Source organism: Macaca mulatta, chromosome 5 (assembly GCF_049350105.2).
Source record: "Macaca mulatta isolate MMU2019108-1 chromosome 5, T2T-MMU8v2.0, whole genome shotgun sequence".
Taxonomy (NCBI): Eukaryota; Metazoa; Chordata; class Mammalia; order Primates; family Cercopithecidae; genus Macaca; species Macaca mulatta.
In genome coordinates, this window is record NC_133410.1 from 29409290 (window position 1) to 29481378 (window position 72089).

Genomic DNA, 72089 nt, shown 5'->3' on the forward strand with positions numbered 1-72089 from the left:
CAAAGCCAAGGGTGAGAAAGGGTGAATGAGAATGAAATCAAAACCCATCACAAAACTGAGAAGAGTCATACACTCTTAAAGGATGAACTGAAACACAAAATTCATTATCTGAGTTATAGTAAGATGATAAAATTACCTGTGATATCTTCCTGAAATTCGGTAGAAAAAGAAAGATAAAAACTTATCATTTCTGTTGGCATTTATAATCTATATATTTTTCCCTCAGTTGGGTGTGGTGTTTGGATGTATGTTAACTGTATGTTCAGGAAGATCAGACGCATATATTTATCCTCTCTGGATGCACCTACTTTCCATTCAAACTCCTCAGGTTTACCACAGATTAAGCTCAACTAAATGTAATTTAGAAAAAAATTAAAAATTCAGAAACATTGCATTTAAAATGGGATTAATGAAATATATATCCACACAGCAGGCAGTAAGTTTTAAAAAATCATCTACAAAATAAAGCAAAAAACTTAAAATTACACCTAGACTTTGCAACAGCAAGAATAAGAGCTAAAAACCAGTGAAAAAATATGTGCAAAGTGTTAGGAAAATGGAATCATCATTTTTTAATTATGTACCTAGTAAACTTTTTTGAAGAATCATATCATTCTTTTTTTCTATTTTAAAAATGTTAAACTGAAAACAATTGTACATACTTATTGTTTACAACATGTTGTTTTGTACCCAGCAAACTGATTTTAAAGAACAAGGCAAGATAAACAAAGACTGAAAAAATCTACCATCAACAAATCTCCCCAAAAAGAATATCTATACATGTATGTATGTATGCACATATATATACACAAATACACACACATGCACATACACACACATAGACAGTCGGGATGCATTTGAAAACAGGAAAGCATATCTAAAAACTGAGAAGCAATAAAAAAATGGCAGGCAAATATAAACTTAGATAGCTATATAACCTAAACAAATGTTTTCTGTCAAAAAATAGGAGTAATATCAAATTGTTGGATCATGATAACATACAGGCCTGTAATGAGGATGAGTATCAAGGCATTCCAACATATTTTTACTGTCAGATATAAAATTTGATTGTTTTCTGAAGTTAAAGAAATTATGGTAAAATTTCAAAGACAATGCCAAAAAAATTGGAACAGATCATATACATTCACAAATTATTATAGAAAATAAAAGAAGAATAAATTAATCAGTTAGAAAGAATATTAAAAGAGAGAAGAAATCATATATTAAAGCATATTTTTAACAGGACATTTTTACCAAAAAAAGAGAAATTTTACCAAATTTTCGAGGAATAAATGCACAAACCTTACAAAGCAGAGTAAAATGGAGAACACTTACCATCTAGTTTTAGCAGGCATTTTACTAACACTAGACCAGAAAAAGATGTAATAAGAATACTATATGACAGGTGGAGCAACCCACAATGGCGCACGTGTGCCTGTGTAACTAACCTGTACGTCCTGCACATGTATCTGGTAACTTAAAATAAAATAAAATAAAATAAAATAAAATAAAATAAAATAAAATAAAATAAAATGTTAAAAATAAAATTAAATTTAAAAAGGAAAGAATAAAACACCTAGAAATAAAATGAAACTATATGATGACTCACACTCATGAACATGGATACAATGCATTTAAGCAATGAATTGGAAGACTGAACCATGCTATGTTTTAAAATCTAAAAGATCATAGCTAAATTAATTTTATCCCTTGTATGAAAGTTTGGATTAATATTTTAAAAAATTTAGTGTTATCCTTTCATAAAGTGATTAAAAAGATAAAATATGATCAAGTGAATAAGGAAAAATAAAATTAATATACCTCATAGAAATTTTTATATACCAAATGTCATGAACAAAATGTATAGCAAGATTATTCGTAATATCAAGAAACTTAAAACATCCTAAATGCCCCAAAATGGAAGTATGCATAGAGAAATTATATATCTATACATTAGAATTAATTGCAGGAGTGTAAATGATGAGCCACAATCATATAATTCAAAATGGACCAATCTCAGAAATATACGTAGCTTACCAACAACACTGCAAAAAAGAAAAAATATATCCAGTACGGTATCAATTGTATGAAGATCAAGATTATATAAAATTAAGAAAATATGTATTTATTTAACAAGACTACCATTTATCCTCATTATTTTTAAAAGTCTGTATTTGCAAGTTTGACTACTTGTTAAAATTTGTTTTCAGTCATTTGCAGACATGATCAGAACAAAAAAAATGTGAGAGAAACTGAGACACATGTTCCTAACTGAGGTTTGGGAAGGGCAGGATCTTCCTGTCTCAGCTCTCATACAAAGATGACCAGAGGATGGAAACAGTAGTGCAATGCAAGTGTAGAGTAAAAAGCTCCAGCTCTGGGGCCTGTCGGAAGGGTTTGAATCCCAACTTTGGTGCCCGTTAGTGGGGCAGCTTCGGGCAAGTCCCTTAATACTTCTGGACATTGCTAGCTTTTTTGTAAAATAGGGAAAATGATGAGTAGTTTTTACTGTTTAAGATCATAATGCATGTGAGATTGTGTGTGTGTGTGTGTGTGCGCACGCGTGTGTACCCACATACGTATTTCCTGCAGAAGCATTGGTCAGTATTCTGTAATCAGTGTTCAACCTGACTTCATGGAACATAAATACCAGGAATAATGAGAAGCAACTACTACTGATAAAATACTGAATATGAATAGTAATTCTTTCTGGAATAAGTAAGAGTGGGAAAAAAGAGTCATGCAATTGGAAAGTGGCAAGAGGAATTTAACGGTATTGCAATGATCTACTGGATAACGCAGATATTGGATCCTCCATTACTCATTTTTGTCATTGTTTTACTATATATGGCATATTACATTTATATAACAAAAATCATGTGTATAAGGTATTCCATAACAATACATTTTTTAAAAAGATGCCTGCCTTTTTAATGCTAGAATCAGTCAACTATGGCCCATGGGTGTCTGCACAACTAAACATGCTCATGTTTCATTTAGGGTAGGGACAGTCAAACTATGACACATCAGCCTATTTTGGTAAAGTCGTATTGCAACACAGCCAACCCATGCATTTTTGTATTTTCTATGGTTGCTTTTCTGTTACAACAGTAGAATTGTTTAGTTCCAACAGAGGCTTTATAGTCTGCAAGGCCTAAAATATTATCTGGCCCGTTATTGAAAAAGTTTGCTGACTACTGGTTTACTGTACAATCTTGAAGTCATGACCATCTGGGCTATGGAGAAATATCAAAGTAAAAGACTTTCTCTTCATAACAGAATGGCAGAAGATTCTGAGACATGCATGAAACAGCTGGTGTTGGGGGCTGGATCAATGTGCCAGCAAACAGAACAAAAAATAATACAGTGACACACTGCATTTTTATTAACTCATAGAGTCTTCATGATCTTTTTATAAGTCAGTCTCCCGTGTTCACAGATGTTGGTTCTAGCGGAGTCAGGGTTACACAGAGTCTGACTTCCTGTGTAGAATAAACAACAGGTGCTGGAGAGGATGTGGAGAAATAGGAACACTTTTACACTGTTGGTGGGACTGTAAACTAGTTCAACCATTGTGGAAAACAGTGTGGCGATTCCTCAAGGATCTAGAACTAGAAATACCATTTGACCCAGCCATCCCATTACTGGGGATATACCCAAAGGATTATAAGTCACGCTGCTATAAAGACACATGCACACGTATGTTTATTGCGGCACTATTCACAATAGCAAAGACTTCGAATCAACCCAAATGTCCATCAGTGACCGACTGGATTAATAAAATGTGGCACATATATACCATGGAATACTATGCAGCCATAAAAAACGATGAGTTCATGTCCTTTGTAGGGACATGGATGCAGTTGGAAACCATCATTCTCAGCAAACTATCGCAAGAGCAGAAAACCAAATACCGCATGTTCTCACTCATAGGTGGAAATTGAACAGGGAGATCACTTGGACACAGGAAGGAGATCGTCACACACTCGGTCCTATTGTGGGGAAGGGTGGGGAGGGATAGCATTAGGAGATATACATAATGTAAATAACGAGTTAATGGGTGCAGCACACCAACATGGCATATGTATACATATGTAACAAACCTGCATGTTGTGCACATGTGCCCTAGAACTTAAAGTATAATAATAATTTTAAAAAAGGAATAAGCCATATTCATCGGTTTGCAGGGTGACTATTGCATAATCTATTGCAGGGTGACTCTCATGATGAGTTGTATGCTGCGAGAATGCCAGAGCTTCCGTAAATTGTATTCTTTTCGGGAGTGAAGGAGACAAGACACATTTATCTTGTGCGGAAAAATGCAGATTCAATGGAATCAAACATTGGGAATAAAAGACGAATGTAAGCTTCCTGGCCATCCATGGAGGTTTTGGTTTCCCACTGTATGTAGCATAGGAATTTGATATTTAGTACTTAAATATTAAAAAGCACGGTGATACGGCATAGTAGGGCTTGAAGTCGCAAAATTGGCTAATATTCAATTTACTTTTTATGAATATAATGAGTGCTGTTTAGTTTGGCAATTAGTCCATTTACAAAAAATCAAAATGTCGTGGTGGCACTGTATCTTATATTTGCTTGCTTTTCTTTAAAACGGGCAGCAAAATGATCTTTACATAGGAGATGGCCACAAAAAAGAAAGATCAACACAGTCCATGCCTCATAACAAGGGAAAAGAATGGTTGTTGAATCCAAGCACTATCAATGAGATAAGTAATATGAACATTTGCCAATTTGTATTGTTTAGAATAATTATACATTTATTAGAAAATGATTTTGCTGAAAATTATTGAAGACAAATAGAATGTGAAAAGCTATTTTCAAAACAATTTGAGACAAACAAGTTAATAAATGTAATTTTGCATTGAATGCTAATGCATGAACTTTTTAAAAATTATTTCTTTGTTTAATTGTGTATTAAATAGTCAAGTGAAAATTAGGGGGGAAATTGCACATATTAAAAAAAAAATTTCCTCTTATTGTTTCTTTAGAGTCTGTAGATCAAAAAATGTATAGTCCCTTGAGAAACTTAAGAATTAGGTTAAAGACCTTCTGTATTTCCAAATATGACTGATGTGGTATAGCAATTTTTAACCATCACCTAAAATTCTTATGTATAATGGCTTAATTTATTTTCATCATAATGCTTTCATGTAGAGCAACACATTTATCATACAGACTGGAAGAATTCTGATTTGGATTGAATACAGCACATATATTACATTGACTGTTTTTTAAATTATCTGAAATTGAAAAACAAAAGCAATTGTTACAGTCTTAGACTCTGAAAATGTTACTTTGGCAATATGACATCGTTTAATGTTTTTCATTTATAGTCAATTAAGCTTTGATCTATGGTTTCTAAAAGATATAAAGTCAAAGCAATTTACATAATTTGGATATTTTAATGTAATATATCTTGTTACTTACCACGGAGGTTGTCACATTTGGCATCCCATTAATCCCTATATCCTTACATAACCCCGTCAGGATTTCTTGTGGGCAAAAAATTTTTCCTTTGTCTTCACATTTTACTGTGTCCTTTTTGGAGCCCATTCGCTACCTTTGTTGCACCTCATCACCTTTTTGTTAGGGTACTGCACCAGAAAACCAGTGCTAATTTCTGATTGGCAGAGCTCAGTCACTTACTGGATGTTAATTCTTGCTGCATTGGGGAGCATTTCCCTATTGATAAACTGTAAGTGTGCTATTGGTGGGATTGGACAAAGAGAGAAATTATATTTTACAAAATAATGATGGAAGAAATGCAGGAGAATATTAGCAGGCCTTATTTTTTATATACTTCAAGAGCAAAACAGTTGAGCCCCCTACTCAATGCTTCCAATGAGATAGAAGAGATTGCAGTAGGAGATCATTACTTTAAAAGATCTTAGCAAAAGAAGGAGAAACATAATTTCACCCCAGGCGATATGAGGGCCAGATGTTCCCACAGAAACTGATTACAAATTAATCCATTCTGATCTGCACTTTCTGAGACAGAGTGTGGGATGGGAGTTTGGGGAACAGAACTCTTCAATCTTCAGACTTTTGAAGAAACTCTTAAAGAAACTTTACAACACAGTGGATGTAATACCTAAATTTGACTTCATATTTTTCAGTAAAATATGAAAGGGACTATTTTGGGAAACTTTTCTTTTAAATGTTTATATTTTGCAGTTCTAATTTTTCATCTTCTAAAACAAACCAACTAACTAACAAAGGTTCACAAAATTAGTAAAGAAATCTTCCAAGCTTCATCAAGAATTCCACTAAATCATAACAATCTAGTTTACTTTTATTCCCAGAATGGTTTCCGGCAGGAAAAAACAAAAAGGTGAATTTTTCAAAATACTCTAAGTTAAGCTTTGGGATTCTTAGTAAAGTTGTTCAAATTGCTAAAGCTCTTCATTTTTGCTCATGCTTTCCTCCCACTGCCAAATAAACTCTTTCTCTCTTCCATTAATATTCAAACAATTGTGTATTAGTTCATTGTTACATTGATATAAAGAACTACCTGAGACTGGGTAATTTAATTAGTTCAACTATTGTGGAGCACAGTGTGGAAATTCCTCAAAGACTTAGAGACAGAAATACCATTTGACCTAGCAATCCCATTACTGGATATATATGCAAAGGAATATACATCATTCTGTTATAAACATACATGCATGTGTACGTTCATTGCAGCACTATACACAATAGCACAGACATGGAATCAACCCAAGTGCCCATCAGTAATAGATTGAATAACGAAAATGTGGTGCCTAGACACTATGGAATACTATGCAGCCATAAAAAGGAATGAAATCATGTCCTTTGCAAGAACATGGATGGAGCTGGAAGCCATTATCCTCAGAAAACTAATGCAGGAACAGAAAAGCAAACACTGCCTGTCCTTACTTATAAGTGGGAGCTGAACAATGAGAACCTATGGACATATGGATGGGGACAATAGGGCCTGTTAGCGTGGGGGAGAGGGCGAGCATTACGAGGAACAGTAAAATGATGCTGGGCTTAATACCTGGGTGATGGGTTGATCTGTGCAGCAAACCACCATGGCACATATTTACCCATGTAACAAACCTGCACATCCTGCACATGTACCCTGGAACTTAAAATACATTTTTAAAAAAAGAAAGAAAATAAGTTTAATTGATAGTTCCACAGGCTGTATAGGAAGCATGACTGGGGAGGCCTCAGGAAACTTACAATCATGTCAGAAAGCAAAGAATAAGGAGTCACGTCTTACATGGTTGGAGAAGGAGAAAGAGAGAGGTGCGGGAGGTGCTACACTCTTTTCAACAACCAGATGTCATGAGAACTCATCACTATCACGAGAACAGCAAAGGGGAAGTCTGCCCTCATGATCCCTATCACTTCTCACCAGGCCCCCTCCTCCAACATTCGGGATTACAATTCGACATGAGATCTGGGCTGGGACACAGACCCAAATCATATCATATTGTAACAGTTAAACAGTAGTTGTAAGAAAGAATGTTCTCATTGACTTTTCTTCTTCATTTAGCATTCAGGCTCAAACCAGTACAATCTGTATTTATCCTATACTGCTCAATATTATCAGTAGTTTAATTGTTGAATCTAGTCGATCCTCCTCAGAACATAGCTTACCAGTGCAGTATTTGATGTTTAGGGCAATTTTCTTTATATTTTGCATTATTAAAAAAGTCTTCTTTATTTTCATGGCATAACTCTCTCTGGGGATTTTTTAAATCTTTCTAGTTTCTCCTCCATTCCTAAATGAGCTATTTTTCTGTCTTGGCTTTTACATTTTGGTGTTCTACAGAGGCTGTTCTGTATGTGGAAAAATTCTTCATTTTGTTCTATGGTTCCTCATTTGCTCTAATAGCTTTATCTGTATATTCAGAAGAGACTTTCACTTGAGTTCCATTCTTATTAGTAGACACAACTTGCCTTCTAGGCATCTCCATATAGAAATTCTTTAGAACACTTGTTAGTTTTTGAAATGTATTGAAAACTAAGCTTATTATACCCCCCAGAAAACATATATCTGTTTGCTTCATCTCAGAAAAATGTGTTGGTAACTATGCCTCTTCGGTCTAAAATGAACCCCTTAGGTATACTTGATCCCATTGGTGTCAGTAAGGGCCAAGAAAAGCAGTCAAAGCAAAAATCTTCCAAACTTGCTAACATCTACCAAACTTGCTAAAAATCCCAATTCACAAGGCTTCAACACCAAGAAAATACGTTTTAATATCTTCTAGTCTGGTACCACTTAGCAGTAATTATATCTAACAAGTGAGATACCATTTAAGCATGATCATTCTGTTTGCTTAAAATAACTATGATCCTGTGCATGTAAACACAAAATAAGGCTGTACCACCTATGAAAGTCCTGGCCTCAGGAACTTTGTGTAACAAATGCCTATGGGCCCCACATCAAGTATCACCTTTGATTTCATCAGCAGCTACGTGGATAGCTCTGTGCAATATGTGTTCAATCAATTCTCTACATTGCATTCAACCTGCTGAAATAATGTGTGAATCTGTTTCCTGCCTGACTTTAACTGACACAACCAGCAAAGAAACAAAATTATACACACAAGGTCAGGAATAATACTAGAATGTGTGTATCTGACTTCTCAGGGTACGTCTTATATTTTATAGAGGCACACCTGAAGCCCCAAGACCCTAGCAGGCTAATGGTTTATGGAATTCACCAAGTAAAAAAGAATAAAGGCATCGCTCATGTTTTACCATGTATTAGACTGGGTTGGGAAGTGGGATGGGTGTATATGTATCAGTATACAAAGGACCACGTATTACAATATAGGAATTTGCTAACTCCCCCCAGCTATAAAATCAAGTTCAATTTCTTGCAGTATTAATGAGCCTTTCTCTAAAAGCCTATGTAAGCTTGGCCATGGTCCATGTCAGCCTGTATGGTATGGCATATTTCTTCACACTTATCTACTACTAACCTCTCTCAATAGTCTAGCAATAATGCTTTTTATGACTATTCTCCAAATTTATTAAAATTTGTACTGCATTAGAGATTTTGCAGAAGCTATTTTCTTTGCAAACACTGACTACTCTTCCACCTTCATAACTTTCATAGTGATCGTCCTTGTTTTCTAACTAACTCACACCTGTTTTTCGGGAAACAATATGTCTTCAAGAAAGCATTTCCTGCTCGCCACTCTCTCCCAGTAGTCTAGACAAATTTCTCTGGTTATGGACTCTAATACAACGTATATTATCATACCATATATACCAAATAATTTTTGTTTATATAAATATAAATAAATTCTTACAAATTTGAAAAGAGACATTTTATCTGTACCATTAACTTTGTTTAAAAAAATACATTTTGTGAACTCTACTTCTCTCAACCCATATAAATACTCCTTAGTTCTCTGAAAGTTCCGTTCCACTTGTTTTTGTAAAGGCTAAACTCATATGATTCCATCCTAATTCAGAGTTGCTATTTTAAAACCAAATTTCATCTTGTAGAAAATATTTATCTCAGATCTGTTTCTTCTATCTTGGAAACAGTGATGGTTTCATCTATTTCTCTTTTCTTAGATAAAGAAGTACCAACTTGACTAAAGATGACATACTTTTAATTTCAAGCCCTGCAGGCACAAAGCACCACCCCTAGACTCTTCATACCATCTTCCTCACACTAGAGCTCTCAAACACAACCTTCCCTCAAAATAAGTCCTATATTCATCAAATAGCAAAGATATTTTTGACTAAATTCAACACTCTAAATTAGATTGACAATTTAATTGAAAATCAACTAGTGGTCTAGGTTTATCTTTTTTCTGAAGACAAATTTTTACCTCTAAAAACACAACTTATACATTTTCAGAAGTGTAGAAAAGAAGGAAAAGAAAAAGTTAGTAAACACCATCTTCCAGTTGTACTGATACCATCTCTGCCTCTCAGAGCGCATTGCGATTATAACTCATTCCCTACATACACAAACACATCAACTCAGATTAGCACCAAGATATTTTCTTGAGGCTGGCAGGTAATAAATACAACTTAGCAGTAACTAGACAACAGTTCTGAATCATCACACCAACAAGGGCCTTCCCTTCCACAGGCATATTTTCTTGTATCACAACCCATGAAATCTTTACCAATGGGCACCATCTGGGGCCAGGTTCCATTTTGCCCCACTTAGCACTCAGGGTTATGCTCAGTTCAACTACCAAATGTGAGTTAACTAACCTCATATTACCATCTGTTTTCTCACACCATCCCAGTGATGCAGATCTCTCACATGTAGGAAAAGAAGAGTAAGAAAGGAGGATTAGACAAGAAGGGTAATAGATAGTTCCAATAAAGGTGAGACCAGGCCAATGGGCAGTACTTGAACAAAACTTGCCCAATGAAGTCCCATCTGTCATCTTACTGCCCTGACTTTAGTACCTTAAGTCTCAGTTAGTTGCTGGGAGCACCCTTTGGTAAACATGGTCTCAATATAAACCCTTTAGTGGATCCAGAGGGGCAGCCCCTCATGTTAACAATCTTTGCAGTGCACACTACTCTAATTCCAATGTGGTCCAATCATTCCATAAAAGCAACTTTTTGACTAGGTCACTTATAACCTCCATCTTGCTATATCCAACGGTATTTTACTATTTGGCCATGCACCAAGCATTGGACAATACTCCCATCAGTTAGTTCATTGATAAACTTTCTTTCCTTTACTTTACTGACACCAGCATTTTTTAAATGATCACTTTCCTTTCTGGCTGCTTCATATGTCTCTCATTTGCTCATCCTCTTCTAGTCAGCTACTAAATATTTCACTTTCTCAAACAGGTGTAAGTTCTTTATTCATCACACTGTGTAGATTTTTTTGTAGGTTGATAATATCTATATCTAAGCCTTCAGTTTCTACTTATATGCATGTGACTTTCGAGTTTATATATCTAGCTCAGATACCTCCTCTGAACTTTAGTTTCGTATATCCAACCACTCCTTGACATTCTATCATTGTTGAAACACACTTCAATGCCAACAAGTCAATCCTAAATTCATGGACTTCTGCATTAGTCTGTTATTGCACTGCTATGAAGAACTACCTGAGACTGGGTAATTTATAAAGAAAACAGGTTTAATGGACTCACAGTTCCACAGGCTGTACAGGAAAGATGACTGGGAAGGTCTCAGGAAACTTACAATCATGGCAGAAGGCAAAGGCAGGCAGGCACTTCTTACACAGCCAGAGAAGGAGGAAGAAAGAGCAGGGAGAGGTGCTACACACTTTTAAACAACCAGATCCCATGAGAACTTACTCACTATCACAAGAACAGCAAGGGAGAAATCCATCCCCATGTTCCACACACTTCCCACCGGGCCTCTTCTTCAACACTGGGGACTACAGTTTGGCATAAGATTGGAGTGGGGACACAAATGCAAATTATATCAACTTCCAACTCTCCAACGTCAATAGGATATTCCTTTCAGGATATCCTGTTCCAATAAATGGCTTCATCACCTTTCCGGTAGCATAAGCAATAAAACCCAAGACATCCAGATCAAGTCCTTCTCTCACACTCTCTATCCTCAACTCTCTATCCTCAAGTTCATTTATCACTCCATTTTGTGGAATTTGACACATAAATATCCTTAGGAACTATCCACATTCCTCTCCTCATCACCTACATAATGCCATTCAATTTGTAATGCCTTGGTACAAACATGACTTCCTCATGGAAGCTATCCCTGATATCCCAAACCAGATGAAAACTCTAATGAGTCTTCAAAATGCTCTTTATATATGCAGTTTTAAAGTGGCCCTTAGCATTAGTTGATTAATAATTAACTCTCCCACCATACCCAAAAAAATTCCATATGCTCAGAAAAGTTGTCAGTATTCGCCTTATGTGCCTAACATTTATTTTTCAACATACGACCAACTGCTTAGGTTTATGATACTAAATGTAATCCTAAACCATCAAATATATTCATAAATTTCAATACTGAAAATCACTGAAACTGAACTGTATGAACAAATGTATAAAAGCATCGCTGAGAAGCAAAAATAATCTACCTATAATGTGCATGATAACAACGTCAACATTTTAAAAGTTTTAATTATTTTGGGTGTTTTTTTGCCTGTAAATGCTAGAGAGTTATAAATAAACCTGATAACTAAACGCATAAATAAAGAAAATGGGAAATTTAACTAAATATAATATGCAACTACCAACAATATAAGTAAGCTAATCATTTTGGTGCATGTTTGTGTATGTGCGTATATGGGAGGGCATAGTCTATTTGACACTGCAACCAGATTCAATTGGTTTATTAGATTTTAGTAACAGAATCGATATTTTCGTCTTGAATTTAATTGTGAATTGTATGTGAAGGAGATTTGGGGCATTAGCTAGTTTCTCAAAGCTGATTACAAGTTAACTTATTCACAGCTACACTTAACTAAATAGCAAATAGTTCTGTTGTTGGCTTTTAAGTTATAGCTTTACTTAGGAGAAGTACTTTAACTTACAGACCTTCTACCATCTGGTTGTAAACCCTAATATCATATGTCCTCTGTCTAGCATCCTGAGGTCACACCACTGTATGTTTCCTATTTGTTGCCTATTGGGTGAGATAGTTTGATTTTGTGTTTGAGGGTAGAAATATCCTGAATTGTGAGAATATGTAAAAGGATCAATGTTTCCTGAGAAAAGATCAATCTAATTTCACAGCTATAGAAGCGATATTCTAAAATAATGAAATAAGGGATGTTTTTCCAAAATAGGTTAACCACTTTCTTTCCAGTGAGAGCAACTTATCACTTTATAATAGAGATGGGAAATTTGTGAGTAATAGCAAATAAAATTTTCCCATACTCCACCTGGAAATGCAGAAGATTCGTTCTCATGGGGTGTGAAAGGGTTGACAATATGTATTTATTGTCTTATCTGCAGAATTATTTAAAGTTTGAAAAGCTTCTAAGCTCCTGAGGTAGAAACTTTGTAACTATAGCCTTATGACAACAGTATAACTAGTTGAAAAGTATTGCATTCAATCTAAAGAGGTATTTGGCATCATTTTGACAATAACAGGTTGTTTGCCTGAATTCAACTTTATTTTACTGATCTAAGTATGACAGGTTCTTGTGTGTTCAGATGGCCTGAAATACATAATTAGAGAAAAGATTTTATGGCAACCAGAAACTTACTTAAATTTGTTTCTATTTTATATCATGAATTGAAAATCACTTCTGCATAAGATGTTTATAGAAATGACCATAGATTACCTTTTATTCAGGAAACGACTTTCTTCAAGGTCAGAAATGATCTCTTTGTCAGTGACCTAAATGAATATTACTGATTATCCTACCATATGTGATGCAGTTGATCCCTTCATTCTAATGTAAACAAACCCACAAACTCGGATTTCTATGAAACGGCCCTCCCTTGATTCTCCTTTGATGCTTCTGACCTTCAGTGAAACTTATTTTTCGTTTCCTGGCCCTTTGACATTGGTTTTTCTCAGAGATCTGTGGTCTATGCTCTACTCCATCATCACTTCGTATGTTCTCCATGAGCAATGAAATACAATACAATATGTACTTATAATATTAACATAACGTTTTAAAAATATGCCTTTAATCCTATGTTCTTTTTAAAAACATCTTATTGAAATAAAACATGCATACAATAAGGTATATAAATCACATGTATAAAGCTTACTTAATTTCTACTTAATATGTACCTGATGTGAATACTTCAACCTGAATGAGAGGTGAAGGCAGCTAGGCTTCTGGGTAGGATGGGGACTTGGAGAACTTTTCTGTCTAGCTAAAGGATTGTAAACACACCAATTAGTGCTCTATGTCTAGCTAAAGGTTTGTAAACACATCGGTCAACACTCTGTAAAAACGGACCAATCAGCGCTCTGTAAAATGGACCAATCAGTACTCTGTAAAATGGACCAATCAGCAGGACGTGGGCAGGGCCAAATAAGGGAATAAAAGCTGACCACCTGAACCAGTAAAGGTAACCAGCTCTGGGTGCTTGCACGGTGTGGAAAGTTGGTTGTTTTGCTCTTCACAATAAATTTTGCAGCTGCTCACTCTTTAGGTCTTAAACTGTAACACTCACTGTGAGGGTCTATAGTTTCACTCCTGAAGTCAGCGAGACTACGAACCCACCTGGAGGAACAAACAATTCAGGATGCGCCGCCTTTAAGAGCTGTAACACTCACTGCTAAGGTCTGTGACTTCACTCCTGAAGTCAGTGAGACCAGGAACCCAGTGGAAGGAAGAAACTCTGGACACATCTGAACATCTGAAGAAACAAACTCTGGACACACCATCTTTAAGAACTGTAACACTCACTGTCTGGGTCCACGTCTTCATTCTTGGAAGTCAGCGAGACCAAGAACCCTCTGGAAGGAACCAATTCTGGGCACATTAAGATGTAACACAACTCCAGACTCTTGAACACATACTCCCTGCCTCTTCCAAGTCAGTACTCCCCGAGGTAACCACTATTTTTGTCTTCTGTCTAAACAAATTAGTTTTGCTAGAGACTTTCAAACATGAAGTGAAAAGACTCTTAAGATATGTATAATTTTTAGTCTGACTTTTTTGTTCATCGCTATATCTGTGAGACATACCCATATTGTTTTGTAGAGCAGTAGCTCATTCATTTTTCATTACCGAGGAACATTTCATTGTTTGAAGATGTATAGACTTTATATATCCATTCTCCTGTTGGCATTTGGGTTGTATATGAGTAATCAATTAGTTTGCAATATATTATCCCAATATATAGCAGCTGAAACCTTTACTATCTCACAGTTTCTATGGGGTAAGAATCTAGGAGTGGTTTAGCTGAGTTGTTGTGGCTTGGAGTTCCTCAATAATTCAGTCATCTCAAGATTTGACTGAGGCTGAGGGGTCCGTATTCAAGCTCCCTCACGTGCTTGTTGGGACAGGATTCACTTCCTTTCTGGCTGTTAGCTACAGCCTCCAGTTCATCTCCACAAGGCTCTCATCGTAAGGTTACTCACAATATGTCAGCTTGCTTCCTGCAGAGTTAATAATCCAAGAGGGAGAGAAAGCATGAAAATCTTAAGCTGTGTGGATTTTATTTTTAATTTAGTGATTTTATTTTTAATTTAGTGATTTTAAAATTAAACATAGTTTTAGACTTTTTCTCAAAGTTATATGTAAAATTCTCTAAGTTTATCCATTAGTCTCCATCAGGTGTGATGCAAAAATCATCGTTTTCTTTCTTGTATTAAAATGTTAAAAACCAACTGGACTGTCCTTAATTTGATTGTTACATGGTATCCTCTCCATTTTCTACCTCTAGGCTCAGTTATTTTCTTTTTCTGAAGGGGTTAGTCTCGCTTTTGATTTGTGGACCCAAGCCACGTTCAATCCGTTTCCCCTGATACCTGTCTTAGGACGTTTCCTGAAGCAATCCTGCTCATCATTGAATTTAAACATTAAGTGACACGATGGCTAGTGGCAGTTCCAAAAGGTCTGTATAATGTTGGGGTCAGCATTATAATTCAGGGTGGAGTTAGGAGTTTGGAGCTGTGTTTGTAAAACACAGTACAAAAGATTAAACGAACAAGAATTATTTCTGTTAAAATTTGTCAGTACAAGGAGTGTGCTGCTGTACTTCAACCGTCTCCTGACGCTATTCCTTCTCCTTCAAAAAGCCTTAGCAGACTACCTATAGCTAGCTATTTTTCTTAAATTTTCTGATAGTACTCTGCGTTTTCCTTCTCTCAGAGCTCTTATCGCACTGTATTTTAATTGCATATTTAATGTATATTGCTCACACTTTTTTTTTTTTTTTAGGTGGAATCTCCCTCTGTCGCCAAGGCTGGAGTGCAGTGGCACCATCTGAGCTCACTGCAACCTCCGCCTCCCGAGTTCAAGCAATTCCCAGCCTCAGCCTCCCAAGTAGCTGGGATTACAGGTGCCAGCCACCACACCTGGCTAATTTTTGTATTTTTAGTAGAGATGGCGTTTCACCATCTTGGCCAAACTGGTCTTTAACTCCTGACCTCAGGTGATCTTCCTGCCTCGGTCTCCCAAAGTGCTAGAATTACTAAATTTTAAGCTCTGTGAGAACTCATCCTATAACTGCCCTTAATATTGTTTACCACAAACTTTCATTGTAGTATTTTGTATATAATAAATGCTTCATATATTTGATGTGAATAATAGTCAATGGCTCCAAAGTTTTGATAATTTCAGCCGCTAAGGATAATTGCCTTGAAATATGCATATTATACACATACACATATAAACACACAACTGCTAATGAAGTAAATATGTGAAAAAAGTGTGAATAACAGCACAACAGTTCAGTTTGATTTCTGCCCATCACTGACCAGTATTCCATGACAAATCAAGTTAATGTTATGTTTTAATATAATTTCAGTGTGATTTCAGGCCCTGAAGTTAAAGATTTGTGACTTTAGTGAATTCAATTACAAAGATGCAAGTTATTAATCCACTCAAAATGGTAAAAGTCTAATAATTAGTTAACAACACTAACACAATTAAGCAAATTTATTTGATTCGTGTATGAGACATTTTCTGCTTTCTAAAAAGTGTTTATTGTGCTTACATTTATTTTTATGGTCAGATTTGCCCAGTTTAAGTTGTCATTTCCTGAATAGATATTTCAAAATTGAGAAAATGCAGTGTATTGTTTCAGTGATACAACTATGGTAATAGCAAACAAAACAGAACAAAACAAAAAACAAAAGTGACAATAAGACTATATAGCAAAAATGTACTGTACTATTAGATATAAAGCAAATAACTGTTTATATAGTAGGTGTTTTTTCATCTAAACACAGATTTATGATATATTTTATATATTTGTGATATATTCAACCAGAAAGATAAAATGTACATAAGTTGAACTAATATCCTCAAATGAGAATCCTAAAGTCAGGTAAATTAAAACCTCAATGATTATGATGGCTTTAATATAGAATCTGCATCTCTATTTCTACTGGAATAAAGATTTTCATTGTCCCTTTTATGTAGATGTTTCAAAAATCCTTTTCTGGGTTGTATTTTTAAGGAAATTGATATGGTGGCTATAGTTATAAAGAATGTGTATTCAAATAATCACAGTATCTCTGAATGTTTTAATATTAATTACAATGTAACTCCTATGTAAACATTTCTTACTCTCCAAGGAAACTCCTTTGCTAGTGCTTTATTAAAACTATGTCAGAGTTTGCCAATTTAAATTTCAAGAGGTTTTAAAAATTCAACAAGATTGAATAACAAACTTGTGGCAGGAACAGTAGATTGATGTCTCAGACATTGTTTACTTAACTCAGAGATTACCACTTATTCATATTTAGAATTATTAATGTCTTTAATGTCTAAACCCAAGTACTGAAGGACATCATCAAATACTAGAAATAAAAGCTGATATTACTAACTTTAAACGTCTTTTTTTTAATTCAAAAATCTTATGTCTTTGTCTCCTAGTCTTTAATCCTAATATTCATAGAACTTCATGCCATCCCACAATCAGTTGCTCTTACTGGAAGCTTTTCTCTGGTAGAGATTTTGCTATTCTAGAGAAAATATACTTCAACTAATAAAATATTTTGACCCTCTCAGCTTTTATTTCCATCTTGGAAATCTTAATGAGACAAATTGTAGTATTTCATTATGTTATGACAAAATTTATGTTTCCCCACTAGACAATGTAATTTTATGAACAAAGTAGTTGGGTTATTAGTTCCATTAAATTTCAACATAGTATCAGTTTGGAAGGGATGTTCCCCAGTATACAGACTGAATTTTATTTTATTTATTTATTTTTTTTTTTTGAGACGGAGTCTCGCTCTGTTGCCCAGGCTGGAGTGCAGTGGCACGAACTCTGCCCACTGAAAGCACCGCTTCCCGGGTTCACGCCATTCTCCTGCCTCAGCCTCCTGAGTAGCTGGGACTACAGGCGCCCGCCACCACGCCCAGCTGATTTTCATATTTTTAGTAGAGACGGGGTTTCACCGTGTTAGACAGGATGGTCTCGATCTCCTGACCTCGTGATTCGCCTGCCTCGGCCTCCCAAAGTGCTGGGATTACAGGCGTGAGCCACTGCGCCTGGCCCAGAGTGATCTTTTTTACACACATGAAAAAACCAAGGCCCAGAAATTTCAAGTGAGTCACTTAATCACGAGGTAAACTAGCAATGAAACTATGACTGGAAGCCAGACTCAAACAATCTTTTTTTTTTCCAATATGGCCCATTTGTTTACCTTTGGAAGGTTCTCATTTTATGTCTCTGGTGTTTCCTATTGTCTACACAAAAACAAATCATAGCCAGGCGCAGTGGTTCAGGCTTGCCTATAATCCCAGCACTTAGGGAGGCTGAAGTGGGTGGATCACCTGAGGTCAGGAGTTCGAGACCAGCCTGGCCAACATGGTGAAACCCATCTCTAATACAAATACAAAAATTATCTGGGCATGGTGGCATGTGCCTGTAATCCCAGCTACCTAGGAGGCTGAGGAAGGAGAATCATTTGAGCCTGAGATGTGGAGTTTGCAGTGAGCCAAGATCATGCCACTGCACTCGAGCCTGGGCAACGAGAGGGAAATTCCGTCAAAAAAAAAATCATAGAACTGTTATTCAATGCAAGCAGTAGAGATCCCCTAATATATTGTTTACAAAGTTGTTCTTTTGGTTATTCTGTAATTTCCATCAAACTTGCTCCAAAGAGGTAAATTTGGGAGAGTTTACTATATTAAAGAGTCTTTCTAATTCAAAAGTAGAGGATGATTTACCACGTGTGAAAGCATGACTTATTGCAGCCACTTTGGTTTACAGCATGATCATCTAGAGTAAATTTAAAAGAAATATATTCCACAACTCTAAATGTGGGTGTTTATTGCATAAATAGGCAGGAAAAAATAGAAGAAGTTAATCTATAGGGTATTTATGAAATAACTTATGGTACATTTGATAAATGGAATACTATACACTTATTCAAAACAAAGAAGCTGGCTGGGTGCAGTAACCCACAACTGTAGTCTCAGTACTTTGGGAAGCTGAAACGTGAGGATAGCTTGAGCCCAGGAGCTTGGGACCAGCCTACGCAACATACGGAGACCCAATCACACTAAGTTAAAAAAAAAATTAGCCGGGTGTGGTAAATTAGCTGGGCATGCCTCTAGTCTTTGCTACTTGGGAGGCTGAGGTAAGAGGATTGCTTGAGCCTGAGAGGTTAAGGCTACAGTGAGCTCTGATCATACCACTGCACTTAAGGCTAGATAAAAGAGCAAGACCCTTTCTCAAAAAAAAAAAAAAAGGAAGGGAAGGAAGGAAGGACCGATGGAATGACAGAAGGAGAGAAAGAGGAGAGAGAGAGAGGAGAGAGAGAGAGAGAGGAAAGAAAAAAAAAGAAAAAAAAAGAAAAGAGAAAGAAAGAAGAAAACAAGGTGATGGACCAATTTCAAATGAATCACTGGATTTAAGTAAAACTACAAACTGTAGAACGTGTTGTATAATACAATCTCATTTAAAACTGTAACATGTATGTCTATAGAAATTATACACATTTAACTACATAAACACTTTTGGAATTTTAGGAATAAGATTATCATCTCTGGATTAGTAAGAGGTTTAGTGACACAAGAAGTGAGAGGTTTTTTATATATATAGACTTTAATTTTTAGAGGAGTTTTAGGTTCATGGCAATTTTTGCAGAAAGTATGAAGTTCCTACATACTCCCTAACATTTAATTTTTGTTTTTGACTCTTAAAATGTATTTTTTCTGCTACATGCATAAAATGTTTTCTTCTTAAAACTTTGTTAAAAGTTAAAAATATTTAAAATGCTATAAAAGGGTATGAATAGCATCAATTAAGACTGAATGAATACATGTATCATACCTGTTTTAATTTATATGTGATATCTGAATTATTACTTTTCGTCAAAAGCTCATTATATTGCTTTCCTCTTTCTTGTTTGTGTACAAATATTTCTACCTCTTATCAATTAGTTCTCACATATAAAAGCACAAATTCCTTAATTTAAAAAGAGAAAAAAAGTAAATGTTACATAGCTTCCCTGAGTCTCGGTGAAGAAAAGAGTAAAGGAGTGCATAAATTATAATTAAATAGCCCAATAAATAAATATTATATTCAAGATGCTGGCTTGCTATGAGGTCCACTCCACCAGAGGTCGCCTTCTTAAAGTAGACAGTTGCCATTAATTTTTAAGAGTCATTTCAAATACCACTGTCTGAATGATGTATAACGCATTAGCTGAGGACAAACTTAAACTTGTTCTCTACTTCTTTAAACCCCTGTCATAGCTATAATCTCTGTTAAAATGAGCTACTTATCTGCCCTTTCTTGTTTTTGTTTCTCTTGTTATTCTTGTCAATATCTTCAAATACATTTAAAGTTTTTATCTTGAGTGTAGAAATTTGGCTTAGGACTCATTTTGTTTTTCTCATTATTGGTTGATGAAATTGCAACTTTGACTTCCAAAATCCCTTCTTGTTTCCCAAAAATAACATCCATGTTTCCTTTTGCCTGTCTCCCTACTTTCCTGTAACTTACAACTACGTGTGATCTGAATGGGAACAAAACATTTTTTCCATATTTTTCTCAGGGCATAAGAGTATAATGAAAGTTGAATATTTTACCTAATCTTTGATCTTACTTCCTTGACAGACACAATTTTCAGCATGTAATTCAATCCGTGCCAAGCAGAAATCTCATCTAATACTTTGAACTGAGTTTGCTAAACTTACATAAACTCTAGTTGTGATTATAGCATTATGGAGAAATACATTTGGGGGAATTTTTAAATGCTGACAAAGAAAGAGTCACAATATGTAGAAAAAGAGGGTAATCATGGCTAACTATTCAGCTCTTTTCCCTGAAGTTCCAAAGATTACCCTGGTTTCAGATTTTTACGGGTTTAATTGTTTGGTGTGTGCCTCAGTTCTTTGACATGTCCCAGCATCCTTCCAACCAATCTCTTTTATATTTCTTCAACTTGTTTAAGTTAGATTTTTGTCAGTTTTGGCAAACTTTCCCAGTAACGATGATGCCTAAATAAGAACATACATTGCAATGTGACATATAATCTGGCATTTTCTTCACTTTTGAACGCTTCGTTTTTTAAGAATTTCTTAAGGACATTTGTATGTCCTTATAGATGATTACACATGCTTTAAATGCCTTTTTAAAAAAAATCTTTGGAAAATTATTGGTGAACAAATAACACAACAAGTTAAAAACTATTTTAAAAGAAAGGCATTTTGACATGTTGATGATTTTGATTTGAGGCTGTATATAATTTTTCACGAAGAAATATTTGTAATACCCTCCAAATTAAAATGATTTTCTTCTGGGCAATTTAAACTATATTTTAATTTGCTCTCAATCTGTTAATAAAACCATACACCTGATAAGTCATATCAAATAATTTTCAGTTATGCCCACTTTCTTCTTAAATGAAACTATTTTCAACAGAATTACCATTACTAAATAACCCAAATTAATCACACAATTAGGAAAATATTTTCATTTTACTTTTAAAAAATATTACACATATTAATACATATATTCGAAATACTATATAATGGATTAATTTTATTGCATCTTTCTTATTGTCTAGTATTATATTTCAAATCAATAACCTAGTAATTTCAAAATGTTCCTTCTAAGTTAACACAACTGAATTTACCAACCTTTGAACATTTTTCTTTAACGTAGGAAAGCATTGATAGATTAGCCTAATTTTCTCCAATAGTATCTGTCTGAAACATGATATAAAATGTAGACCACAGTAGCTAAGGATATTATAATAATTGTTGTCATTTGGGGGGTTGATTTTTATAATTAAAATAGAAAGAAGCATGAGAAGATATTTAACAAATTTGAATATAACTCTTCAGATTTTGACCATGAAAAGAAATCCAAAGAAATCATAATTTTTTTTTACTTTGTTAAGGGGAAAAAAAAGAAAAAAAAAATGTTCCTTGCTGTCTATTGCTTGCATTCTTTTTGTTTGTATTTTCATAAATTGATACCTAAATGTAAATTTTATGTTTCTGTGTCAAGATGGAAACAGTATTAAAATCAGGTTAAATAAAAATATTTCTTAGTATAATATTAAAAGTCTCTCTTTTTCTCATGCATTTAATCTAAGTGACGTGTTTCATTTGTGGTCTATAGTAGGACATTCTTTAATTTCTTTAGAAAAGTAGGCAACAAATACAAAGTGTAAATAAAAACAGTAGAAAATTAAAGACAAAATATTATTATAGCAAAAAAAAATACTCAAGGATTTTAACAAATAGAGTCATCCTATACTCTTTCCTTGGAATTTTGATCGATTATTATAGTGCCTTTTCAATATTAATGAATTGAAAAGAACAATTTACTTTTAAAACTTCATTTTAAATTAGAACATTATTTAGCTTCCCTAGGTAACCTAATAATCTATGACATCGATTTTAAGAAAGTATATATTTAAGTTAAATGTGTTAAACAGATATTACAGATTTCTGTATTCCCCAACTTATGGCATCTTAAGTTTATATACTTCAAAATGTTTTATGATTATATATTTGAAAAATTTAAAAATGATATCTGAAAAATATAATATTGCTTCCACTTGTGATTGGTAAGATTTAGAATGAGTGAATATTGTAGGCACTTACATAAAGTTTAAATGTGGAAAACTGTGAATAAAACCAATTGATGCCAGCCAGGTCCCTTGAGTAGTTTAATGATGTAACTTAATGTTACAATTGTGTGATTTTGGACATCTTCTGAATACTTAACTCTTCTGAATGACATTGCCCTAGTTTCAATGTGACAAGGGAAACAAGATTAGGCTATTTTGGTTGTAGCACAACATGTCTTTTGCCAGAAAAGGGAAAAGTAAGTTCTCCTGATAGCATCATGAGCAGAGTATGTGAATGTCTCATTAGAGTAATACAATTTAACATTATGTATAAATTCAAAGAAGAGACACAGTGACCAATGAAAGAGACTAAATTCTAATGATACAATTAGATTTTGATTAAAGATCATTTTATTGTGATGTGCTATCAAAATACTTAAATGAAGCCAGGAAACCTTATTATTTCCGTTAATTATATTAACATTTTTGGTTAAACTAAATATAAAAAAAAACATGAAACTTTCTGAAGGGTCTATATACTTGACTAAAAAGTGCAAATCATTTTCATATTCTTGGATTCAAAATACATGCAAGTTGTAGATTTGTTATAACATCTATTTTGTAATAGCTGCATCTTCCTCACCCTGATGATAAAATAATAAACATGATAGGGATTTAGAGACCATTTAATTGACTGTTGATCCAGAATTACACACACACACACACACACACACACACACACACACAATGTAGAGATATGTTTAAACTTTTTTAGTTTTTCTGTTTGTTTTTTCTTAAGAGACAGGTGTCTCACTATGTTGTCCAGGCTGCTCTTGAACACCTGGGCTAAAGTGATCCTCTGTCCCTCAGCCTCCTGAGTAGCTGCAAGTACAGACATGGGCCAGTGTGCCAGACTTCTGCTATATTCTTAAGAGTTATTAAGTCCCTTCTGGATCAATTCGAGCCACAATTATTACAAAACAACAATTTGCATTATTAAGAATATCCAATTGTTTAAAGTTATATATTTACATTGATCAAATATTTACTTCTTGATAAATAGTTTATCGTTTATTCTCTTCTATGTGTTAAAGTAAGAGAGAAGAACTAGAACCCTCTTTCACATGAGAGTGCTTTTAATATTTGCAGGCAGCAATTTGCTCTATTATTATTTTTCTTTGGCTTTAACATCTCCATCTCCAACCCTTGCTATAATCAAAGTGCAATCTGTACATCAGTAGTATTGTTAGTAGGACCTGGAAGTTTATTAAAAATGCAAAACAACCACATCCCCAATGGATGAATCAGAATCTGCATAACAAAATCACCAGATTATTTATGTGCACATTATAGTTTGATAAATATGGTCCTAATGTGCTCTTAATATATATGTTAGAGCGTCTTGAACCTTTGAAATTCCAGTTATAGACACACATACACACATTTCTTTTCGTTTTTTTTTTAAATTTAGGTATGATTTAAATATGCTTAAATACACAGATCATAAGTATACAGTGAAATCAGTTTTGATAAATCTGTATACGTATGTAACCCAAGTTTCCATGCAAAGTATAGAATGCTTCCATCACCAAGCAAAGATCCCCAATCCTTTAGGTGACTGCTACACTGAATTGTATTATTGAAACTTAATTTTGACTGTTGTACTACTTCATGTATTTGAAAATCATTCAATATGTACTAATTTGTGCTATATTTTGTTCATCCAATATAATGTTTTTGAGATTTATGCAAATGTTGCATATATGAGTAGATTGTTCATTTCTATTGCTCAATGTTATTCCATTGTATAAATATTAACATAATGTGTTTATCCATTTACCTGCATATGAGTACCAGGGCTTTTTCCACTTATTGGCTGCTTTAAATGTTCTTGTACAGCATGCTCTGTGCATAAATGTTTTCATCTTTCTTAGGTAACTTCTTAGGAATAGAATAACTTTGTCAGTGTTGAGATATGTTTAATGTTTTCAATATGCTTTTTATGAAAATATTCAAACAGCAAATATAAAAGAACTTTGAAATGACCATCCATATCCATCACCTAGATTCTACTGTTAATATTTGACTGCATTTGTTTTATCACATATCTATCAATTTAGTTATTTTTCTATCCCTGTATCAATCCATTTAAATTTTTAAAAAGAATTTCAAGTTAATTTTCAGACATAACTACAGTTCACCCTTGATAGTCTAGCATGTATACTACTAGCTAGTGCTAAGTCTTTATTTACAGTTTCTTTCTTTTGAAATAAAATTTACATACAATAAAATGTTTATATTGGCTGCCTTTTGACATATGCATCTACTTATGTAATCTAACCCTTGCCAAGGTACACAACATTAATAATGTCCAGAAAATTTTCTCATGGTTTTTTTTAATCAAGTCTTTTCTGAGCGCTAGCAAAGGCAACTACTTTTATAGTTTTTTTCCAGCAATAATTAGTTTTCTAGTTCCAAAAACTCATGTAATGGCTATAACTTCCAGTACTGTGTTGAAAAGAAGTGGTGAGAGTGGGTATCCTTGTCTTGTTTCAGTTCTAAAGCAGGAATGGTTATAGCTATTGCCTGTTCAGTATGATGTTGGCTGCATGTCTGTCATCAATGGCTCTTATTATTTTGAGGATGTTCCTTTGGTGTCTAGTCTGTCAAGGATTTTTATTTCTTATCATGTAGGGGTGTTGGATTTTATTACAACACTTCTCTGCATCTATTTGGATAACCATATGACTTTCTTTTTAATTTTGTTGGAGCAATCAGGCAAAAGAAAAGAATAAAAGGCATTAAAATAGGTAAAGAAGTCAAATTATCTCTCTCTGTTGTGATACAATTCTATAGCTAGAAAACCCTAAAGACTCCACCAAAATGTTACTTCAACTTATGAAGAAGTTTTATAAGGTTTCAGGATACAAGATCAATGTAGAAAAATTAATAAAATGTCTGTATATCAACTATGTCCAGAATGAGAGTCAAATCAAGAACACAATCCCATTTACAATAGTCACAAATGAAATGAGATACTTAGTAATTCAGCTAAGCAAGTAGGTGAAAGATCTCTGCAAGAATACCTACAAAACACTGATGAAAGAAATCAGAGACATAATAAACAAATGGACAATCATTCCATGCTCATGGATTGGAAGAATCAATATTATTAAAATGGCTATACTGCCCAAAGCAAATTTGAGTTTCACTGTAATTCCTATCAAACTACCAATGTCATTCTTCACAGAGTTAATAAAAAGATTCTTTCATGTGGAACCAAAAAAAGAGCCTGAATAATCAAGGCAATCTTAAATGAAAAGAACAAAGTCAGAGACATCGCACTACACAATTTCAAACTGTATTATAAAGTTATCGTAACCAAAACAGCATGATACTGTTACAAAAACAGACCAATGGAAAGGAATGGATAAACCAGAAACAAAGCTGTACATCCGCAGTCATCTGATTTTTGGCCAGGTCAACAAAAATATGAAATGGGGAGAGGGCTCCCTATCAATAAGTGGTAATGAGATAGCTGGATATCCATATGCAGAAGAATGAAACTTGACTTCTACTTTTCACTATATATAAAAATTAACTCAAGATGGATTAAAGATTTAAATTTAATACCTCAAATTATAAAAATTCTAGATAAAAACTTAGAAAATAACCTATGCGGCCGGGCGCGGTGGCTCACGCCTATAATCCCAGCACTTTGGGAGGCCGAGGCGGGCGGATCACAAGGTCAGGAGATCGAGACCACGGTGAAACCCCGTCTCTACTAAAAATACAAAAAATTAGCTGGGCGTGGTTGTGGGCGCCTGTAGTCCCAGCTACTCGGGAGGCTGAGGCAGGAGAATGGCGTGAACCCGGGAGGCGGAGCTTGCAGTGAGCCGAGATCGCGCCACTGCACTCCAGCCTGGGCGACAGAGTGAGACTCCGTCTCAAAAAAAAAAAAAAAAAAAAAAAAAAAAGAAAATACCCTATGCGACACAGTCCTTGGCAAATAATTTTTTGGCCAAGCCGCATGAGCCCCAGGCCAAGCCCAAGTTGACAAGCATGAGCCAATTAAATTAATGAGTTTCTGCACAACGAATGCACTATATTCAATAGGAGTACTGAGAGTGGGTATCCTTGTCTTGTTGTACTTCTAAAAGAGAATAATTCCAGCTTTTGCCTCAGGGGCTCTTATTATTTTTAGGTATGTTCATTCGATACCTAGTTTATTGAGAGTTTTTAATGTGAAGAGATGTTGAATTTTATTGAAAGTTCTTTTGTGCCTATTGAGATAATACGGTTTTTGTTTTTAGTTCTTTTTATGTTATGAATCACATTTATTGATTTCTATATGTTGAAGCAACTTTGCATCCCAGGTCTAAAGCCCACTTAATAGTGGTGGATTAGCTTTTTAATGTGCTATGGGGTTCAGTTTGCTAGTATTGTATTGAGATTTTTGGTTCTATGGTAATCAGAGATATTAGCTTGAAGTTTTCCTTTTTGTTGTGTCTCTATTGGGTTTTAATATCAGAAGGCTTCCAACCTCATAGAATTAGGGAGGAATCTCTCCTCCTCAATTTTTTGGAGTAGATTCTATAGGAGTGGTACCAGCTCTTCTTCATATATCTGATAGAATTTGTGAATCTGTTGGATCCTGAGCTGCTTCTAGTTGGTAGGCTCTTTATTACCAATTCAATTCTGTAACTTGTTATTGGTCTGTTCAGGGTTTCCATTTCTTCCTGGTTCAGTCTTAGACGGTGGTATGCTTCCAGGAGTTTGTCCATTTCTTCTAGGCTTTCTCGTCTGTGTGCATGGAAGTGTCATAATGGTCTCTGAGGGTTTCTTGTATTTCTGTGGGGTCAGTGGCAATGTCTCCTTTGTCATTTTCATCTGTGTTTGTTTGAATCTTCTCTTTCTTTCTTTATGAGTATAGCTAGGGATCTATTGATCTTATTTATCCTTTCAAAAACGAAAGTCTAAATTTGTTTATCTTTTGTATGGCTTTTTACATTTCAATTTCATTCAATTCAGCTGTGATTCGGGTCATGTTTTTTCTGCTGCTAGCTTTTGGGTTGCTTTGCTCTTGTTTTCCTGGTTCCTCTAGTTGTGACATTAGGATGTTAATTTGAGATCTTTTTAAGTTGTTAATCTGGGTGTTTAGTGTTACAAACTTTCCTCTTACTACTGTGTTAGCTATGTCCCAGGGATTCTGGTATGCTTCATCTTTGTCTTCAACGGTTTCAAAGAATTTCTTGCTTTCTGCCCTAATTTTATTATTTACCCAATAGTCATTCAGGAACAGATTGTTTAATTTCAATTTAATTATATGGTTTTGAGAGATCATCTCAGTATTTATTTTTATTTTTTATTTTTTGTACTGTAGTTACGAGTGTGTATGTGTTTTTAATTTGCTGAGAATTGCTTTATGATTGAATGTGTGGCAAATTTTAGAGCATGTGCCACGTGCAGATAAGAATGTATATTCTGGCCGGGCGCGGTGGCTCACCGCGGTGGCCTGTAATCCCAGCACTTTGGGAGGCCGAGGCGGGCAGATCACAAGGTCAGGAGATCGAGACCATCCTGACTAACATGGTGAAACCCCGTCTCTACTAAAAATACAAAAAATTAGCTGGGCATGGTGGCAGGCACCTGTAGTCCCAGCCACTAGGGAGGCTGAGGCAGGAGAGTGGCATGAACCCGGGAGACAGAGCTTGCAGTGAGCAGAGATCATGCCACTGCACTCCAGCGTGGGTGACAAAGCAAGACTCTGTCTCAAAAAAAAAGGATGTATATTCTCTTTTTGTTGGGAGGACTGTTCTGTTCTGTAATTGCCTGTTAGGTTCATTTAGTCAAGAGTCAAGTTTAGGTACTGAATATCTTTGTTAGCATTATGCCTTGATGATCTGTTCAACACTGTCAATGGGGGTTGACATCTCCTAGGATTATTGTGTGGTTATTCAAGTTTTCATAAGTCTCTAAGAATTTTATATTATCTGTTGTTCCAGTGTTAGATGCATATACATTTAGAATAGTTAAGTCTTCCTGTCGACTTTACCTTTACGTAATGTTCTTCTTTGTCTTTTTCAATGATTTTTTTTGTTTAAAGTTGGTTTTGTCTAAAATAAGAATATCCACCTTCTGCTCTTTTTATTTTCCATTTGTTTGATTGATCTTTCTCTATCCCTTTACTTTGAGCCCATGGGTGTCCTTGCATGTGAGATGGGTCTCTTGAAGACAGCATAAAAATTACTCTTGCTTCTTTATCCAACTTGCCACTCCATGCCTTTTAAGTTGGTACTTTTAATTCATTTACTTTCAAGGTTAATATTGATTTGTGTAGATTTGATTCTGACATCACATTGTTAGCTGTTTGCTATTTGTACTTAATTTTGTATTTGCCTTATGGCATAGATGGCATATGCACTTGAGTGTATTTTTGTGGTGATAGGTAATGGTCTTTCATTCTCATGTTTAGCACTCCTTTAAGGACCTTTTGTAAAGCAGGCCTGATGAGAATGAATTCACTTATATTTACTTGTCTGAAAAGGATTTTATTTTTCCTTCATTTGTGAAGCTTAATTTGGATGAATATGAAATTATTTGCTGGAATTTTTCTGTACCTAAGGATGCTGAATATAGACCACTAATCTCTCCAGCTTTGTAGTTTCTGCTGAAATGTCTGCTGTTAGCCTGATGGGGTTCCCTTTTAGGTGACCTGCCCCTTCTCTTTAGCTGCCTTTAATATTTTTTCTTTCATGTCATTCTTGGATAATCTGATGACTGTGTGTCTTGATTATGGTCATCTTATATAATGTCTCAAAAGGGCTCTCTGAATTTTCTGAATTTATATGCCTACCTCTCCAGCAACATTGGGGAAATTGTTGGCCACAATATTATCAAATATGTTTTCTAAGTTGCTCGCTCTCTATCCCTGTCTTTCAGGGTTGCCAATGAGTAGTAGATTTTGTCTCTACATATTCCCATATTTCACAAAGGCTTTGTTCCTTTTTTAAAAATTCTTTTTTTTCTTTATTTCTGGCTGACTGAGTTAATTAGAAGAACCTGCCTTCAAGCTGAGAGATTTTTTTCTTCACTTTGGTCTGAATTGCTGTTAATACCTCCAATTGTGTTAAGAATTGTTGTAGTTAGTTTTTCATTTTTATCTCTTGGCTTGGTTTGTTCTTAAAATGGACAATTCAGCTTTTATCTCTTGAATCATTTTCCTGGACAACTTAGATTGCTAGGAATGTGTTTCAACTTTCTCCTGAGTCTCGATGATCTTTGTTGCCATCGAGATCCTGAATTCTATGTCTGTTATTTCAGCCATTTCCTTCAGGTTAAGAACTGTTGCTGGGGAGCCAGTGCAGTGTTTGAAGCAAAGGAGAAACTCTGGCTTTTTGAGTTGCCAGACTTTTTCACCAGTTCTTTCTCATTCATGTGGGCTGATGTTCCTTTAACTATAGTATAATTTGACGATAGTCAGTTGTCTTCATTTCTGGATGTTTTCAGAGGGCTGAAGCTTTGCACAGGATCTGTGTTTGTCACTGAATTTTTGTCCTTGGTTTGATGGTAGGGGAGTACATTAGCAAAATATGTCTGGTGTTAATTTTTGGGCTATGATCCCATAGATGGTGCTTAAACTTAATGGCTAGAAGGTAGGCTCTTGCTCAGCCACTTGGTTCCCCTGTATTTTCTTGCATTTGCAGCTGTGCTCCCTCTCAGTACTCTGAGAGTGTGAGCTCCTCTCCCGCTCAAACCATGGGCTGCACACCATAGCCCTGGGACAAGCTCAGGATTTATGTTTCTTCCTTGGCTTGCAGGCAGCAAGGGCAGAGATCTTGGAAGAGGCCATGGCAGAGGGCCTTTCACTTGTCTTTTGGTGCTCCACCCCAAAGAAACACAGTGGGAATGATCAGCCTGAGTTGGGGCAGCTGTGTTGCAGGCCCAATCTAAGGAACTCTACATAGTGGTGAGGAGATGCGGGGAGATCACATGGAAGACAGACTGGCTCTTCTCTGTAGGGCAGCTGCAGCATGCTGGAGGTGCATGTAAAGCCATCATAATCTTTGTTCTTCCCCAATCTAAGAGCAGCAAGGGTCGTACTATGGCAGTGGCAGTGGCAGATGGAATTTCAATTGCCTCCGGGAGCTCCACCCCAGAGAAGCACAGAACCACTGCCAGTAGAAATGTTCAGGCAGAGATGGGGTGGCTACACTGCAGGGCCAAGCTGGAGTCCTGCCTGGTAAAGAGCAGTGGGTCGGTGTCTCCCAGGGAAGAGAGGCTGGGCTCCACTTCATACAGTGACTCTGGCATGCTGGAGGAGCAAGTAAGGCAGTCACGCTCTTTGTTCCTTCCCCAGTCTGAGGGCAACAAGGGAAGTTCTATTGCAGCTGCAATGGCAGACTGATTGTGTATTGTCTCTGGAAGCCACCACTAACTGAAGTGTTCAGATAGAGGCAGGGTGGTTGTGCTGGAGGCCCAGGTTGAGAGGCCCTGTACAGTGAGGAGTAACAGAGGCAAGGAACCAGGTGGAAAATAGTCTGGCTGCTTTTTCATAATGCAGATGCACTGTTCTGGAAATCCACAATGGTCCTTAAGCTCTTCACTCCCTGTTAAGCCTTACAGCAGCCGAGGCAGGGGCTGTGGAGTGGCAGAATGGCAGTCCTATCTGTTCCCTCTGGGAACCCTGCCACAGGGAAGTGCAGAGCTGCTACTGGTCTAAGAGCCCAGGTAGGTGTGGGCTCGCTGGGGTCTGAGATGAAGCAGTCCCATCCAATGAGGAGTAGCTGGAGCAGGGATAGCTATGGAAACCCCTCTGTGCTTTTCCATAAGGCAGTTGCATGATGCTGGAGGTTAATGATAGGCCTTAAGTGCTTTGCTCCCTACTGAGCTTCAGGGCAGCAGGGCAGGCAGTGCAGAGCTTAAAAATGGTAGGCGTGCCTATTACCTCTGGAAGCTCTGTCACAGGAACAAGCTACAACTTCTTAAGGCACCAAACAGTGTAATTATTTATAAATAATTTTCTTTTGTAGACATTTTTGGTGCTTAGAATTGCTTTGCTTTTTTCTTTGTTCTACAGAATATTTTGTTAAAATATGCCTTATGTCAGCTCCACTGTATTAATGCATATTTGAGTACAAAGATACTGTTCTGACCTAGTCATTGCAGCAGAGAGTATGAGGATTACCCTTACTCTGTACTTGATGTTAGTCAAATGCTTTTTAAATGTTCAGGCCCCAAACCAATTACTGGTCCCATATTCTCTTGGTAGTGTTCATATCCTTTTTTTTTATTTCTTTCAAAAGTGATGATAATCTTTCTACCTTCATTCTTTGGCAAGTTTATTCTCATTATTCAAATATCTCTTCTTACATAATTCAGTCCCTTAGGGACTCGGGTACAATATGTTCCTCCACGGTTCTGTTGTGTTTTTTATACAACTTCCTAGTTTTTAAAATAGGTAATCTATTTATTTGTGAGTTCCTAGACAGACTCTCCACACTTTGAAAAACAAACCCAATCAAGTTCAATTGACAAGACCCAGAAACAAGCAGAGTTCATGACTTAGGCAGCAGCTCACTAATATAGGTTTTTAGTAGTGACATTGACATTGGGTTCTGAAACTATGCATGTCAATCATGATAAGTGTGTGAGAATAATAATTAGTGCATGAGAAGTCTATCAAGAAACTGAATTGAGACACAAACTACAGTGAGGTGCTATGGAGGATGAGTTAGGATTTAAACGTCTAGATATCGTCACCCTCCTTTATATCTAATGTTACAGATATGAAGGACTAGGTGAACTGCAATACTAAAATTCTCCTTATTCTGTAAAAACTCTCATTTTTGTAAATATAACTCTTTAAAGTTGTTTCTTCTCTTCTTTCATCGATTTTTCTAGTCAGTGGCAGGAAGAAACTTTTCTTCTTATTTTACTTAATGTTCTGAATATGGAATTGAATAGACAAAGGATTTTGGACTTTGGAAAGAAAATGAGATTAGATATCATTTTACCTTCCCTCCATTACATTATGAATTGCTGTGTTGGAAGTAATAGAAACAGGCCTGCTATTTATAAATGTGTATTTTATGAACGGTACTTGTTAAATTTAAAATTATTATTCACAATAATATTGAAAAATAATATTTTGACAGGGATTGCAAATGCACCACCTTCTGAACTGCAGAGAATGTACTTCAATTTTCATAACTATTCTAATTAGAATTATTATAATGAATTTAAGTCCTGGAAGAATTAGAAGTGAAATCTTGCCAACACTCCATCAGTCATGATTTTAACTTTAAGCCTGTAAAGTTCCCTTTAAAATACATAACAATGAGAATTTTTAGCTCTAGGGTTGAAAATGAACTCTGGCTGCTAAGTCATACAACTTAAGAAAAAAGTTTAACCATAATTAGCAAATTCTAGATTTGTTTCAAAGCTATTTTGCATGACTTAAAGAAAGAGTCATTGTGTGGTTGCTATTTTCCTACCCAGATTGATTGCATAATTATCTTATCCTCCACTTGATTGAGTCCTTATAGTCACTAAACAATCAAGAATAAGCAACCTAGCTGTTTTCATTATGGCCTGCTTTTCAGGGTAGAGGTGCCTATGAAGCAATGGACAAAATAAATATCATTATCAGGAGAATGTTAGAAAAAAAATAAAAAAATAATAGAATACTATGTTTAAAAACCATTGCATGGTTTAAAAACCTAGACTTTGATTTCGATATTATTAAAAATTTGAGACCAGTTATTAATTTCTTATGGATGGTTTGTCTTTATAATATAATAACTATGTATTGTCACTCTAGACATTTCAAATAGAAGAAAAAAGAAATGAGACATAATTCATGCCCCACAATACATATTTTAGAGAAGGAAACTTGTAATCAAGTAAATGCAGAACAGAACGGCATGCTCTAGAATAAAAAGGTGAAATCTGGTACCTATAAATAGAGTAGAGGTAAAAAAATTATAACTATGAAGGTAAGCTAAGCTTTCCCAAAGTGAAACAAGAATTTAAATGAACAAATATGTTCAATTGTTCGTGGAAGGAGAGAGGTAGATAGAACAGCCTGTAAATCTTCAGAGATTAGCCACCAGAAAAACAGCTGATTATTTTATAGGAAAACTATAGATGGTGACAAAGGTTTTATTTATTTTTTTGTTTTAGATTAAAATACTGGGAATGATATCTCTAAATAATATCACTTAAAATATACAGAAATATGTATCTATGTATGGGTGAGAGTAACAGCATTCTGAACAGAGAAAGAGCAGAGATGGCCAACAATGATTAGAGTACAGGCTTCATACTTAGAAATGACAGAGGATCGTTTTGGTACTGCTTCATCAGCTGTAGACTTCTGTGGTCAGTAGGGTCTCTGGTGGAGTTTTTCTAGTGACCACTGGGCTGGCCCCACCCACTTGGCCAAGCAGGCTGTGCTCAGCTTACGCTACCAGCCTGGATTTCACACCTGCTGCAGGTGAGCCAGACATGGTGCAATGAGGGTGGATGGGATCCGGCCATGGCACATAGCCAGGTATGCCTGCTGCTGCAGCAGAGCAGGCAGCTCCAGGCATCAGCTCCATGTGAGGCTACAGCTGGACCAGGCATAATGCAAGTGGCTTCTGCCTTGGACACCAGCGACTGGACGAGGGAATGCAATGGCGCTTAAAAATCTTGGAGATGCCAGCAACCATGGAGCCCCTAAGGAAGTGATACAGCTCTGCCTCAGGAAGTCCTCAGGACTGGGCCCCAGAAGGGTCACAGCTTATTTGTGTCACAGTTCATTCATTCCCATTGTTCACATGCTTCAGTGAATGGGCGTGTACCAGTTCATTCAGTCCCACCAGCATGCCGCAGCCCACGGCTACCAGGCTGGCCCAGCCCTGCCACTGCTTCAGTCATGTGGGGCAGCCATCCAGTTCCAGCAAGGGTGGGAGGGCTACAAGCATTACAGCTCCTATTGCACAGGCCATTCTGTGGGTTACAGGTTCTTGTGCCATGTCCAAGAAGAATGAGATTACATGGACAACTGAAGAATGAGCAAGGCATAGAAGAGTTTTATTGAGCGACAGAATGGCTCTCAGGAGAGAAGGGACCTGAAGTGTGTAGCCCCTACCTGAAGGAGGGTAGTCCCAAGGTGTGACTGAGTCCAGGGAATTTATGTGCTCCGAATGGGGGAGTGCATGCTGATTGCTCCATGGATGGCCTGGAAAAAGTACCACTTGATTGGTTAAAAGGCATCAAGGAAGTTCACACTCTGTTCAGGGACTTTACCTGGAAATGACAGCTTGGTTTTAAGGCTTTAATTTGTCTTTGGTTTGAGGGCTGAGTTTCACTGAGGACCCGCCCCTGTCTGCCTAGGAATTTATCTGTCTCCTGCTTCTATCAGAATCCTTCTTGGGTACACTAAAAGATTCTTCTTCAATATTTATAGAAATAATTTCCTCTTGGTTTATTTGTGATGTAAAATTTATAATAGTTTTTCTTAATATTAAATTACTTTACCTTCATGAAAAATGTGAAGTTAATCCATTTTCTGTAGTTTCCTTTTATAAGACCCCTTTTTTTGGTCTTTAAAATTGTCTTAGAGTGTTATTCTTAAAAATTCTTTTTATTATGATTTTTAAATCACTATATATTAAGTGACTAATGTTCTTCTGGTTATAACTAACTAACAATAAAACAGGAAATTAGAATTAAAAAATAACATTCATATTTACTGACTTCTTAGCTTTATAGATAAATAAAAACATATTGTGAAAATTATTCATCTTATTTAAGCAATGGAATGCTCTTTTTTAATATTTGCATTACAAACGATAGGCTTATTAGAAGTTGGACTTTGATGTCTAGCCTGCACCAAACTTAATTCACAACTATTTTTGTTGTTCTTAAAACCTGAAGCCTTTAGAGTTATATATATGCATAATAAAATAAGAATTATAGTCTGTAATACCCATAATGGCCAATAAGTCTTTAACCACATATTCTTTTTTTCTATTTAATATGTGATTAACAATTACTTTTTGTTTTAATTTTTATATACGTTCATCTCTGCTAAGGACATCTAGACTTAAACATGCAGCTTTCTTGCCCTTTTTGTGTATGTGCTTTGATTTACTACTGTCTTTACAAAAGCCAGAAATAACTGGTATCTCATGTGATTTCTGTGTGTTTCTGTCCTTGTCCATTTCTCCTTCCTCTACTGAGTAAGCATAACTCAAGTAACTGGATTATCCTTCTAAGAGGCAGTGTTGGTATCTGATTTATGTTCTTTGTATCTATTTTTAAAAAGATCTTAAAATAGTTGGTCCTCATTATTAACAGAATCCATATTTGTGGATGTGCCTACATGTGTGTGATGGTAGTGAGTCTCAACAAATTTGGAATGAAGGATACAAAGGATTGATCCTGAGTGTGTCTATGATGGTGTTGCCAAAGGAGATTAACATTTGAGTCAGTGGGCTGGGAAAGGCAGACCCACCCTTAATTGGGTGGGCACCATCTAATCAGCAGAAAAATATAAAGCAGGCAGAAAAATGTGAAAAAGAGACTGACCTAGCCTCCCATCCTGCATCTTTTTCCCATGCTGGATGCTTCCTGCCCTTGAACATTGGACTCCAAATTCTTCAATTTTGGACTGGCTTTCCTTGCTCCTCAAGCTTGCAGACACCTTATTGTGGGGCCTTGTGATTGTGTAAGCTAATGCTTAATAAACTCATGTGTATATATATATATATATATACACATACACACACACACGCATATATATAAACTCACTTAAAACATACAGAAATAAAATAAATATTAAAATAATAGTATATATACTATTATTTATATATAATTGTATATATTATATTTTATATATTTTTATATATAATGTATATAATAATATACTATATATATATCCTATTAGTTCTGTCTTTCTAGAGAACCCTGTCCTTCTAGAGAAATGTGTAACCCCAAAATCATTACTCTTGGGCTTTTAAGGGTGGCAAAAATTTTAAGTAATAGGGCATGCATGTTCATAGATAAGGTGGAACAGGCAGTGCTCACCTTTTAATTTTTTTAGTATTTTGTGAGACAGAGTCTTGCTCTTGTCACCCAGGCTAAAGTGCAATGGTGTGATCTAGGCTTACTGCAGACTCCGCCTCGCAGGTTCAAGTGATTCTCCTGCCTCAGCCTCCAAGTAGGTGGGGTTACAAGCACCTGCCACCATGCCCGGATAATTTTTGTATTTTTAGTAGAGACAGAATTCCACCATGTTGGCCAGGCTGGTCTCGAACTCCTGACCTCAGATGATCCACCAGCCTTGGCCTCCCAAAGATTACAGGCAGGCGTAAGACACCACGCCTGGCCTAACCTTCTGATTTCAGCTTTCATGTGGTAAATGAGTGTCATTTTGTCATCTATTTAGAAACATTATTCTTGTGTCTTTTGTCAGTGAATTTTCTGTTTCTCTTTTTTTTTTTTTTTTTTTTTTTTTGGGACGGAGTCTCGCTCTGTCGCCCAGCCCAGGCTGGAGTGCAGTGGCGCGATCTCGGCTCACTGCAAGCTCCGCCTCCCGGGTTCACGCCATTCTCCTGCCTCAGCCTCCCGAGTAGCTGGGACTACAGGCGCCCACAACCGCGCCCGGCTAATTTTTTATATTTTTAGTAGAGACGGGGTTTTACCGTGGTCTCGATCTCCTGACCTTGTGATCCGCCCGCCTCGGCCTCCCAAAGTGCTGGGATTACAGGCGTGAGCCACCGCGCCCGGCCTAAATTTTCTGTTTCTCTTTCAGCCCAAAGAGTAGGGCTGAAGTGCCGTCTAGTGTTCCAAAGTGCAAGAAGACTATGATGTGCCTTACAGAGAAAATGAGCATTAGATAGACTTTGGTAGGCATGCAATGCAATGTTGTTGATGTGAGTTCAATGTCTGTAAATCAACAATAGCATACACCCAGAGATAAGAAAGGGAAATTCACTGATCTTTACCTGAGAATGCTCTGAAAAGTGCTACAATAGCATCTACAGTGCATGATGAAACTATGAAAAAGATGGAAACTTCACTACATTTATGGGAGTCATAAGTTGATGATTGATGAAATCAACATAGTGGATAGCACTGTTTATTTAGGCCAAAAGCCAAAGAATGTCTTGGTCCTCCTATTACCCAGAGTCAGTAAAATGTGAGACCCTGTTTGACTAATGCTTCCTTATAAATATTGCACATATTTATAAGGAAATAAGTATATAAACATTATATACTAATGTTATAAGTATGTAAACATTATATACTAATGTTTCCTTATAAATATTGCACATAATGAGTTATCTGTACTATATATGTATATATATATATAAAACATGTCATTATATATATATTGCATTAACCAATCCATATATATAATGAGGTGTCTTTAACAGAAGCTGATTTAAAACAAAATTATGTTGGATTGGTTGATGAAAACATGATGAGAGCTTCACAGCCATCTCACCCTGTATTTACCTTAGGACTAGTGGCTCAGTATTTGCTAAATTAGTATCTAAAGTGACCTTATAGAATATAACTACAGTAAAAAAAAAGATAATCTACTGTATATAAAATGTAGTTAAACTCTTTTGTATGGACAGAGCACTCTAATTTCTTTGCTAACTCCCAATAATCAATAATCAAATATGAAAGAATCAGAAGTCATGTAATAGAAAAATGCCTGATATGACATCAAAGTTTTATTCAGAACTACAATGTTCCATACATAAAAAGAGTTTAATGATGATATGCAGTGGATTATCTTTTTTTTACAGTAGTTATATTCCATAAAGTTGCTTTGGATAGTAATTTACCAAATACTGAGCCGTTTCTCCTAAGAGAAATATAAGGTGAGGTTGCCGTGATGCTCTCGTCACAATATTTTCATGAATCAATACTTGTAAAAGTAAATTTTATTGTAGAAAATGCTACTTTTTATTTAGAGAAAATATACTTTGCAAAATGTATTTATCTGTAATGGTATTCACAGTTGGTAGATGAGAAGATTTATCTGATTTAATAGATTATTTCCCAACTCAACTAGAAAATTGAAAGAGGAATATAGTATAAAAATGTCAAAATTATGTAAACATAAAACTAAAAGAAAAGGTAAGTATTTGGGAGGCCGACACTTGTGGATCATCTGAGGTCAGGAGTTCAAGACCAGCCTGGCCAACATGGTGAAACACCGTCTCTACTAAAAATACAAAAATTAGCTGGATGTGGTGGTGAGCACCCGTAATCCCAGCTACTTGGGAGGCTGAGGCAGGAGAATCACTTGAAGCCAGGAAGTGAAGTTTGCAGTGAGCCAAGATCACATCATTGCACTCCAGCTTGGGTGACAAGAGCGAGATGATGTATTTTAAAAAAAAAAAAAAAAAAAAAAGGAAAGAAAGGGTGAGTAGAAAAAATACCTGTCCTTCCTACCACATTTGCACAACACAGAATACCTCTGTGACCTCAGATATGTATGGCTGTTTCCCCAAACACCAAGCAATCAATCAGTTCTTCAGCAAATACCAGCTCCGTGTCCTCTAATTAAATTCAATTCCTACATTACCTACCTGAAGATAGCATCAGAGACAGAGGTTGAGGGTTCAGACCCACAAAACTACCCCCACTTTGGGTACATATCACAAGCAGCAGGTTGTCATCTATACCTCTGACCCATTTGCTATAAATTGGGGTTCCCACTACCCCTTCCTTGGGTTTAATTTGCTAGAATAGCTCATGGAACTCAGGAAAACACTTATGTTTGCCAGTTTATTATAAATGATGTTACAAAGAATACAGATGAACAGCCAGATAGGAGATGCCTAGTGTGAGATATGGGAGAAGGAGCTTCCATGTTCTCTCTGGGCGTGCCACTCTCTAGGAACCTCCCCATAATCCCTCAGAACTTAATCCTTTTGGGTTCTATGGAAGCTTCATTACCTAAGCATGATTGGTTAAATGATTAGCCATTGGCTTAATAATTCAACTTTTATCCTCTCTCTTCTCCCAGGAGGTGAGAGGTGGAACCAAATGTCCAAAACCTCTAATCACATAGTTGGTTTGCCTGACAACCAACTCCTTTTTTGAGGTCATAGAGGAAACCCAGCCACAAGTCATTTTATTAGCATAAAAAGACATTTGTAGCATTAAAAAAGGCATTCTTATCATTCTAGAAATCTCAAGGAGTTTACAAGTTATAGGTCAGAAAATAATGAGGGAGACCACATGTATGTTTCACAATATCAAAGAGGTATATAAAAGAATATACATTAAAATAACAAACTATTACTTAGAAATATTCAATTTAGATTAAAATATTCAGAAAAGAAAAATAGCTCAGAGCAGTGTGAGTTATGTGAAGTAAGTAAAATTTATCAGGCCCAGAACACATGAATACGGGGCCTCAGTGATGCCCCTGGCCACCATCCTTTGGAGCCGTTGTTTAAAGGCACTTTATTCTTTCTTATCTCCCTTGTAGTTTGCTGACTAGCTGCCTCGCCCATTTTCTTCATGTTCCTAGAATTTGTGATACAAAGAACAATGTGTAGTCAATCAATATAGCCTTATGTTATTTTAGTGTATATTCTTGTAAACAACTTAGGAACTATCTCTTTTTATTCCTTTTAACTCACTCTGCTAAGTTAACCTAGATAGATGCAGGGCAACTTGAATCTATCCTCCTGGCTGCAGTCTTCAAATTGGGCCCAAATAAACTCTCTACATCTATTAATTTTGCCACCATGTTTCCTTTAGATAGACAACATGCATTTGTTTCAATGCATGAAAACAAAACTATTAACGTCTCTGATAACATACATGTTGTAGTTTTTAATGGCTCATATTTCAATGCTCCATTGCATTCAGAAAACAAAATAAATGTGCATTCAATAATTACACATTTGAAGGTAGCCACATCTTTTCCATCTGACTAATTTTTACCAATTCTTTTTTCAAAATTAGTCCTTTGAATTCAACTAAAGGCTTTTGTACCCAATACGAAAGCTCATACCCCTCCCTGTATGATAGCCAAGAGGTTGAGAGACATGATGTTGGGACAAGGAAGGTGACTTTTTTTGGAGAGCCCAAAAACAACGAAGATGGAGGACTGGTGTCCAAAGACTCAACTTAAGCTACTAGAAATTTTGAGCTCCTTTGATGTTAGGGGAAGGAGAGAGAACAAGGGAGTTGAGGCCAATAGTGACAGATGGCCACAGGCATCTGGAGAGCAGTAAAGGTAAACTTCTTTGTCCTTGATCAGATCACAATGCTCTTATAAATGTTTAACATAACACTGTTACTTGTGTGTACCCTCCTTATCTCCTGGGGGTTAGTTTTAGGAAAGGACTATTAACATCCTTACAAAAAGTTAATCATCACTGTTCATTAGAGAAATGCAAATGAAAGCCACAGTGAGTGAGATACCATCTCATGCCAATTAGAATGGTGATCATTTAAAAACTCTGAAAACAACAGATGCTGGAGAGGATGTGGAGAATTAGGAGTGCTTTTACACTGTTGGTGGGAGTGTAAATTAGTTCATCGATTGTGGAAGACAGTGTGGTGATTCCTCAAGGATCTAGAACCAGAAGTACCATTTGACCCAGCAATCCCATTACTGGGTACACACCAAAAAAAAATTATAAATCATTCTACTATAAAGACACATGCACACATACGTTTATTGCAGCACTATTTACAATAGCAAAGACTTGGAACCAACTCAAATGCCCATCAATGATAGCCTGGATAAAGAAAATGTGGCACATATACACCATGGAATATTATGCAGCCATAAAAATAATGAGGTTATGTCCTTTCCAGGGACATGGATGAAACTGGAAACCATAATTCTCAGCAAACTAACACAGGAACAGAAAACCAAACACTGCATGTTCTCACTCATAAGTGGGAGTTGAACAATGAGAACACATGGACACAGTAAGGGGAACATCACACACCGGGGCCTGTGGGAGGGTTTGGGAAAGGGGAAGGAGAGCATTAGGACAAATATCTAATGCATGTGGGGCTTAAAACCTAGACAACAGGTTGATGGGTGCAGCAAATCACCATGGCACATGTATACCTATGTAACAAACCTGCACATTCTGCACATGTATCGCAGAACTTAAAGTAAAATTTAAAAAGAAAACACATAAAGTTAAACTATAAACCAAATTCCTCCCATAGTTAGCTTGGCCTACCTGCAGAGATAAGCAAATGCAGTAAACCTAAAAGAGATCATTTCATGGGCGGGGAGATTAGGAGCAAAATGAAGTTAGTCATGCTAGGCTTCCTTTTCCCTGATACATGTTTAAAATAAGTGGAAAAGGTTTACATTATTTTCAGGGATATTGAATGCTCATTTATATGAAGAACGTCAATTTATTTGTAACTATTTCTGAGAAAGCACAGAAACCTAGACTAAAAACATTAACAAGCCATTGGAAAATATTGTCAAATATTATTCTAGGGAATACAGTGCATTTTTCTACTCTAACTCATACTTAACGTGTTCTTCAACATATTTCTTTGGGTTGTTTCTTGTATGACATCTTGTAGAGATGAATAGAGAAAAGAATAATTTATTTGCTTTAAAAGAGTGACTCCTTTTTAAATTTCAAAGTATAATATTCTTTTCACAAAAATGTATAAAAATGATTTGCCCCCAGGCACGGGAATAATAAGTCAAGATTTTTCCATTATAAAAATTTTACTTTTGAGCTACAAACCTATAGAAAACTTCTAAATCCTAGACTACGACAGACTTCATAAGTGAATCACAGGTGGTGGTGGTCTACAACAGCAACCTTTTTAGAAGGTATCAGAAGTTAACTTACAAATGTATGTTACTTTCAGTAAATAAAATTTTAGTAGAAACCATATTCAAAATAATATTTCCAAATAATTTAAGTAATGGATGCAGCTGGAAACCATCATTCTTAGCAAACTATCACAAGAACAGAAAACCAAATACTGCATGTTCTCACTCATAGGTGGGAACTGAACAATGAGATCACTTGGACTCGGGAAGGGGAACATCACACACCGAGGCCTATCATGGGGAAGGGGGAGGGGAGAGGGATTGCATTGGGAGTTATACCTCATGTAAATGACGAGTTGATGGGTGCTGACGAGTTGATGGGTGCAGCACACCAACATGGCACAAGTATACATATGTAACAAACCTGCACGTTATGCACGTGTACCCTAGAACTTAAAGTATAATAATAATAATAAAAAAACCCCTATAACTGAATTCTGTCACTCTCACAAAATCTTGCAAGAATTCATATTTACAGAAGTAATAACTATGAACAAATCTGTTATAGACTGCCATGATACCCTAAATCTGAAGTCAAGTATGTTTCAAAACTCCACGCATTTTAATATGTACATTGTAAAACAGTCCTCTCTCTATATATCTATATATCTTTTTAAAATTTCAACTTAAATCAAACTTATTTCTGGACCAGGCACTGTAGCTCATGCCTGTAATGCCAGCACTTTGGTAGGCTGAAGTGGGTGGATCACTTGACATCATGAATTTGAGAATAGCCTGGCCAACATGGTGAAACCCCGCCTCCAGTAAAAATACAAAAAAATAAATAAATACAAAAAATAAAATTAGCCGGGTATGGTGATGGGTGCCTATACTCCCAGCTACTCCGGAGACTGAGGCGGGAGAATCACTTGAACCTTGGAGGTGGAAGTTGTAGTGAGCCGAGATCATACTACTGCACTCCAACCTGGGCGACAGAGGAAGACTCTATCTCAAAAACTAAAAAAAAAAAATGTTTAGTGAATAATTTTTTTGACTCTTGGTATGGTAATAAAGCTGGTTATAAAGCTCCAAGATAGAAATAGTGTATTTATTTTACGACTCATTTACACACAAAAGCTAGGGGAGTGTGAGTTTGTGTGTGTAAGTGTGTATGTGTGAGTATGTGTGTCTGTTCTCTGGCACATGGACTGCTGAATACACCCTGGAAAAATTTTGCGTAAGAATATGAGAGTTTTTCAAGTGACCTCGTACAAGTGTTTTATTCTAGATTCTTTTGTGGAATATTCAAATTAAATATCTGAGGAAGTTAGGAGGTGTTTATTCATACACACACACAAAAATGTTTTTAGGAAGATTTCTGTTGTAATTGCTTTCACAAACATTTTTATTTCCATTGTTAAAATAGAAAAAATGTGAATATAGGTTATTGCTTTTGAGTTAACCATTTTTCAGATATTTATACTTGTATAGATTATATAAAAATGTGAGAATTAGTTTACTACTATATATGTATGAGTATTCATTGGTAATATTATTTTTAATTTTATTTAGAGAAAAATTACATGTAAGAGCCTTCATTGCTATTATTATTTTAAATTTCATCTGAGTGAGATTCTTGAGTTAGTGGTCAACTATTAAACATATATCTTATATATACTAAATATATTACTGGATTCTCTTATACTTGATCTCAGGTCAGGTTGAAGTCTATAGAATGGTTTGGTTTGGCGGTACAGTATCCAGGTGCCTGTAATACTAACCTAGAAATTAAGCTGTAGACTCTCATTACTGACAACAAACATTTAGCTCTATACATTAACACAGTTTCAACATTCAGAAAAAGGCTATTGTCTTTTAATAAAGATCTTCATGCAGCAAGAAGTGAGGATATTGATCACTGTTCAGAAGCCACATTCTACCACAGCTAAGTTTTTCACACATTGATTTTTGCAGACTCACTTTAAAACATTCACGTCACCCAAGACCTAACTTCATTTATCTTTTTTATATAATTGCTTTGGTATCCATATGACAGAGAGGACTGTGTTTTCAAGTAAGAAAAAATAAAAAACCCAAAAGTCAAACCAATTAAAAATATCTGGAAAAGAAAGTCATTGGTCAGAGTAATGAGAGGAGAAAATAACAGAGGGTATGAGAAGTGTCAAGATGGTGGTTAAAGCAATAAAACACGAGGGTATTTATTGTGAGTTGAATTGCTTAATAATTAGAATATATAATATAAAATTTTGTTGAATGTCGGGAGACTAATCTCTTCACTCGCTTTCCAGCCTACCCACTTAATCAAGTTTTCTTTCAATAAAATTCGAGGGCAGATCAACAAGTGTCCTGCTTACACAAATGTCCCGCGAGGTCATGTTATACTGACAGTCATTCATATAGACATGGCACACTTTCTGCAAGTGACTTTTGTAAACGGTCTTTTAGCATTGCTGGGAATGATCAAAAAGACATTGCTTTCTTCCTCTAGTCTGAAGACTCTATTCTATGCCATTTCTCCTTGAATTTCTCTACTTCCTTGAATAGACTTGGAGTAAGCCAGAGGGCAGTAAGGAAAAAAATCTTAAGGTAAACCTGTTCAGCACTCTCCTTGTAAGGCCTGTAGTAATGCCCTTTAAGGAGTTGCAGGAACAAAGAAGGTTTTGTTTTGTTTTGTTTTGTTTTGTTTTGTTTTTCCAGCTTTAGAGCATTAGTCTCCATTCCAAGGCAACAGCACTGCTCTACCTTGCATGCAAAAAACGTTAACTGATAATTTCCCTGACATAAAACAAATATATGCTATCATCTCACAGTGCATTAATATTTCAGCGGAAACTAGAAAGAGTATTAAATTTCAATTAAATTTCCAAAACTTAACAAGTAACTCCTTATTCCCTCATTCATTTCTATAGTTATTTTTCTATATGAGGTAAACATCATAGTATTCTTTTTAAATAATTGAAGATTTTCTGACAGGAAGTATTTTTCAGCCTCCCAGGAACTATGAGACTTTTTAAAGAATTGACACAGAACTTTTGCTGCTCAGTTTACTCTGCAATCCAAACACTGTGCTTCCTGTCATAGGAAAATTTCATTTGTATTCAAGAGTCTTCAGATATATTTTCCTAAGAAACTGCCTTGGGAAGTTGCTTTAAAGGCAGCTTTTAAATAAATCAAATCACATTTGTAGAAGACTTTATTTGGAGGGCTGAGCCATCAACTGTTACTGAAATTCAAAATGTTGAATGATGTGGTCCTTTTTTAATGAGAAAAATTAAATTCAGCATTCATTATAAATAATCTCTACACAAAATCTCTTAAAATTGTTATTTGTCAATTTGTTCTTTCTGGGCCAATTTAGTCTATTAATCTCTACACTACTAAACTAGAAAAAAATACAGCATGCAGAATATTTTAATATGATCCTTAAATTGACTAATGTTTTCTGGACATTGTTTTATTTTACTAATTGTCATTTTAAAATTGCATATTGATATTGTCCACTCCAGTCATATACCAACTATAGTAACAGTATTCATCATAACAAACTAAACATCTCATTAAACTCCCAAAGCACTGGCACTTTAGATTGTAAAATTGCTAAGGAGCTGATTTCTCAATATTTCTTATTGTGTTAAGTTCACATGGACTTAGGCTTTTTTATAAGTGAATCAACTCACTATATGTCAGAATAGCTGTTGAATATAAAAGATTTTCAAGAAGATTGATCCTTCTCATTCAGAAAGATGAGTGTACACTAAAAATAATACAAATAATAATGCCAATAGATAATTCTAATAAATATATCAAATAAATACAAATTTTGTTATAAAATATAGTATACATACATATATATATATTTAGTATATTGCAAAACAACCCAAAAACACTGTTACAGTGCTTTAGCAAAAAGTGAAGTTTTTAAATTTAAAATAAATGCGGCTTGTCATTTTTATTACTAGAATACAAACACATTTGACTCTGAATTTATTACCAGAGCATAGCCTGAGTGTTTTCAAGTTTATGTCCCCTAGGATAAAGTGGCAGTAAATGGATAATCCGTGGCTTGATTTTACGCAGATAGGCATCCCAGCATGCAGTGGGAGAGGGCAAATGAAAGAACGGGGACATTTATAACAAAGCTTCCTACAGACTTATTATTGGCAGTGCCATGAACCATTACAAACTATAACCCTGGAAGCTCACAAATTCATGCTGTGGTATGCCACATTCATTGAAATATACCATAATGCATTTTCTAACACTTTAATTTATATTTAACTTCCATTTTTAAAAGTTAGAATAACTGAGTTTCACACATGGACAAGATTTAATTTATTATATTTTCCTAAATGAAATCTATTTGAGCTAATGTAATATACACTTATATTAATAATTGAAACCTTAATGGACCCTTTTTATTCTTCATAATGCCATACTATCTGGCACTTTTAGTCTTTAAAATCACATTTAATATAGCATTTAGTGTTTTATTTTAAAAAGTCAAAGTAAAATATGAGAAAAATTAATTAAATAATAAAAATTACATAAAAGTGATTCCTTTTTACAAGACAGTGTAATTACTGGCAACATACAGAAAGTCGATCTAGAACAAAACCTTTGCTCCAATCTTGTTACGATGACCAAACAATGTACATTTAATTATTTCACACCAGGAAAAATAATCTTATAAAAAAAATTGAAAAGAGTTGTGGCACCAAAATTCTAGTACTCATTTTGGTGCATAAAAATCATAAATGTTATGGAAGTAGTACATTGGGATTGAGCATTTTACAGTGTTAATCAGAACCAATACTATCCATGGTATCGACAATTAAAGTTCAGTATGATCAATAGTTAATTTATGGTTGTCCCCAAAATAAATTCCAAAGTCCAGAAAAAATCAAGAACTTGATTATCATAAGAAAATATAATTTAATATGCTAGAGTCAATTTATGAGATAATCTTATTACCAAGAGATGTCAGATAGATTGTATTTGTCTGATCTCACGCCACTAATAAAGACATACCCAATACTGGGTAATTTATAAAGAAAAAGAGGCTTAATGGACTCGCAGTTTCACATGGCTGAGGAGGCCTCACAATCATGGTGGAAAGTGAATGAGGAGCAAAGTCATGTCTCACATGTCAGTAGGTAAGAGATGGCTTGTGTAGAAGAACTCCCATTTATAAAACCATCAGATCTCATGAGACTTACTCACTACCACAAGAACAGTAGGGGGAAAACTGCCCCCATGATTCAGTTGTCTCCAACTGGCCCCGCCCTTTACACATGGAGATTATAACTATTTGAGGTGATCTTTGGTTGGGGACACAGCCAAACCATAATAGATTATAGAGCGGCAAGTAGATAAAGCAATGATTGAATACAGGGCAGTATAGATAGTCCATATGCCACTTTCTATAGCTTTTTATGGACATATCTCATATTCAGTTAAGACTCTAAACTCACCATTAGTAAGCTCAATGTGTCTTACTCAACTTTGCACCCATAAAATGCCTTGTACACTGCCAGATATTTACTAGGAAATTAATCAATATCTGTTGATTGAAAGAATATGAGTGAAAAAACATGAATCTGAATTCAAACTATAATACTCCTTTCATTGTTTAAACCTTGTGTTAAGAAGTTTAGATTTGATCAATTGCTTTTGTCAATTTGTCATGTAATCTGGAATGTTTATATAAATCATTTTAATGTTAGTAATAATGATATCTGACTGAAAAATAATATTTTGATTGGTAACTATAATGTACCAGGCACAAACTTGGCACTTTTTTGTAATCAGTTCATGACAGCGTAATTTGATCTACTTTTTCATACAGTTCATAGTTTCTAAGCCAAAGCGTGTTTACATGATAACTGTTTTCATTTTCAAATCATTCTGTTAAGAAGGTTTAACAGAGTTATGATAAGTAAAGGACATACTGGGACATGAAAACAGATGCAGAATTATTGCCTAGAAGGTATTTAGAACATTATGAATTTCACTTAATGGAAAATGTGTGAAAAAGCATTTCCAACATTGAAAAGAGTCATACACACAAAAATTTTCCCAGAGTCTAGATCATCAGTTGGTAGCATATGGCAAGCCTACCAAATATAGCTGGTGAAATAATTTTTAGTAAAGACTGTGTGGATAAATGCATTTATTAATTTCAAGAGAAAAATTTTCGGCAAGCAATGCTAGATTTTGATGGTTTCTCCCTATTTCAACAACTTATGTTCATTTTCCTTGTCTTCTTTTAGAGTCATGTCCTTCTGACCCTCTACTCACACCTAGACATACTCTTAATCAATTACCTTCTCAGGAATCCCTTCTAAGACTAAGCAGTAGCTAAAAATTCATCTCATTGATAAACTGTCTAAGTTTAATCCATTCTAGGAGTGATAATTTTAAGATAAACTTTACTTAATTTTTATATATTCAAAATATGCTGTATAAAAAATATGTACAAAGAATTCAGAACTAGATTTTACAATCTATTGCAATATATATACTAAATATTTGCACATAAAGAAAATATATATGTATGCACATGTGTAATACATAAACACACATATACTCTCTCTATATATATATTCATTCATAATGTATTGATGAAATAAAAGTTTATTGGAATCCCTTACAGAACAAGTTAAAATATCTTCTGATGGCCAGGCACAGTGGCTCACACCTGTAATTCCAGCACTTTGGGAGACTGAGGCGGGACGGATCATGAGGTCAGGAGATTGAGACCATCCTGACTAACACGGTGAAACCCTGTCTCTATTAAAAATACAAAAAAAATAGCCAGGCGTGGTGGCGGGCGCCTGTAGTCTCAGCTACTAGGGAGGCTGAGGCAGGAGAATGGCGTGAATGCGGGAGGTGGAGCCTGCAGTGAGCCGAGATTGTGCCACTGCACTTCAGCCTGGGTGACAAAGCGAGACTGTCTCAAAAAAAAAAAAAAAAATTATATATATTTAAATTATATATATATATATCTTCTGATAGGGGAGGAGAAACTGACGGGATTCTCCAACTTCACCTTTAATTTTCAAATGTAATGTTTGGTAGAATTATCATGTCTCCTGCAATACTCCATTTAAGATTGTATGTTTCCAGAAGAGGAAAGAGCCCCAGTAACACAAAGCTGTGTAGGTAAATAGCAAGCCACCTCTGTCAAGACAGAAGGTTGAAAAGATTGTCTTGGCTAACTCCAAGGTTTTCTTCAGAAAACTCCTCTGTGAATCCTCAAACTAAAAGGGGGAGAAAAACAGGCTATTTCATTTTTAAAAGATAGCTACAATACTTTTGTCATCAAAAATTTTTATGTCATCCATGTGAGGCACTTTGTATATCTCAAAGAATATAATAAATGCTTAATTTCTTAATATTTTCTATACTATCCATACTTCATTCGGCCTAGGGTATTATTATTTAATTTGTATTTTGACTATCAATTTGTATGATTTTATATATCCTATGACATCTTGACCTTTTTCAAAAAAATAGAATTATAGAGATGTATACACTTTGTAAAGAGTTCTAGGGCACGTGAAGCCATATTGGTAGGTTTCCTCACTAGATTTGTGTGTTTCATTGTATGTCTCATAGAAAAGATTTTGTGATTTCCAGGCAACAGGACATAAGTTTATTCTTTGAACATGTTACAAATCATAAAAAGGAAGAATTAAAAAGTCCAAGTGAAATTAGAAATATTTGCATACATAATAAAATAAACACAAATGAAATGCACTAATGATGGAATTTAACAGTGTGCCCTGTAGGCTCTGAGGCCAGAGCAGACATGACCTACCAGAATTGATTCCTACAAAGCACTCCAAGTAAGGTCGAAGACTAGGCTGGACTGGACTGCAACCACTTGCAGTATACCGCTCAGTAGCCAATCATGTCTAAATTGCTACTCTATCGGACCTCACAGCTACACAGAACTAAAACTTCCTAAAGAATTACTACCAAGAACAATGAGGATGAATCCAAAAAAGGTAGTTGAGTATAAGAAGCCCAAATCAAGAGAATTAATTCTGTATAATTATGTTTTTATGTGTTTCAAAAAATGTTTTAGGTATTTTTACCTATATGTCACTTAGCTGACATAATACATACAGCCCAATGCTGTGATGCACCCGAGATAAAGTAGATAATCATGTGTGCATTGAAAGCTTTCCAATTCAAGCTTTCTGTTTTTCTACCTGAAATTTACCAATTTCAAATAAGGCAAAACTCATTATATAGTGATAGAAATCAGAATGTTAGCTATTTTAGGGGATAGAGCTAGATTAGGGCTTCAGGGTTGCTAATGAATTTTATTTATTTATTTGGATGGTAATTACTATATATTAATTTGTTGTTTAATAGATTCCAATAAACTTTTATTCCATCAAGGCATTATAAATGACATTATAGTCATTTATATATGGATGGCAATTACCATCCATATATAAAATGAGTGTGCTTACTTAGTGATAACCATTTTGTTGTGTATATATGAGATATGTTATTTGAAATGTGTACGTTACAATTCAACTTTTAAAACAAACAAGAAAAGCAGTTCCTCCATGAAAGAAATATTTATTGAAAGAATAACAATAGATTATTGGATATATTTGACTACATAGGGATAAGTAGCATTAGGAATATATTTGAGAAGAATTTTCAAGAAGAAGGGAGAAAGTGGCAAAATTATAAACTAATGATTAATTCCACAAGAAATGAGGTTTTCTTTTTAAGTCACAAGGAATGAAATGGGAATATATATTCATTACTTAGACAGTAGTTAACAATTTTCATAGTGATTCAAATCATTAAATATTAATTTAACAAAAATGTATAATATGGTCAGGCTGGGTGACTCACCCCTCTAATCCTACCACTTTGGGACTGAGGTGGGCGGATCACGTGAGGTCAGGAGTTCGAGACCAGCCTGAACAATATGGTGAAACCCCGTTTCTACTAAAAATACAAAAATTAGCCAGGCATGGTGGTGGGCACATGTAATTCCAACTACTCAGGAGGCTGAGGCAGGAGAATTGCTTGAACCCAGGAGGTGGAGCTTGCAGTCAGCCAAGCTCATACCACTTCGCTCCAGAGTCAGATTGCATCTCAAAAAAAAAAAAACAAAACCTGAGAGAGAGAAACAGAGAGAGAGAGAGAGAAATGTATATTGGAAGAGAGAATATCGTAGAAGGTTTAATAACAATTTAAAAAAATAAAAAAATTTATGTATTATAACATTATATAAGTAAATGTAAATACTTATGTTTAAATTAAAAGTATAATCATAATTATTATAATTAATTCTTGATAATAGAACATTTATCACATACTGTCCTGATTTTACATTTTGCTGTTATAAGTGTTCTAAACCAAAAATAAAATTCTAAGCTCCTTGACTGGCTGAAGGGACCTGATTTTTGACCAAAGTAAACCAGAAAAACTAGTGTAGGCCATGACTGGAAGTAGAAATTGAACATGTCACATTATACCATCTTCCCTTTGAAATTCAGGCACAATTGACCAACATTAACATTAAAACAGAGATCTTAAGACTGACAAAATAGACTCTTTGTAGCAATAAAATACCAAATTCCAGTCTGACTCTAGCATCGCATCACATGACAGATAGCAGGCACTGAAAGAAATTGAAGTATTTTGCAACAAAATATATTTCTTTGACATATTTTGAAATGTCCCTGAAAAGCTGTCTCTTGTGGGGAATATCTACATTCTATAGAGAATCTCCTTTCAATTGTTAAATCAAGTTTAGCCTAAAGCTCCCTCCTTACATATTTTAAGTTCTGCCTAAAGGTTTCTCTGTAGTCAACTATAGCAAGTGTAGGTTCAAACAGACCATAGCCTACTCTTGTGCAAATCATAGTTTTGGCAAACCAAATGTGGCCAACTGTTCTAACCTTGTTCAGATAAGGTAAATACCAAGCTATAAACAATCCAGCTGTTTCTGTATCTCACATCCGTTTTCTGTGTGCCACTTTCCTTTCTCTATCTGTAAATTTTCTTCTACCACGGTGCTGCACTGGAGTCTCAGCCTACTCTGGCTCGGAAGGCTGCCTGATTCATGAATTGTCCTTTGCTCAGTTAAACTCTTAAATCTAATTCAGCTGAAGTTTTCTCTTTTAACACCTTTCCACGTCTTTTCCTGATCCAGGAGAGATTAAACTATGAGTTTCGCCCCTTTACCATCTGTTCTCTTTGAAGTCTGCTACCTGGAGGCTTCATTTTCATATTAAGAATTTTGATCTCCACAACCCCTTATCTTAACACAGATATTCCTTTGTCATGATTCCGGGTCTTTAGATAATAACTCTTTCAACCAATTGCCAATCACAAAATCTTTGAATCCACCTGTGACCTAGAAGCCTCCAGCTTCAAGTTGTCCCACCATCCCATATCAAACCAATGTACACCTAATGTGTATTGACTGATGTCTACCTATAACTTCTATCCCCTTAAATTGTATGAAATCAAGTTGTAACCCAACTATCTTGGGCATACGTCATCAGGACCTCCTGGAACTGCATGATGGGCATTGGCCGCTTATAGTTGCCTCACATTAGACCTGTTTAAATGTGTTTTTTTTTCTTCTTCTTCTTCTTCTTTTTGAGACAGAGTGTTACTCTGTTGCCCAGGCTGGAGTGCAGTGGTGCAATCTCGGCTCACTGCAACCTCCGCCTCCCAAAGTGCTGGGATTACAGGCACGAGCCCCTGTGCCTGGTCTCTCTTTAAATATTTTTTAGAGTTTGTCTCTTTTTATCGACAGTCTAATGTTACATTACTTTCAGAAGTCCAGTGTCTTCCTTAATATTTCATTATTCAGAGGATTATGTGGTTTTGCAAGAGAAGCAATAAAAAGAGTTATGTGAAATTTAGCAATTTTAAATCACTGCTTGGGAGGAAAAATGAAGATATATCTGTGAAGATAATATACCCTATTCATGCCAGTTTTTGCCAGTTTTTTCTCCTTGTATAAAACTTTGAGAAATATATAGCATCATAAAGTCACTTAGTGGATGGGAGTCACTCAGGAGAAGGAGGTAGGGAATTTTCTGGAGAAATCTACAAAGCTCAGGAAAAAGATATGTGAGATGTAAAAATCCAATAATAATCTTTTTATAAATAACTTTTAAAGTTCTACTCTTACATCCAGGTCATCTGAGACAATTTCATTGAGCTTGTTAAGTATTTGACTTCATGAATGTAAGAGTTAACATAGCAAGGATATCATGTGCCAGGACACATAAGCTCACACCTCTGCCATGGCTTCCCAGCTTATTTGAAGTTCTAAACAGTCTACCAGGAATTACCTGCAGGATTCCCTCCCCTCTGCCTTCTGTCTGACCTTATCTCCCATTCCTCTGTCCCTCTTGTTGCTCTGGCCATGTTGTCATCATTTTGCTTCTGGAACATACCAAGTATGCTGGACCTTAAAGTCTTCAAACTTGCCTTTCTCTGCCAGAATGTACTGCCCCATAAGCTCATACTCTTCAAACTTTTACTCATATGTCTCTTAGATAACATAATCCCTGCAACCCAACACTGTGATGAGATAAAGTAGGTGATAATCTGTGCACTGAACATTTTCTGTTTTTCTGCCTGAAATGTGTACCTCTATTACATTCTCAGTTGTATGATTGAGACAATTCTATTAGTGGAAAATTTTCTAATGGAAATGGAAAATTTTCCAATTTCCATTAGAAATACTGATGAAAGTTATTGCTCATTATCTTCTGCATATTTCTACATCCTTAGTTACCCTATTGGTTACAAGCACTGCATTTCAATTCAACCAGCTTTTAACCTCCTTGAAGGCAAGGAACATGACCACTTTTTTTTCTTGTATGTCCACATAATCCACCTATTACCTTCTCTGTGGTGGGACTTCTAATACTTACTTGTGTGTATGTATGTGGAGTAGCCCAGTGCTTCTGGAGTCTTTTGAAAAGACCATATTTATTGAAAAAATTTCTGTCTAAAGTAAAATTCTCAGCTCAAAAAGAATCAAATACTATATAACATACAAAAGTGTAGGTCATATAGCTGTTAATAAAGGCTTTAAGATTTCCTTATTTGATAAATATTACTTTTGAATTTTGCACATAAATATGTGGAGAGAGAACCTTTGTTTAAAGCTTGACTGCCCAAACTACTTTGTTTTAATCTGAAATCACTTGAGCATAACTTTTATGCCTTTTAAAATTTTAGGTGCAATATACACAAGGAAGAAAATAAAAAGAACTCTGTACAGTTTTAAATGAAAATAAAGTCAACCTAGCTGATTACTGATTAGCTCAGATGCTGGTGAAATGAAGCACACTAGTATCCTGACAGAACTACTAAGACTTAATGCAAAGTATGTTTTTTGTTCAGAATTCAAAGACCTTACCTAAAAATGATATTTAAGCTGAGTTTTCTTCAGAAATGTTAAAAAAAAAAAAAAAAAAAAAAGCAGGTGCCAACATTCACTTTAAAAGGAAAAAAATACCCAAAATACTAGGAAGCTTTGTCATTCAGAATAACCTATTTTCAGAGTCTTGCTGCCTTAAATACTAATCATAACTTTTTGGTGGGTGTTTCTTTTTTTCAGCATCTGTTTCTACAACATGGGAAAGAACCCCTCACATGTTTCTACCCTCACATCATAAGCCTCACTGAAGGAGAGAATATTTCAAACACCTATGGCCTGGGCTGAGTAGAATAATCCTTAGTCGACTGTGTAACTGGAGATCTTCTGAGACCATCTCATTTTAAAACACGTAATATCTGGTATGTTACAGAAACTCAAAATTGCTGAGATCTTAAAGATGAGTAACATTGATGTCTCTCCTCTAGATAATTCACCATACCAAAAAGTTCACATTCATAAATAATGACAGGCTATAGAATATTAGGCTCTACCATTGCACAAATGAGACAATGGCTGGAGGAGTCACTGGCATTCGTGCAGAGGAGGAAATTCAAGAGGTGGGTATTGAAGAATGAGTTTCCAGAGAAACAAAAGAAGAGTCATCTTAGGCATAGGAAGCAACAAGACTGCTAGATGATTCACTAGATGTATTACCTGCCATTGGCAGTTTTTACTTTCAGAATATTTATTAAGTTACTGAAAGCACAATATTTATCTATAACACGCCTTAAAAGTCTTATTTATTTAATTAATAGCCATTTCCTTCTACCTCCCGAGAGGTGATAAAATTATCTTAAGCCATATCTGCATTTAGTAAATAATCATGTAAATAGCAATACATAGTAAACAAAGAGATTAATTTTTAAATTACTAGATTTTCATACATAATAACTTTCAAAACACTGTTAAGAAGGCAGCAACTATTTCTCCATAAATATTTTACAGATAAGAATATACTTTCAAAGTAGTTGATTTCAGGGTGAAATATATGATGGGCCCTTGCTAAAATTTAGATTTTGCTGCTTCAAGCTATTAGGAAATTGTCTCCTAAAGTCTCCTAGAAAGAGCAATTAAAAATAAAGGAAGGACTCTGAAGATTTGATGCCCCTAAATCTCATGTTGAAATGTGATCTCCAGTGTTGGAGGTGGAACCTTGTGTGAGGTGTTCAAGTCATGACGGTGGATCGCTCATGAACAGTAGGGTGCTGTTCCTGCTGTTATGAGTTCTTGCTCTATTAGTCTATGCTGAAGCTGGTAGTTAAAAAGAGCATGGCCTCTCCCTCTTCTCTCTCTTGCTCTCCCTCTTGCCATGTGACACACCAGCTCCCCTTGCCTTCTGCTATGACGAAAAGCTTCCTGAGGCTTCACCATGGTGCCAAGCTGGCACCATGCTTCTTGCCTAGCCTGCACAGCCCTGAGCCAAATCAACATCCTTTCGTTATAAACATTCTCAGTTATTCCTTTACAGCAACGCAAAGCAGACTAACACTGTTTCTTTGTTTTGTTTCTATTAGTCTCCTTTCCTTTTTACTGGCAACACAAGAATTAACTGGTAGACTGGGATATCCAAAAACAAACCATATGACCTACCAAATGTTTGGTTTAAGGATTCTTTTTGATCCTCTCCTTACTCTACATATGTACAGAGAAGTAACACAACAGAGCATAATATTTTGACAGAGCATGTATACAATCATGACTTCTAAGGCAATGTCATTGGTATGATTCATTAGAATTTTTGTTTATTTTTTGTTTTTGCTTTTGTTTGAGGCAGAGTCTCGCTCTGTCGCCCAGGCTGGAGTGCAGTGCCACGATCTCGGCTCACTGCAACCTCCACCTCCCAGGTTCACACCATTCTCCTGCCTCAGCCCCCCAAGTAGCTGGGACTACAGGCACCTGCCAGCACACCTGGCTAATTTTTTGTATTTTTAGTAGAGACAAGATTTTACCATGTTAGCCAAGATGGTCTCGATCTCCTGACCTCATGATACACCTCTTTCGGTCTCCCAAAGTGCTGGGATTACAGGCGTTAGCCATCGTGCCCGGCCGATTCATTAGAATGTTTTAAAAAACTATATCTTCTATTTATTTTGAATAAATTGAAAATTCATATAAAAAGAGTTTTGTTGAAAGGCAGGCATTGTCAGAAAAGTAGAGGCAACTTCTCTCTTTAAAAAATTCAGACTTTCAGGCTGGGCGCAGTGGTTCACACCTATAATCCCCGCACTTTGGGAGGCCGAGGCAGGTGGATCACCTGAAGTCAGGAGTTCGAGACCAGCCTAGCCAACAAAATTAGCCGGGCGTGGTGTCAGGCACCTGCAATCCCAGCTACTCAGGAGGCTGACACAGGAGAATCTCTTGAACCCGGGAGGCGGAGGTTGCAGTGAGCCGAGATCGAGCCACTGCACTCCAGCCTGGGCAATAAGAGCACAACTCCATCTCAAAAAATAATAATAATAATAATAAATAAATAAAATAAATTAGAGGTCCAGAGATGTTATAGAGGTTATTCCCCTTTTGTCTAACTATGAGTTTATGTCTTCAAAGCTGGTCCTTGACCATAAATAATAAGTTATATTTGTTCCAAAAATGCACCATAGATAGTAATACTAGACATGAACAACTCTCAAGGTAGTTGAGATGTACATCAATATTTCCACTGAATCTCACAAAGTTGGAGAAATGTAGTTAAAATTCCATTAGTAATAATAAAGGGAAGGAGTGAAAGAGAGACGAGATGGGTGTGGTAGTTTGTCCAAATATCGCCTCTTTCCCCATTGTCAACATTTATAGCTAAATTTTGGATTGGATAACTTACCTTTGTAATTATGAAACCATCAATCAAACAGCTTTCCAGAGACGTAACATATTCTCATTCAAACTACTGCACAAATGTACTGACTGTTAAGAGATTTAACTTATTAGTATAATAAATACTAATTGTGAATACCACTTATCCTCAATTGTATCACATTTTATTTAGCAGTTTCACATTTGCTTTTCTGAGGAAACAAACCTGGATTTTTAATTCATGGCTTCCAATTTCATAGTATGTGTGTAGAGACTTAAAGGAAATGGAAGGTTTATTCTTTAAGAGTTTCACTGATATGAACAGTATGGATATCATCTTAGATAAATTTGATAAAAATGCAGTTATTAGAATACTTGAACTTTGGTGAAACTTACCTACATTTAAAAAGAGCACCCCTTACTATCATCATACTGATTTCTCATTCTGTCTTCATGATCATTTCTCATTTTTAGCAAAGTACAATAAAGTGCTGATTAAGTGTTTTTCTGACCATAACCATGTAGTATAAGTAAAGAAAAAATCCTAGAGGCAAAATCTGTGGCGCAAACTATTCAATGAAAGTAAGATATTTGCTCTGCACACACTAGTATGATTACTATTATGAATTACGATAACAATAGCAAAACAACATTAATACTAGTAGCCAATAGCTATTGAGTTTCTATTTGTGCCAGGCATGTACATGTATTATATCAAATAACTCTGTAAATGTGGCTGTTAAGCATGCAATCGTGTTAACAAATTTTAATTGCACGAGAAAGTTCAGATAGTCAAGTGACTTGACTAAGGTCATATAGCAAGTAAGTTGGAGAGCTAGAATTCTTGTCCTATAGTTTGAATTTTAAGTGATAGAATTTTATATTCACAAACAAGACTTTCTTTCCCCCTGCAAAATAAGATATTAAAATGTTTGTCTTTTTAAAAAAAAATTCATTTCCTTCACAGTGCTTCTCAACTACACTTGGTGATATGCCTGCATAATAAAAGTATATACAAAAGTTCCCCTAAATGACCAAATATCATTGTTGGCACACAATGTTTTGTAAAGTAGCAAGTAGGTATAGATCTTTGTTTTTATGGCATAGTTTCAACTTCAACTTAGAAATACCTTGCATACTCTATTTAAAGTAATCAATTTCTTACTAAGTAAATTCTTTCTTTTGTGACCAGAAATATCATTGATTTTTTTTTTTTCTACTGCCAGGTAGACTCAATAAAATGGACAAGGACAGAACCTTACCTCTGTAACTTACTGTCTTTTTACCCGACATTAGAAGTTAAATTGTCCGGGGGCCTGACTTGAATAGATAGTATTCAAATTGTTGAAAATAGAAACAATAATAACATTATTTTAAGGTTTATATTGTTGCTTTGGCAACAGAACAGCCAACCCCACATAATTATTGATATCCCATATGCAATTTCTTAAAGAAAGTGCTAAATTTTTAGTTTTTCATCTTTCAGTGCTTCTTTTTCTTTTCTATCTGTATCAAAATGAAGAAAACAGGGAGGATTATGTCATGGGAGTAGACGAGACCATTTAACCCTTCATTGAAGTGTTCAACATTACACAGCCAAGAATATAGCCTCAACCAGAACATGTTTTTCTGTATTTTCGTTTCTATGTTCCATTCCCAAGCATCTTTTTACTACAGCATGTAACTTTATACAAACCTCTATTGCAGAACATGGCAGTACTACCATCTTTAAAAACTACTAATGCAACACTAAAATCAAATGTCAGATGAGATAGTTAGGCAAGGTTTCAAAATGTAAATAATTGTTTCTTTTCTTCCTGATAAAGGAAAAGAAAAACCATTTAACCAGAGGAAACCTGGAAATTTTAAACTGCTCAGTTCAAAAGTAAGACATGTTAGGTTTTGAATGGTGACATTTTAAATAAAAAATTATTTTTCTGTTAAATGCTGAAATCAGACATGAACATATAGAATATGATGGCGTAAAAAGGAACAAAGAACAGTGAAGTACCCTTTGTTTTTTACTAGTCACAATGTTTATGAATTTTACTTAACATAGAAGTTCTAACCTTTCCAATTCCTATGCCACTTACTCTTCAACACAGGATATTAAAATAATAATTTAAATAAAAAATTTAAAGAACAGACAAGCACATCTGTGACATAGTAACTTTTTATTCAGATTTGAGTTTTTCTGAAAATTAATTAATGTAAGTATACTTACATTAATTTGCATTAAATAACCTGTTATTTTGCAATCTCAAAATTTAGTATTCGGTTTTGAGTTTCATTTCAAAGAATTGCCAAAATTGTTCAAATGTATTTGAAACCTCTCCAGAGTTTCATGATTCTATTTTGGTTACTCTGAGGTAGTGAATGTGTTCAGATTATTAATAAATACTTTAAAATTAATTAATTATCATTTCTAACTTTATAGGCACAATCTAAGTATCTAATTTGTAGATATAGTCCATGGCTATTACTTTATATTACATTAATTTAAAAACTTCTTCCCTAATTGTAAGCTAAAAATGACATGTTTATATCTCATGTTTTACCCATTCATGTAAATTAAATTGTGTTATTATTTTAAGACAAATCAGATGCAATTTGTAAAATCCACAGAATTGCGTATATATGACCGGATATTAAAAACATTTCCAGAACTTATTTTAAGTAATTCTTGTTTATCTATTAATACGCTTAGCTATTTTTATCTGATATATTTTTATAGTAAGAAAACTATTTAAAAACTATAAAGGGTTAATAATTTTTCTTTTGTAAAGTAAGTAAATTCTTGTAAGGTTGTGTCTTCATATTTACATTTGATTATACAGTTTTGCTGGCTGGAGACTTTCTACCTTTTCCTGCAGAGAAAAGAATAAAAACACAGAAATAAAAAATGGCAACTTACACTATTCTTTAAAATAAATATGAGAAAACTAAAAAAAAAAAAAATCCCTCAATCCCTCTGAGGAAAGCATCATATTTTATAGGGTGGTATAAAATAAAACATTTCTTCTTATTGACTAATGTTCATTAGACTCTTTTTCCAACGGTTATCTTCCTCACCGTATGCTATTATAATAAAGATAAATTGTTTTCTTTAATCCTGTTTAACCACTGCCTAGTAACATTTTAATATATATTAAAAGGCAAGAATCCACAATTGTTGTAAATAAAATTTAGAAATCCAAAGCATTTGGAAGAAGGAGTAGACTTAGGCTGAAAAAGTAGCAACACGTATTATAAAGTGACGGATATGTGTAAGTAAAATTGTCTTATATTATCTAACAAATCTTTGGATTTAGACAAGGTTATCTCTGTGCAAAATATTGAAAATTTTTGCTCTTTAAGAGCTACTTGCTCTTTATTACATATATTTAAGTACTCCAAAAAAAAAAAAAAAAAAAAAAAAGAAGAAGAAGAAGAATGAGAGATGAGTTTAGAAAAGAAGTAGGGAGGTTTACTTTTTTTTAACTTTTATTTTAGGCCCAGGGGGACGTGTGAAGGTTTCTTATATAGGTAAATTTCATGTCATGGGGGTTTAGCGTACAGATTATTTTGACACCCAGGTAACAAACATAATATCTGACAAAGAGTTTTTGAGAAACCACCAACTGCTTTCTACAATGGCTGAACTAATTTTCATTACCACCAGCAGTGTATAAGCATTCTGTTTTCTCTGCAACCATGCCAGCACCTGCATTTTTACTTTTTAATAATCGCCATTCTTACTAGGGCGAGATCGTATCTCATTGTGATTTTGACTTGTACTTTTCTAATGATTAGCGATGTTTTCATATGCTTGGCTGCATGTACGTCTTCTTTTGAAAATTATCTGTTCATGTCTTTTGCTCACTTTCTAATGGGGTTATTTTTTCTTGTTAATTTGTTTAATTTCCTTACAGATTCTGGACATTAGACCTTTGTTGGATGAATGGTTTGCAAATATTTTCTCCTATTATGTAGGTTGTCTGTTTACTATGTTGATAGTTTCGTTGCTGTTTAGAAGCTCTTTAATTAGGTCCCATTAGTCTTTTTTTTTTTTTTTTTTTTTTGTAATTGCTATTGGCATCTTTGTCATGAAATATTTGTTGGGTCCTATATCCAGGATGGTATTTCTATGTTGTATTGTAGGATTCATCAGGAATACTGGCCTGAAGTTTTCGTTGTTGCTGTTGTGTCCCTGCCAGATTTTGGCATCAGAATGATGCAGGCCTCATAGGCTGAGTTAAAGAGGACTCCCTCCTCCTCAATTTTTTGGAATAGTTTCAATAGGCATAGTACTAGGTCTTCTTTATGCAACTGGTAGAATTCAGCTGTGAATCTTTCTGATTTGGGGCTTTTTCTAGTTGGTAGACTTTTTATTACTGATTCAATTTTAGAACTCCTTATTGGTTTGTTCAGGGTTTCAATTTCTTTCAGTTTGGTTCAATCTTAAGTTGTTGCATGTTTCTAGGAATTTTTCCATTTGTTCTACCTTTTGTTTTCTTGTTTGTGTGCATAGAGGTGTTCATAATAGTCTCTGAGGGTTTTTCTGTTTTCCTGTAGAGTCAATGGTAGTGTTCTCTTTGTCATTTCTGACTGTATTTACCTGGATCTTCTCTTTTTTTTATTAGTACAGCTAACAATCTATCAATCTTATTTATTCTTTCGAGGAAACTTTTCCTTGATTCATTGATTTTCTGTGTGTGTGTGTGTGTTTTTTTGTTGTTGTTGTTTTGTTTTGTTTTTTTGCATCTGTATTTCATTCAGTTCATTGCTGATTTTGGTTATTTCTTGTCTTCTGCTAGCATTGTCATTGGTTTACTCTTGTTTTTCAAGTTCATTTAGGTGTGATGTTAGGGTGTTAATTTGAGATCTTTCTAACTTTTTGATGTGAGTGTTTCAAACTACAAATTTCCTCTTAATACTGCTTCAGCTGTGTCCCAGAGATTCTGGTATGTTGTATCTTTGTTTTTCATTAGTTTCAAATAATTTCTTGCTTTCTGCCTTAATTTCATTGTTTACTCAAAAGTCAATAAAGAGAAAATTGTTTAATTTTTATTTAATTGTAAGGTTTTGAGAAATATTCCTGGTATTGATTTCTATTTTTATTGCACTGTGGTCTGACAGGATAGTTGGTATGATTTTGATTTTCTTGAAGTTGTTGAGAATTGTTTTATGACCAGTTGTGTTGTCAATTTTAGAGTATGTGACACATGCAGATAAAAGAACGTATATTCTGTTGGTTTAGGGTGGAGGGCTCTGTAGATGTCTGTTAGGTCCATTTGGTCAACTGCTGAGTTCAGGTCCCAAATATCTTTATTAGTATTCTTATTGATGAGCTGTCTAATACTGTTAATGGAATGTTGAACTCTCCTACTGTTACGCTGTGGTTATTTAAGTATCTCTGTAGGTCTCTAAGGACTTGTTTTGCAAATCTGGATGCTTCTCTGTTGGTTGCCTATATATTTATGAAAATTAGGTCTTTTTGTTGAATTCAACCATTTATCATTATATAATGCCCTTCTTTGCCTTTTTTGATCATTGTTTCTTTAAAGTCTGTTTTGTGTGAAATTAGAATAACAACCCTTATTTTTTCTATTTTCCATTTGCTTGGTGAATTTTTCTCCATTGCTTTACTTTGAGCATATGATTGTCCTTGCATGTGAGATGGATTTCTGGAAGACAGTGAAGAATTTGGGTCTTTATTCAACTTACCACTCTGTGCCTTTTAATTGGGGGAATTTATCTCATTTACTTCCAAGGTTGATATTGACATATGTGGTTTTGAACCTGTCATCATGTTGTTAACTGGTTAGTATGCAGACTTGATGGTGTAGTTCTTTATAGTGTCAGTGGTCTTTGTAGTTGGTTGTGTTTTTGTGGTGGCTGGTAATAGTTACTCATTTTTGTATTTACTGCAACCTTAAAGTCCTCCTGGTATAGTGGTAGCAAACTCCCTTAACATTATTTTGACTGAAAAAGATCTTATTTCTCCTTCGCTTTTGAAGCTTAATTTGGCTGAATAAGAGAAAGCTTAATTGGGCTGAATATGAAATTCTCGTTATTTATTTATTTATTTATTTATTTATTTAAGGATGCTGAATATAGGCCTCTAATCTCTTCTGGCTTGCAGAGTTTCTGCTGAAAGGTACACTGTTAGCCTGATGGGGTTCCCTTTGTAGGTGACCTGCTCCTTCTGTCTAGCTGCCTTTAATATTTTTACTTTCAGGTCAACCTTGGAGAATTTGCTAACTGTGTATCTTTAGGGGTGGTTATCTCATATAGTATCTCACAGGGGTTCTATGTATTTCCCGAATTTGAATGTTGGTCTTTCTAGCAAGGTCGGGATGATTTTCATTAATGATATTCTCAAATATGTTTTCCAAGTTTCTTGCCTTCTCTCTCTCTCTTTCATGGATGCCAATGAGTTGTAGATTTGGTCTCTTTATGTAATCTCATATTTCTCAGAGATTTTATTATTCTTTTCTTTTTTTGTTTTTGTTTTTGTTTTGCTTTATTTCTTTCTGACTGAGTTTATTTGGAGAACCAGTCTTCAGGCTCTGAGACCATTTCCTCAGCTTGGTCAATTCTGCTGTTAATAATTTTGATTGCATTCAGATATTTTTGTAGTGAGCTTTTAAGCTCTATCAGATCACTTTGGTTCTTTCCTACAATGGTCATTTCATCTTTCAGCTACTGTATAATTTTATTGTACTCCTAGATTCCTTAGACTGGGATTCTACTTTGGTGATCTTTATTCCTATCCATATTCTGAATTCCGTGTCTGTCATTTCAGCCATTTTGGCCTGGTTAAGAACCATTGCTGGGATCTAGTGCAGTCATTTGTAGGTAAGAAGATACTCTGGCTTTTTGAGTTGCCAGAGTTCTTGTACTGTCTCTTTCTCATCTGTGTCAGCTGACATTCCTTTAATCTTTGAAGTTGCTGTCCTTTAGGTGTTTTTTTGTTTGTTTGTTTTTTGGGTTTTTAAAAAATTTTTCATTGATAAACTTAGGGGTTTAATTGTGGTATAATGTGGTCTCAGTCAACTGGTTCATTTTGGAAGGTTTTAGGGGACCACGGTTCAGCTTAGCACTCCTGGGCTACATGCTCAGTCTCTGGGGTTTTGGTACTGAGCTCTCAGGTTTATTCTCTGGCCCTTTGAGGTTAGGAACCTGTTCTTCAGGAGGGGTTGCACCACTGGCAGTGGTGGGACAGTGGGCTGCACATGCACACATATGCTGTTTGGGAGGGGAGTCAAGGTCTGCCACATGCATGTGCTGGCAAAGCAGTGGTGGGGGGTGCTGTGGTTGATGGCATCCTGGGAAAGCAGCAGTAGGAGGCTGTGGTGGGGGAAGCTGCAAGTGAGCTGGAGCATGTCAGTGTGCGCCGGAATATAGGAGTTCTCTGATGATCACGCATGTCCACTGGCAAAGGAGCTATTTTGAAGACACCCAGTAAGCACCGTGTTTGAGATCTGAGTCTGTGATGCAAGTGGACACAGCCAGGTTAGGGTATCAGGAGAGTACGGCAGACAGGGATCTTTCAGATCAGACTGTCCCCATCCCATGGGCAAGACTGCCCTGCTCTGTCCAGGTGTGACAGTCACCTATAGGGTAAAGCTTCCGAGAGGAGGATGGTCAGTCTTGGAGAATGGGCATGCCTGGCTGTGCTCACTGTAGCCGTTCCTGCATCAAATCCTCTGGGCTTCACACAAGCTAGAGTCCTTCCTCTGCTACCTCTTAAAGCAGCTCTACTTACCAGCTCAAGTGTCCATGGGAGTCTCCTACTTCTAAGATTCTTGAAGTTCCTGTTGAGAGTGGGCCACTCCTCACCTGTTAAACTCACTCTTTCCCCAGAAGTTGCTGGAGGCCAAGAATGAGTCTTGGTGCTCCACAGCCCCGTGCAGCATTCCCAGCTTCCCCTCCCTTCAGTGCAGCGACTGTATCCTCCTTCTATCCATTTGCTATGTCTTCCCTTCAAAGATTTGCTCAGAGTGTGCCTGTCTTCCTAATGTCCCAGTCTTTTGGTGGGGTTTATTCCTCCTGGTTGTGTTTAATCAGCCATCTTGACTGATGTCTCTGAAGTGGAGAGTTTGTATTCAGAATTAGAGGGTTAGAACTTTCTAGGTGAGCTTTATTTTAACAGAATATAAAGCTATTTTTTAATCTCCATTTTCTCCAGACAATAATAGATTCTTGATTTAGGATACAACTCAAGGCTAAACCAAAATCTAGATATGACATGGCCTCAGAAGAAAGATCAAATATGTGATAAGGCTATAGCACTCTTTGTTAAGACCTCAGAAAGAAATATGGTCATGTGATCTAATAAAACCTCTAAGTTAGAAAAGTATGATAGAAAGCTAAAGGTAAAATACACATTAGTAACATAATATTACCTAATAGTCAGTAATTAAACATAGAAATTGGAGAATGTCTTAAATATGATTGGGGGTGTGTGTGGCTTTTAGCAGAGAGAGTTGCTGTAGATGGGAATCAAATGCATAGAAAGTCCACACAATGAGAACGTTGTATTAAATTGCAGGAAACTCAGACTATCCATAAAAAGACTTCTAGGTCACCAACTTTCCCAAGGCAGAAAACAAACAATGAGTTTTGATAGTCTGCCAAAAATGATACGTATCGCAATGCCCTTTTCTGGAATGATGAGGGTAAATTGTAGAAAAAGAAGTTGGTACCACCACGTGGAACCAACAGCTGTGTAAACAATGAACTGGGGAACCACTCCCAGTGAGCAGAACAAGGACCCATTCAAACAAAAATCTACTTGACAAGAAAATCCTTACTACATTATCTATCCTCAAAAGAAAATGCAAACCATCGATAAAACATTCTGACAAAATAGTTGCAATAATCCTAAGAGGCTCATGTCATAGGTGTTATCCTGACAATAATATCTCTGGAATACATTCCTGATAGGAAAACTTCATTTTATTATCTTTGAAAAAAAATTTCCAGAACGGTTTCCTCCCAAGAAAATAGGTATTATTGCTCCCACGAAAACATTTCCATTTCAGTGCTTTGAAAGAAGCATCACTTTTAACCTGGAATAGAAAGAACATGAATGAAGGATGGCTTGTCCCTCTGACTGCTGGAGATGTTTTCCATATTTACCTAAAAAAAGAAATTCAAATCAAACCACAAACTCAGCTTGACATTTTGCAATATTAGTGTTATATTAAAATATGAAATAAGCACACAAAATGAGAACTATATATATCTACCACTTTCAAGAGCTCAATCTGGTTTTGTATGGTAACATTCTATATTTATGGCCATATTTTACAAATATCATGTTTTGACAAGAAAGGAGATTCAGAATGCAAAGAGGGTTAGGTGGAGGCAGGCATACAATTTGCATTTGCTACTGGGAGTTTATATGTCCTGTCAAACACGCTTCTGTATAAATGCTAACATTATGTAATATTGTGACATAGCCCATGACCTGAAGTCAATTAGACAGGTCCAATTAGTTGGATTCTAATTCCAACTAAGCCTCATACTAACTGTGTGATTTTTGAAAAGTTAACTAAGAGATAGGAATTAAATTTGTAAATTGAGTATAAGCAAACTCTTTCCCAGGAATTGATGAAAAATATCTAGAAATCACATATGCATAGTTCTGATCAAAAGCCTGATATTTAGTAGTACTTTCCAAAAAGTAGACACATTGGTAGTTTCCCTTAATATAGATTTATAAAGTTAACGTGGAATCATATAAGAGAGCACGATGTGACATCTCCCAGACTCCCAACCTAATCCAACAGGAAATTTAGAAATCATAGCCAAACTTCAGATGGCAGTGAAGAAAATTAAGTATTTTTTAATTTTGGTAGAGTATTTGGGCAGAATAACAAAATCATACACTAATCATATTCTATCTCATGTACTCAAATAGTATTTAGCTAAGAGAAAAATTTTGAAACATCATAGGTTTCTGTTTTATCTTTGGGTTGATAGTTAGGGATAGTACTTCCCGAAAATTTAATAGGCCAAATAAATAATAGAAATTTCTTTTACAAACAATAAGACCTGTGGTTTCTGTCTCAAACACATTGACCCGTTTTCTATTCTTTATAAGTTTTAAACAAGATATCCTCATTCAAAGGATATGCTGATTTTAATTTTAAATAAGATTAAACTAGTAAAATATAACCTAAATATTTTTTAAGGGAAAAGATTTTAATTATAGTGACATAAACAATCAAGAAACGTTCTTTGTGCTTTCAGTAATATGAGAAATATATCTTCTCTAAATCAGAATAGGCTGAAATAAAGTCTAAGATTAAAACAAAATTGGTTGAAGTGAACAAATAATTCAACAGAACTCAATATCTGATTAAAACATGAGTTTGTAACCTCAGCAGTATTGACAGTTCAATCCTGATAATCATTTTGGGGATTTGCACAGTAAGTTGTAGAATGATTTGCAGTATCTTCTCCTTGCTAGATGTGAGTAGCATTCCTCAATTGTGAAAAGTAAGGAAATCTCCAGGAACTACCAAATGCTGTTTGAAGGGACAAAATTTCCTCTACTTGAGAACTATTGAGGTAGAGGAATTGAAGAACAAAATGGACATTGCAGAAAATTGAATACATGTATATATAAAAGGCAACATTGTGAAGTTGGAAACAGAAGTCAAGGCAAAGGAAGAAGATACTATAATAATAACCCACAATTTAATAAATATGATGCAAAATATACACATTCCAAGTCAAAGGAATAATCAAGAAAAAGTAGAATAAACTGTTCATCTCAAAATTATCTAACTTCACGTAAAAAATGGCCTGTTATATGTCCAATAAAATCAAGTATAAAAGTCGTAGTTAAATGTATTCTCAAGAACTGTACCAGAATCCAGACAAGAATAAAGAAGTACAGAAGATAAATCTCAATATATATTTCTAATGAAAATAGATATTAATATTATAGAAATAACACTATTAAAAGGAAAATGTCATGATATTAAGTAGGAAAATTCTAAGTATATTCTAGTGACAAATGATAATTCTAGCAAATTGAGAAAGAGAATTTAAACTTAAAGCAGAAAAAAAGGCAACTGCTCCCACCAAATTAAAAAAAAAAAAAAAAAAGGAGAGAGAGGCTCTTATGGCTCTATTACTATCAGAAAAATTAAAGGCAAAAAATACAAGGCAAAAAAATTATATAGCTTTTTTATTCACATTAAAATGTAATATGTGCTAAAGGTTTCGATTTCTGTGTCAAAACACATAGCACCAGGCAACTTAAAAAAAAAAATGTTTGCAGTGCAAGGACCAGACAAAACAATAAATTTTGAAGAGAATTTTTATATACCACTATCAGTCTATAACAAATCCACTAAAAATCTAATTAGAGTTATAAAAACTCTAATACTTAGATATATTCAAACTTACTGATTTAAGCATTTAATTTTATGTCCCACAAACCTGAAGAGTAATCATGGAACAATTAAAAATAGGTTAAGTATACCAGCCTACAATGAAAACTTTAATGAAGTCTTAAAATAAAAACTTTTCTATCTAACTTAACACAATCTATGGAATAATTTTAAAAGTTTGTGTGGAAGTATTTTGTTTCTAGATAAGATATGGAATAATATACAGAATAATAAGCTTCATCAAAATAACAAGAAATCACAAGATATACCAAAAGTACATTTTTTTAAGCCATCAGAGTTAGAAAGAAGTTTAAAAGATGAAAGTGTACAGTGGTGAGTGGGGAGCAGAGGACACTCTCCTGTCAGTTGCTGAAGTTTGGGCAGGGGATGGTGGACATGAAAGATGGACAGAAAAGGATTGTCTTTACTCCCGTAAGCAGGTACCAGGAAAACATCAGACCACATTTTGGAACACACTTTCAAATTTGCAGCAAGACCAACACTTTCATATTTGAAGCAAGAAGATTATGGGATGATTAAATACTTCTTTTCGTAAAGTAATTAGGAGCTGAGTAGGGCAAGACAAGAGAAAGAGCTCTTACAATCTCAGTCTCACGATTTCAAAATATCAAAATATCAATGTCTATCTAACAGGTCTATGTTATTACAGTCTCACAGATTCACAGTTTCAAAATTCTCCCGAAGTCAGATTTAGAATTGTCAAGGTGCAACATTCTCAGGGTCAATTCTCATGTCAGCAGGAGTATTTGATCATTCTGTTGTTCCTCACAAGCCTTTCTTATCTATTAAAATCTCACAGCTATTTATTGTTTTGTCTGGTCCTTGCACTGCAAGCTCACAGATCTACTATCTGGCCTTTTGTAACATCACACTCATATGAATTTTATATTGAATTAAATAATCACTTCTATTCATTGTCTTTTGCTGATTTCTCATTCATCAGCAGATCTTAAATAATCCAAGAGCTTTTTCCTTAGTCCTCTTTTCTTTCCTATCCCCACTCTATTCCAGAACATTCGCAATCATTCCCATCAATAGCTTAGTTACTAATCATTACATATCTACAACTCCCTAGTATAATTCATGTCATGCCTAAAATCTTACTTTAAGCCAGGAAAAAAATGGTACAGAGATAATCAAACTGACCAATGAAATAGAACATGGAGGCTAGAAACAGGCTTATGTGTAAAAAGAAACAAAACAGTAAATTCCATACATAGTGGAGTTGTGTCGTAAGTAACTGAGAAATAAGACATTATTTAATACATAATGCTGGAGCAATTGATTATCCACATCAAACAAATAAAAACTAATTGAATCCTTTCTACCACATATTACACAGAAATATTCTATCTAGGTTAATAACTTCAATATAAAAGGGAAAATATAACACTTTTGGGATAAATCATATGATGAAAGGGGATGAATTGCCACTATATGCACTGATATGAAGCTCAGAAATATTTTTTTTCAGTGAAAAAGTTACACTGAAGAAGGTTCTGTGCAATATCACTTTTGTAAAGTTCTGTCCCAAGCAAAAGTAAATAATACCTATAAAATAGTAATGCCTATCACAGAATAAAACAAGATAAAATTAAATAATTTTTTTAAAAATGATAAGCACAATATTCAGACTAGTCATTTTCTTTGCAAGCTGGGTGGATAATGAGATATTTCAAGAGATGTACACTTGCTTAGATTCATAATTAGTAATTTTCTATTTTTAAATAGATTTTTTTTTTTGCATCTCATGCTACTGCATCCATATCAATCATTTATATTACATATATTCTTTGGTTTATGTAAAACATTACAAAATAAATGAATTTTAAAGCAAAGTTAAAATAACACACCTAAAGATTACAGTAATAGCTAGAAATGTATACTTTTGTTCTGTCATACTTAAGAATATACACGCAAAATCCCTAAGTAAAACAGCAGCATGTTAGTTTTAAGAAAGTTTTTTTTTTTTACCATACTTTTATATATATATATATTTATTTTATTACCATGAAGAAAATGAATGTTTTGGAAACTAGTGTATCTCTCTATCTGTGGCCTCAACTGGGCTCAAATGAGTTCAACAAAATCACTTCATTACTTATAAAACAATAACAATAATATAACCTTAAAACTACTCCAAGAAAACTTTTCTATTATGGTTTCCTATCATGAAAGACACTTACTTTAGACTAATGATAATTATTATACTTAATAATAGAGTTCTAAAGATGTATTATAAAAAGTTAGAAAAAAAAAGAGGAACTAATATCTATTATTACCATTTTAGGACATAATTTTTTATTCAAAATATTTCAGACATAACTATTGGAAAAGAGGGAAATCAATATTATTAGCATGCATATGTATGCCAGTACACACATACACACATCCATATCTATACATGATTTTTCCTCAGTATTGCAGGGTGTTAGTTCCTGGACTCTCCCATGGATAACGGAATCTGGGGATACTTACATTCTTTGTATTAAATGGTTTAGCATTTGCATATAACTTACATCCTCATGTATACTTTAAATCATCTCTAGATTACTGTAATACCTAATACAATGTAAATGTTATTTAGTGATTCTGCTACAGTTTTATATTTATTAATTTTTATTACTGTATTTTTTAAAATATATTTTCAATTTGCAGTTGGTAGAATCTGGGATAGAACTCATCACTGGTGCTGTGCACATTCATAAACTAATACCAGTTTCATGCAAAGTGGAATTTGTAAACTGATGACACCAATAAGGGGACATCTTTGGAGTTGTAGTCAGGGTCACATAGATTATGTGAATGTGCCATTAGTGGATGGATGATCAATATATGAAATAAAGTTTCAGGGTTGTTAATAAGTAAAATTAGGTGCTTATTTAGTAAGGCACTTAAAAGATCCAATGCAAGTGTCTAATAAAAAGACACAATGAAATATAAATGATACATAAATACC